Source organism: Brassica napus, chromosome C8, assembly GCF_020379485.1.
Source record: "Brassica napus cultivar Da-Ae chromosome C8, Da-Ae, whole genome shotgun sequence".
In the NCBI taxonomy this organism is placed as follows: Eukaryota; Viridiplantae; Streptophyta; class Magnoliopsida; order Brassicales; family Brassicaceae; genus Brassica; species Brassica napus.
Window position 1 is genome coordinate 16,608,808 of NC_063451.1, and position 60,948 is coordinate 16,669,755.

Sequence of the window (60,948 nt, forward strand, 5' to 3'; positions counted from 1 at the left end):
GAGGGAGGAAATATCTTCTCAAGGTTGCACTGAATCACGGCTATGTTAGTCTTCAAATTTTCAATACCTTCAAGAGTCACTGATCTCGTGCATAAATCGCGGAAGAAACCACTTATCCCTGCAATTGCTTCATGAACATTTCGTGGTAATATTTCCTTGAAGGCGAACGGAAGGAGGCGCTGCATCATTACATGGCAATCGTGGCTTTTCAAGCCAGTAAACTTTCCTTCCTTTCTGTCGATACAGTTACGCAAATTTGATGCGTAACCGTCTGGAAATTCCACATCGTTTGAAATCCAATCAAAGAACGCATCTTTTCCCGCTGCATCAAGTCGGTATATGGGAAAAGGAGCCCTACCATTCTCATCAACATGAAGTTCTGAACGAGCACATATATCGACTAAATCCAGTCTTGACTTCAAATTATCCTTTGTTTTACCTTGAACATTAAGGATCGTGTTCATGAGATTGTCAAAAAAGTTCTTCTCAATATGCATGACATCTAAATTATGCCTTAGCAGATGATCCTCCCAGTATGGCAGATCCCAGAAAATACTTTTTTTGTGCCAGTTATGTAGTTCTCCAACAGCATCTACCGGAAAACGCTCATGTCCACCGACTTCTGGCGTCCTTTCTGCACCAAAATCTCTTAGTTGTATCTTCAAATCTTTCCCACAAATTTCCGGAGGTGGACTGTCAAACACCCTCTTGTTCTTCGTAAACAAATTCCTACTCCTACGATATGGATGATCAGGTGGTAGGAATCTCCTGTGACAGTCAAACCAACACGTTTTCCTTCCGTGCTTTAGTTGGAAAGCATCAGTGTTATCTTGACAATATGGACATGATAGCCTTCCATGCGTTGTCCATCCAGACAACATACCATATGCTGGAAAATCACTTATTGTCCACATTAGTACTGCCCGCATTTGAAAGTTTTCTTTACACGAAACATCGTATGTTTCAGCACCTTGAGCCCATAGTTGTTGCAACTCATATATTAGTGGCTGAAGAAACACATCAAGTGATCTCTTAGGATGCTCTGGTCCGGGAACGAGAATCGAGAGAAACAAAAACTCTCGTCGCAAGCACAAGTTTGGGGGGAGGTTGTATGGTGTAAGAATGACGGGCCATAGAGAATACTGTCTTCCACTCTTGCCAAACGGACTGAAACCATCAGTACATAATCCAAGGTAGACATTTCTTCTCTCATACGCAAAGTCGGGATACTTTGATTGGAAATGCTTCCACGCTTTTGCATCTGAAGGATGTCTGATCTCACCATCTGTTGAGTGCTCCGCATGCCATCTCATTGGTTGCGCTGTGCGTTCAGACAGATACAACCTCTGCAACCTTTCCGTCAAAGGTAAATACCACATCCTTTTATATGGCACTGGAACTCTTCCAATTGTATCTTTATAACGAGGCTTTCCACAAAATTTGCATGTAACCCGCTGTTCATCCACCCTCCAATAAATCATGCAGTTGTCGCTGCATACATCTATTACCTGATACGATAAACCAAGACCAGCTACGAGTTTCTGAACCTCGTAGTATGAACCAGGAGCTACATTATCCTCGGGTAGAATACCTTTTACAAAATCAGCAATCGCATCCACACAGTCTTCAGCCAAATTATAATCTGTTTTAATGCCCATCAATCTTGTAGCAGATGATAAAGCTGAATGACCATCTCTGCAACCTTCGTACAATGGTTGCTTTCCAGCATCCAACATATCATAAAATCTCCTAGCTTCTGCATTGGGTAAATCTTCCCCTCTAAAATGATCATTTACCATCTGCTCAGTACCTACACCATAATCTACATCCGTTCTAATTGGTTCTTCTAATCTAACCGCTGGCTGAGGTTCACTAGTACTACCATGTTCATAATCAGTTTCCCCATGATGATACCAAATTTTGTAACTTCGTGTAAACCCACTCAAATATAGATGAGTCCAAACATCCCACTCTTTAATAACCTTTCTATTTTTACAATTAGAGCAAGGACATCTTAACATACCTGTTTTTGCTTCCGGTTGTCGGTGAACTAACCCCATGAATTCAGTTATACCTCGTTGGTATTCTTCCGTAAGCAATCTCGTGTTCGGATCCAAATGAGGTCGATCGATCCAAGAACGAAAATAATTTGAAGAAGACATATTTTTTATGAATCAAATTCGTGTGTAAATAGAGTAAGAGGGAGGATGAAGATATGAAGTGAATGAAGAGGAAGAGGAGTGCTTGTATTTATAGTTTAAATCCTGCCGACATACCGAGGAAATTCCGACGGAATTCCGACGGACAAAACTAGTTCGTCAGAATTTCCTCGGAATTTTGTAAAATCCCCCAACGGCTCTCCAACGGCTATAATATTTCCTCGGAATTCATCGGTTTTTTCCGAGGAACAGAGTTTTCCTCGGAATTTCCTCGGAATATTCCGACGGACTGTAGTTTCCTCGGAATCCCGTCGGTATATTCCGAGGAAATTCCGAGGAAACCCAATTTTGTGTTTCCTCGGAATTTCCTCGGAAATTCCTCGATATATTCCGAGGATTTCATTTTCCGTCGGAATGTCCGTCAGAATATCGCTGTTTTCTTGTAGTGACTAGCTTTCTTTTTTCGTCAAGCTATGGGGCCTGGTTTGTGTAGGTGTGCCATCCAGATTGCATTGGTTCAATCCGTCCTGGGAATTGTTCGGGGTTCGAGTTTATTTTGTTGACATCTGTTTTGAGCATCTTAGTTTGTGTTTCAAGTCGGGTTTCTAGAGGGATTTTTTTCTGAATCTCCCTCTCCTAGCACGAAATGTTGGATCTTAAAATCTACTTAGAAATAGGGTACAAGTTTATAGATACGTGTCTAAGAAGTAATCTAGAAGAAGAAAGGTTGAGTTATTGTTAAATATGGAATGTGTATGTTTTATTAATGATAAGACCCATACACTACAAGAAAACACAACTATAGCGACGAAAATTAACGAGGAAAATTAATCCTCGTAAATTTACGTCGACTTTACGGGAATCTTACGAGGAAATTTAAAATCAACGTTAGTTCGTCGTAAAATAACGACGAAACGATTTCCTCGCAAGAACGACGTAACATAACGTGGTTTTTACGGGGAAAAATGGTTTCCTCGTAAACTCGACGTAACAATAACGTCTACTTTACGAGGAAATATTTTACGTTTACTTAACGACAAAATTTCCATTCCACCAACTTTGCAGTTGTAACACGTTTTTTGTTTCGGCTACCTAACTAAATTTCGTCGTAAATTCCTAGTAAAAGTTCAACTACCATATTCGAAAATTTCCTATAAATATGGACGTTTGAACATCATTTTAAACACACCAAGAAGAAAAAAAATAAAAACGTGAAAGAAAAAAAATGTCGGGCTCCGGGAATATTTTCGAGTTACGGACGTGAATGTATATGCACAGAGATGCTAACGGGAGAGTGACGAAAAAATACCTCGAAGGGCTGGAGACATTTATACATCAAGCGGATTCCACACCGCTCGCCCAAGAAAGCGGTAAGATGTTATGTCCTTGTCGGAAATGCAACAATTCGAAATTGGCAAATCGTAAAAATGTTTGGAAGCATTTAATAAATAGAGGTTTTACGCCAAATTACTATATCTGGTTTCAACATGGAGAAGGTTATAATTATGGAGAAGGTTATAATTATGAGAATGAAGCTAGTAGTAGTAATAGCAATTTTCAGGAAGAACCGGTTGATCATCATTTGCATAATAAACATAGTTATCATCAGGAGGAGCAGATGGTAGATTATGGTAGCTGCTGCATTCGTAGATCATGATGAAGATGAAGAATCTAACATAGATGCAAAAAAGTTTTATGAAATGTTAGATGCAGCGAATCAGCCACTTTACAGCGGTTGTAGAGAAGGTCTCTCTAAATTGTCGTTGGCTGCTAGAATGATGAATATTAAAACTGGTCACAATCTACCTGAAAGTTGCATGAATGAATGGGCAGTCTTGTTTAAAGAGTATTTGCCGGAAGATAATGTGTCTGCTGATTCTTATTATGAGATTCAGGAACTGGTTTATAGTCTTGGGTTGCCTTCGGAGATGATAGACGTTTGCTTCGACAATTGCATGATCTACTGGGGAGATGATGAGAAGTTAGAAGAATGTTGATTTTGCAAGAAGCCACGATTCAAGCCGTAAGGACGAGGACGTAATAGGGTACCGTACCAAAGGATGTGGTAGCTACCAATTACAGACAGATTGAAAAGATTGTACCAATTTGAGCAGACTGCCAGAGGGATGAGATGGCATGACGGGCATACTTAGACGGATGATGAGATGACTCATCCATCAGATGCAAGAGCCTGGAAACATTTTAACAAAGTACATCCGGAATTCGCTAGCAATAGCCGGAATGTGTATCTCGGATTATGCACAAATGAATTTAGTCCATTCGGAATGTCAGGGAGACAATATTCATTGTGTCCAGTCTTTCTTACGCCATACAACCTGCCACCAGAGATGTGCATGCAACGGGAGTTGCTATTCTTGACCATATTAGTACCTGGTCCGAACCATCCAAAAAGGTCTCTGGATGTTTTCCTACAACCACTGATAAAAGAGTTGAAGGATTTGTGGTCAACAGGGGTGAGGACGTATGACTGCTCAACGAAGACGAATTTTACGATGCAAGCGATGCTTTTGTGAACCATAAGTGACTTTCCTGCCTAAGGGATGTTGTCTGGATGGACTACACATGGGAGATTAGCTTGTCCATATTGTAATGGAACGATAGATGCATTTCAACTGAAGAATGGTAGGAAGACAAGTTGGTTCGATTGTCACCATCGATTTCTTCCCATTGGCCATCCGTGCCGAAGAAACAAGAAATTGTTTAGGCACAAAATGGTTGTGATAGAACTCCTCCTCTTTATCTAACTAGAGAACAAATTGAAGCGCAAATCGATTACTATGGAGCTTTGGAAACAGTTCCTCGTGGTGGTAATTGGCATGTCCCCGATAATATATCTGATTTTTACGGTGTTCGGCACAACTGGTACAAGAAGAGTATATTTTGGGAGTTGCCATATTTGAAGGATCTTCTTCGGCGCCACAACCTCGATGTGATGCATATAGAGAAGAATTTCTCTGAGAACATCATGAATACAATATTGAATGTCCCAGGGAAGACAAAAGACAACATAAAATTAAGGTTGGACTTGCCGGATATTTGCTCAATAAGTGAGTTACATATAAAAAGCAAAGGACAAGTTCCCGTTCCGATATTCAGATTGTCTTCAGAAAAAAAGTCGGTGTTGTTCAACTGGGTGGCATCAGATGTGAAGTTCCACGATGGGTATGTTTCAAATCTCTCTAGATGTGTTGAAAAGGGTCAAAAGTTCTCTGGGATGAAGAGTCATGATTGTCATGTCTTTATGCAACGACTACTTCCCTTTGCATTTGCGGAGCTACTTCCAACAAATGTACATGAAGCACTTACAGGTAGTATATTATAACGCATTAATTTTATAATGGTTTAGTTTACAATAATATATGACTACTAATGTTTTTAATTGTTTTTGGAATATACAAGGCACTGGAGCATTTTTCAGGGATCTGAGAGCCCACGCACTCTTAAAGAAGAAGTCGTGGAACAACTTCACGAGAAAATTCTCATCTTATTGTGCAACTTGGAGAAGATATTTCCTCCGGGATTTTTTGACGTCATGGAGCATCTAGCTATCCACCTCCCATATGAGGCATTGCTTCGTGGACCTGTACATTACGGATGGATATATTAGTATGAGCGAGCCATGAAATATTTGAAGGGAAAAGCAAAAAACCTCGCAAAAGTTGAAGGTTCTATAATTGCTGGAAGTTTGACGGAAGAAACTTCTCACTACACATCGTACTACTTTGCGTCAAAAATACATACCCGGAAAAGAGCTCCAAGAAGATATGATGATGGTGGTTTCGCGCCAACAAATGCAATTGCTGGTGTTCCAGACATCCTTAGCCAGATTGGGCGAATCAGTGGGAAATCGAAAGAGGTTTGGTGGTCGAGTGAAGAAGGAGCTCATAGTGCACACACATATATTCTACTTAATTGCGAGGATCCATTGATGCGTTATTTTGAAAGGTAACATATATGGAAACTTCTAAACAAATATAAGTATAAATTATATAATTTCCAAAGATTAATTAATATAAAACATGATTTTACAGCCTATTTGTTTCTCAAGTCGATGAAACATTCCCAGGTATATCCACAAGTGTTGTAGACAAAAGGAAAGATCAACACTTTATAAGTGGTTGAAGAATCAGGTATTAACTCAAACTCTTAATTTTTGCAGGTTGATCGATCAAACTCTTTTTTCATACATGATCTGTATTTCAACGTTCTCTTTATTTTTGCAGGTTGATTATGACGACCATGCAGATTATCCTACATGGTTTCACGAAGTAATTAAATCTCCACTTACAAAGGTCACCACATCATAGATGTATTTCACATAAGGCTATACTTTTCACACATATGAGTATGGTAGACAGCGGGCGACCAGTAACTATGGAATATGTTTGAAAGGCTAAACAGATTTCTACGGGATCTTGCAGGAGATTATTGAAGTGAAATTCTCAGGGTTATTGAAGCTGAAATGCGTTCTTTTCAAATGAGAATGGTTCGACCCGTCGTCAACAGAGGTGTTCTGTTTAACAAATTCGGTGTAGTTGATGTCAATGGTGGACGAAGGTACAACAAATTCTTTTTTGGCATACATGATCTGTATGATTAATTTCTATGTTGTCTTTATTTTTGCAGGTACAACAAATTTGAGTCTTTCATCTTAGCTTCACAAGCAGACCAAGTTAGCTTTCTTCCATTGGTTAGCCGTGATCAAAGTTACACCTCGTGGACGAATCATCAGTGGAGAAGAACCACCATTGCAAGAAGAACATATAAATGAAGTCAAGGAACCTGAACAACAAATTGATGACATCCTTCTCATTGATCCGCATAATCATGAGTACGAAGATCTCACCGACGATGTCACGGACGAAGCTGTTGAAGACGAGTTTAATGAAAATGATGATGTTTCTAATGATGACGAGAATGTCGATGTATCTGATTGATGTATTTGTTTTCAGACTTAATGAATGTGATTTTATGGATTTAATCATGAAAATCTATTTATATAATTTGATTTTGTGTGAGGTAATGCGGGGTTTGAATTAGAAAGAAGGGATTGAGATTATAAGTTAAGGAATTGTGGTTTTAGAATTTGGGGTTTGGAATGGAAAGAAGAGAATGAGGTTAAAGGGAAGATGGGTTTGGGGTTTGGCATATATGAAGTAGAAGATAAGGAAGATGGGTTTGGGGTTTGGGGTTTGGGGTTTGGGGTTTCGGATTTTAGGGATTTAAACATAATCCTCGTTATTTCCTCGTAAACTAACAAGAAACTTACGACGAATCCTAAAAATAAAGAACGCGGGACTCGTTAATTCCACGTAAGTAGAATTCGTCGTAAAGACCTCGTAATAAGAAAACGCGGGCCTTTGTATTTCCTCGTAAATAAAAACATGGGGCTTGCTATTTCCTCGTAAAATAACGAGGACGTTACGAGGAAACAAAACGCGGGCCTTGCTAATTCCTCGTAAAAAAAACACGGGCCTCTCGAGTTCCTCGTAACTTTACGAGGATTACTAATTTCTTATATATACACGCGAGCTTCTCACTTCCATTTCGTCTCCACTTCCTCCCTCTTTCGTAGCAACGGTACATACTCTCTCTATTTCTTCTCTAATTTGATTAGTTTAGGGTAGATTAGGTGGTTAGTGTAGGGAATTTAGATAGGTTTACGGATTTTATTTTAATTAGTGTTGATTAGGTGGTTAATGTAGGAAATTTAGCTAGATTTATAGAATTTGTTAATTATAGAATTTGTTAATTACTTTTGATGTTAATTTTAAAAATTAATTTTTTTTCAGACGGCTCGAAAGAACAGACTTACTCCCCATTACAGAGAGATGTTCGGTGAGCCTGGTAGTCGTTTAGACACATCTTCTTCAGCTCCCAGTTCTTCTTCAGCTCCCGGTTCTTCGGGTCCGGAGACTGTCCCCGAGACTCAGTCTTCTCAGAGAATCTCTCGGTCGCCTCCTTCTGGTGCACCATCGGTTCCTCGATTTGTTGCACCACCAGCTCCTCATGATCATGTCCCAGAGGTGCCTCCTCCTGTGCCTCCTCCGATGGCTCCTCCGACGCCGGCCGGGATTCATCCCGATTTGATGGTGCCGTCAAGTGCTCCTTACTCGCAGTACACTGTCGAGGACCTTCTCGCTCAGCCAGGCATAGAAAGTTTATCAGTCCTAGACCCCGACAGACCGGACGGAACTTTGTGGTATGTTACAGTTTTTTTTTAAATTCTTTTATAACAATAATAAATAATGAATACTTTAAATTTGTTTTTTTCAGGTTTGGGGTTGACGGATGTGTTGCTCGGAACGTAACCGAGACGATCATAGGTTACTTCTTCGAGCGACATCAGAAATGGAAAAAGACGCCGCTCTACGTCAGAAAGACGTTGTTCAAATTTTCGCTTTAAGTTACAATTAATTAATTATATATACTTTAATTTTTTATGATTTAGATTTTTTAATTTTTTAAAATTAATTCTTAATTTAATTTTTTTTTGTTATAGCAAAAATACCATTGGTCCATGAGGGTCAATGAGAAGGTGAAGAAAGCGTAACGCGAAGGCAAAAGCTCGCTTGTTGGACACGGTCTCCAACTGGAAGGGTGACTGGATCGTGGAAGGGTATGAGCGTGGCAAACCCCCTGAGCTCACCAAGGAGGTGTGGGATGGCCTCATCCGTTATTGGCGGGATCCTGACTCCATTAGAGTCGCCGAATCTTGCTCTGCCTCCTGTCAGATGGTAGATGAGCACGGCCACGGGCCGATGCTTCACTCTACGGGTCAAAAACCCCACGCCGGTGTCCGTCTGGATATGGTAATTAAATATTTAATTTAATTAATTATATATATATATATATTCTAACTTTCTTAAATGTTTTTTAGGTCAAAGAGACGGGAGTTCTCCCGTCTCTTTTGCAACTTTACGAGAGGACCCACAAGAACAAGGCGGGCCAATTTCTAGATGCTAGGTCCGAGGAAATCTTCAACGACTTGGTTGGTCGGGCTGAAGACCGCCAGACCCAGCTGACCCAGCAGTCCACCTACGGATTACCTGTCACCTTATCCACATTTGAAGTGGATAGGATTTAGGAGGAAGTAATTTTTTAAAAATTTTAAATTCTTATATTATTCATTTAATTTAATTTTAACTTTTTACTAACAATATTTATTTTTTGTTTTTAAGGTTTTCCCTAAGAAAAAAGGACGTACGTTGGGGATTGGTTCCATCAACGATTTTCCGAGAGCGACATCGTCTTATGGTCAGAGACGGGATGATGAAGTCACTCAGCTGCGTAACTAGTTGGACTCGAACGCGGTCTGCATTCACAGCTCGTATGGGTGGAGTCGAGGGTTTCATGGACGTTGTAGCGGCCACAAATCCGGAATTGGAGTCCTTGTTGAGGAACATGCGACGACAAAATCCCATTCCAGGCAAATCATCCGGCACACATGACGTGGCGGATGTAGAGAGGAGGAGTGAAGTTCTACCGGGCGATGAACGACCCTTAGTTCTTTTTTTTTTTTCGTTGGTTGTATTATAAATTCAAAACTTATTTATGTATAAAATATTTTCGTATTTACTTTTATTTTTAAATTATATTTTTATTAATAAATTAAAGAATTTTTATTATATTTTTTAATTCTGAAAAATAAAAAATCGAAGTAAATTTGTAGCTAAATTACGACTACATTACGTAGAATGTTTACGAGGAAGTAACGAGGAAAACTTTTACGTCAACACTAAGAGGAAAGCTTAACGAGTATTTTACGTGGAAGGGTTTACATGTAATTTACGAGGAATTACCGAGGAATTACTTTCGAGGTATTTACGAGGAAATGTAGCGTCTTCTTTACATGGAAAGATTACGTAGTTTTTACGACGAATACGTTTTTTCGTCTTTACGACAAAATGTGTTTCTCGCTAGTTTACGACGAATTGGCGAGGAAATATGCGTTACGACGAACGAATAACGACGAAACTTGTTTCTTCGCTAATTCCTCGTAAAGCGTATTTTACGACGAACTTACTGCAAATTTCGGCGTCGTTAATGTTGTGATTTCTTGTCGTGATAGTATTCAATGAATACAAAAGGGTATCTAAGAACAAGAGAATATGAATGTATTGAGACTGTATTTTAGCTGTCAAAAAGATTGACTCTATTTCTCTTGGTTTGCCCCTCCCTTTATAGCTCTTAGAGGCGGATCCTTACGGTGATGTGCCTTTGATATTTTTACGTTCTACTTTGACTCACCAAGCTCGGCGTACGAGACTCGTCCAGCTCAGAGTGGACCTTGACTTTTGTGAACTGATCGTTTCTTCTTGGACCTTGCTATATTCGATTGGGGCTTTATTGTGTCTGGGCTGGGATTTCATATCAGGTCTGAAGCGAGGTGAATCCCTACTCCAACAAGTGTGCCACTATTTCCCCTCGAATTTAAACTTTGTGAAACATGACCAATCGATTATTATTATTATTATTTTAACGCTGAATAATTATGTTAATACAACTGTGAGAAATATTACAACGATTCTACGGCCGACAATTCTATATGCTGTACGAGGATTCACGCCTGACTGCATCACATGAGCCGTCCTATGAGATTCATGCTTGACGGTACTCATTGCGTCATGCTGCAGATCTCTTGTAAGCTTTTTCTCCTTTAATTCGCATAATTCGCCTTTTCCGAGAATTGAAACTCAGACCTCTTGGTGTAGAAGCATTAATGAACCCTTGATCAAACCATTGGACCAAGGGGGCATCCACAACCAATCAATTATTTAGTTATATAAATTTTATAATATATTTTATAGATGTGAATGGTATCACCAATTAAATAATATCGTTTTAGATTTTATACAATAGATTTTTATTCAACATCTTAAAAAAATTTACATTGTTTTCTTTCTTCAACATAATTATTCATCATTTATATATGGGAGATTTCAAACCTTGAATTTGAATGTAAATGTATAACTCAAATTCAATCAAATGCAAAAATATCTAAAAGATTATTAAAATTACAAATATCTCCTTATAACAAAACAAAATACATGTATATTTTTTACCGTTTTAGCCCTCAAAAGTCTTCTTTTAACAATAAAATTTTGCCAAAAGACTTTTGAGAAGTTTACTCATCTCTAGAAGACTTGTGGAAAAGTCTACTAATACAGTAGAACCTCTATAAATTAATAATGTGGAGATTTTGAAATTTTATTAATTAATAGAGATATTAATTTACAAAATTTTCATTATTTAGATTTTTTTATTTTAAGATATATCTATTCTAAGATAAGAAAAATATTTGATTTTAGTGTATAGACATTAATTGTTTTTTTTTTTTAATGTGACATTGATAATAATTTTATTATATTATTTGGTGTATATAATATATATTGCATAGAACTTAAATGTGGTTTGAAATATAAGATTACTAATTTTCAGTCTAAATTCAGGTTTGATTGATCCACAAATGAGAAAATCATTTGTGATGGGTGCATTAGGCAGTAGTTGCAAGGATGTCAAACTACGTCTTTGGAAAGAATATAAGCGAGATACTAACTCAGTGGCGGAGCCAAGTTTGATTTTAAGGGGTGTCACATAATTCATATAGAAAAAAACAAACAATCAAAATGTAAGATGTTGGAATTGAACCGGGAAAAGGTGTGTCAGCTGTAAAGAAAAAGACCAACTCAGCTACAGACTTTTTCATTAATTGTTATACAAACACAGAGATATAAAATTAAACATGTGTCAGATGACCCCCTATTCTATAACGTGGGTCCGCCTCTGTACTAACTGAGACATTGCAGATTCAACCTGAGAAGGTTCCAGAATATCAATGGGGTCAGTTTGCCCATATGAGATTCACTGAAAATTGGAAGGTATAGTTGATTCGTTAAATAATTATATCAGTTGTATATAAAATATTAAGTAACTATTTATGTATGTGAAATTTCAGAAAATGCAAGAGCGGAATACCGAAAACCAGAAAAAACATACCATGCCTCATGTATGTGGAAGAAAGAGGGTTTCAAGAAGAAGAAATGAGATTGTAAGTAAATTTAGTTTCAGTATAAAGCTAGTTTAATTAATATACTGATATTGTATATTTTTATGCATGTATTTTTACAAAGAAAATCAAGACCGGGAAAACACCACGTCGAGCAGAGTTTTTCACCGAGATTCGCACAAAACCTAATGGAAGCTTTGTATGTGAAGAAGCAAAAGAACGTGCGGTTAGTTTTATTTAAAAATTCTATTGATTGATGAGTTAATTATACTAGATATTTATCTTTTATTTGTTTATTAGGAAACACTTACTACATTGTTGAACCAAAACCCGCACAACACAAACAATGTTACAGCTAGCTTGGACGATGAATATGCTCAAGTTTTTGGTCCAGAAAGTCCAGGATGAGTAAGATGTGTTGGTCGTGGACCTACACCTTCAAAACTAGTGTGCCGCTCAACTGCAAATAGACAAGATGTAGAGAATTCTGAAATGGTTGTTGAGTTGAATACACAAGTGAGTGAATTATCAGATTCATTCATCCAGCAAATAATTGGTACTTCAACAGGTGAACAGGTAATTATATCATTTATTAGTTAAATTACATTACTATACTTTGGTATATAGAACTAATATGTTAACTAAATATTTAGGCAAGAGCATGGGCTACAAGTTTTATTGTTGATTTTGCTAATATACCAAATCCAACGTTTGCCAACGTACCAGATCTACCAGATCAGGTAAATGTATTTATATTTTACTTGTACTACATTAATTCTCAAATGATTAACATATTTGTTGTATAATTGTATCTCAGGGAAATGAGTGATTGTGTTGATGGAAATATTCAAGCGGAGGATGTGGTAGTGCTTAACAATACTTTCAGTAACTTTGAACTTTTTATGTTGTTTGAATTTGCATGATGGAACAACTATGTAATTTGCTTTCTAATACATTAATTATTAGTTTTGGGTGTATTTATCTAATTATTTGATTTTATTTTTATATATCTTTATTAAAATGAATTTTTTTATACTAATGTACGTATATTATAAATATGTAAATAAAAATAATATTTGTATCATTTTCTATAAGTGAAAGATATTAAAATCGTTTAATAAAATTGATATATGTTTAACATCATTTATTTAAAAGTCATAACAATATTATGGATCGATTTTTTTGTAAATGATACAAGTTTTAAAATCATTTATGGAACTGATATAAGCTTAACATCAATTATTTACAAATGATATAAACATTTTAAATCACTTGTTGTAAATGATACTACTATTAACATCATTTACAAAAACTGATATTACTTTTACATCAGGTAATAGTAAATGATTTAAATAATTACAATCAATTTATTAAATCGACACTAGTACAAACATCATTTAGAACAAATAATATAAATAGTAACATCATTTGTAACAATTGACACATACTAACATCACTTCAAATAATTGATGAAAATATTTGTTATTTTTTACATCAGTTTTTGAACAAAATGATACAAATTATTTGTATCACCAAAAACTAAGTCATTTATTTAAGTGATGTTAAATGTTTTTACATCATTTATAAGTAATACAAATATGTAAAATAAATGATTTAAACTAACCTTTTTTGTAGTGATATAAAAAGCTGACAAAAAATATATATATAAAAAATAATTCCATTGTGAAAAACAAACAATATAATAATAGGTTCTTACTTATATAAAATATGTATACATGTAAATTATTAATTTATAATTTTAATGGGACCATATCTTTACATAGAATTTCCTAAAAAATTGTTATCTTATTATTTTATCGATTTATATAAAGTTTTGAACATGCCCAAGTTATGATTGATAAAATTTATTAATTTATAGAGACTATTAATTTACCGAGTGTTAGTTTATAGACGTTCTACTGTATATTTAATCCTAAAATTAAATTTTAAAATTATGAAAAAATATTTCGAGGAAAAACATATTAAAATCATGCAAATATAAACAATTATAAATCATGTAAATTTAAATTTAATAAAATGATTTTTTCCACATAAATGAGTGAATATAGTTTATAAGTCATGATTATCCATTAGTTAAAGTTTTGTAACATATGTTCAAGTAATGTCGGTGTTTTAGAGTTAGATTTTAGAAAAATAAAATTTGATATATAAATGTTATTTTGTATATATTAAACATTTTATAAATTTATTTTATGTTTAATGAAGTGTTTATTATTACTTAGTTAAAATATCTGATTTAGGGTTTAAGAGTAGAAAACTTTTTTAAAAAATCTGCCAATTAATTATTCACTAGGAGACTTCTTTAGGAGTCTTCTAGTATTAGACTTCATCGGAATAGACTTATAAAAAAAATATTCTAGTAGCAAAAGTTTTAAGAAATTGAGTAACTCCCATAAGTTTAGAAATTTTGAAATTAAGAAGTTGAGATTTTGGGATGAAATGAAAGAGAATGTGAAAAAGAACTGGTTTGTGTGTGACAAATGTCATATGAAGATGTAGATGTGATTTTTAGGTGCACTTAATGCTTGGTTTTAGTAGCTAATGGTGATTGGAGTATTTATGATGACAATGACAATGACAATTGAATATATAAGTGATGAAAATGAAAATGTACGAGTAAAACAAGCAATTTTTATTTTAAAAAGAGAAAAAATCAAAGTAATTACATTTTCGTTAATAAAAGGAAAATGATTTTTTTAAGTTATTTTTATGTTTGACCACAAATTTAGGTCATATTTGAAAGAATTCATTTATATCTTAAAAAAAGTTTATTTTAAGAAATTTATCATCCTAGCTTAATATTTTTATATTTTACAATATTTATAAATATGTATCAATAACAATTATCAAACAAAATAGAAGTAAGTAACATAAAATTAAATATTTTTAACTTTTTCGATCCATTTAACACAAAAAATATTTAGTTATAAAAATAACAGTTTATTAAAAAATAATTTCACTATAGTGAAGAAAAAATTGTGCCCAAATTATTTAAACAAAGTTTATATTTATAGAACATAAAATAATAAATTTTGGTAAAAATCGTTTTCAAATATATTTATTTGCTACAGTAAAATTTATTTGAAATAAATATCTAAGACATCTTACCAACCAAGTAGAATTCATCACTTCTATCCCCTGTTCGGGAACGCGCTAGGCGCTAGTCAGGCGGTCGGGTTAGGCCTAGCGCCTGAAGAGAAAATCGGGGATTAATCAGATATTATGCGGGGCAGAATTTTTAGATGGTTTACTATGCTATAAAACATGTTAATCTTTAATTGTGTATAACATTAATACATTTTCATGTTTAAGATTTTATAAAACACACAAATAGAATATATAAACTTAATATAGTGTAATTTTCATCAAAATTATGAATATAAATGATATTTATAAAATTTTAGATCAAATAAACAAATAAAAATATTATTAAAAAAAATAAAATAAAAATAAATAAGAAAGAAAAAAATAAAAAATAAAGATTAGGCGGCCGCCTAGGCGGTCTAGGCGGAAAAAATCTGATATCCGATTTTTTAAACTGATTTGGCATAAATCGGGATGAAAGAGTGACGCGTAACGCCTACGCGCCCGCCTAGGCTGCTAGGCGGCCAATTTTTAGAACAGGGCTTCTATCAATCTATATTTGTTTCTTTCAGAAAAGACTGGAAGCTCTCCTTTTCCAAAACGTGGAACACATGACCTTTTTTTTATTGGTTAAAAATATACGTGGTCCATATTTTCTTGGTTTTCAAATCAGGCAAATCTACTATTTTTATCCTTTTCGACACCGTTCTAAAAAACCAGACGGCCGTCTGGACGTTACACGTCACTTTTCCACTTCAATTTATGTCAAATCGGTTTAGAATATCCGATTTTCTCCGTCTAGACCGCCTAAATGACCGCCTAAATAACCGTCTAAGCAGCCGCCTAATCTATTTTTTATATTATTTTTTATTTTTATTTTATTTTTAATAATATTTTTTATTTATTTATATATTCTATTTGTGTGTTTTATACAATTTTAAACATGAAAATGTATTAATGTTATACTCAATTAAAGATTAACATATTTTATAACATAGTAAACAATCTAAAAATTCCGTCCCACATAATTTCTAATTAATCCCCGATTTTTTCTTTAGGCGCTAGGTCCAACCCGACCGCCCGACTAGCACCTAGCGCGTTCCCGAACAGAGGTTGTAACCATTCCATATGTTAAAAATAATTTATTTTATAATGTTCTTTTATTAACTTGGAGATATCCAAATCTATGGATTTGCAAATGGACCCGAAAAAATAAAACTATATTCATGTAATTATCTAGGAGCAATGTGATTTAGTTTCGTGCATCAACTGAACTGAACGGAACGTGCTAGTGTTGTTCTAGCCTCATCCGCTTACCCCCTCACCACATTATCCCAAACTTTAATAATGTTTTCCTCCTCATGTCTTATCTTAGAGAGAGTTTTATATTATATATAATAATAAAAGAAAATTTTAAAAATACTTAATTTTCAAAAATTACACTCAATAGAAAATATTTTAATATTTAGATTTAGAATTTATTGATTATTTTTTAGGATTTAGTATTTGTGGGATGTGATTGAATTTATAACTTCTATACATATTTATAATTTAATCTTAAACATTTATAAATGATTAGGAGGGTTAATTTAATATTTTAATTAAAAATTTAATGTATTTATGAAAAGACAAATTGGTTCAAATACTATAAGGTGGTTACCACTTTCAAAAATACATTCAATCAAAAATACTCTAATATTTGAGTTTAAAGTTTAATAATGATTGTTTAGGGTTCAATATTTACACAGGGGATTGGGTTTAGAAACTTTTATAATTGATTATTGAACATTTATAAAAAGGTTTTAGAGTGTTAGTTTAGTCTTCACAAAGTAAGGATATTTATGAAAATGATCATCATTTAAAGGTAAATTTGAAAAGTAATTCCAAGTTCGTGGTATAATTAGAATTCCCTTTTCTGAATTTTTTATCATGTAAAAGTAAATTTGAAAAGTGGTATCAAACTTGTGGTAAAATTGAAAATTTCCCCAACAACAATATGACACCAATTACCAGAGTTCATTATCTCAGCGGGAAAAGATATTGGACATTGTATTAGAGGTCTCCAGTTCGCGTAACTGCTGGGACGAAACTAATATTACATGCTATAGTTTCGAGTATGGGGGTTAAGAATTTCGCCTCTGAACCTCCTAGTATTCAAAAAATATATGACACCAGTTTATTGTTTATTTCTCTTACTTCTATTCGAATGAAAATTTTAAAATACAAAATTTTGGTGTAATTTTATCTTAAATAAAATTATGAGAGGATCTCTTGGGATTCCCCTAAATAAAATGATGAGAGGATCCATGGATAACGATCTCTTCTGATTCCAAGATCAATATCATTTTTTTGGAAATTGCTAGAAATACCACATTCATAGTACCACTTTTTATGTTTACACTAATCACTTTTATCTTCACTTTTAATGAAGGATAAAAGACACTTATACTCCTATGGTTAACTAATCTAGACTTGGGGTTTAGAGTTGATGGGTGGATAGAGATTTTAGAATGTGAAATTTAGGATTCTAATAAATATATATAAATAAATATTTGAAAAATATAAAAAAAATTGAAAAATAGTTTCAAACATAATTTTCGATTTTCATAAAGAAAATTTGAAAAAAAAAATTAAAAAAAGTTCGAATTTGAAAAAGTATAATTCGAAAACATAAAAAAAATTATTATTTTTATTTATTTAAATAATGATTTATTATATATATAAAAGAAGGGTATAAAATTCTTTTGCCACTTAATGAATAATATATTTTTGAAAATATCCCTTTAGTGGTGGAAAGATGAAAAGTGGTACCATGAAAATGGTAAACATAAAATTTTCCCATCATTTTTTCTCTAGAATAGATAATCTAAGTGTGTATAAATACGAGCACTAGAAAAATCCAATGAGCATGAAAGCCTAGAATATAGTGCTCAGGTTTGTAAAGTCGGAGAACATTCAAAATTTTCATTCTGCTTCCCCACAACGAAGGCAATAATCACATCGCATATAATGACATTTCTGGTTTCTCGTTACCGCAAAATATCATGTTACTATTTGGTATATAAGATGACATATCTTTTGAATATCACTTAATTTTTGAGTTATTGACCACTTTTTGTGTAACTCCAACAAAACTTATTACTTCAGAAAGATTGGTTAACGGCCAAAATCTGAATAAATGGTATATCCTCCCATACAACTAGGTTCTTCAACATTTCCACATCGTACTCTTCAGGTTGTTCCTGTATAAAAATCATTCATCGTCATTTTTGGATAAACAACCAGAACATCATGTCGAACTGACTTCGCTGGAATACGTAGAATCAATGGGTCCTCCATACTCTCATCTTAAATTTAGAATAGACTCACTTTTTCTCTCTTTTTTTTTGAATGAATATTAAATTTATTCATCAAAAAAACCTTATTACATCAAGTGTATCCTTTTTACTATGTAATTTGACTCAAGACCCCCCCCCCCCCCCCCCCCCCCTCCTTGAATAGACTTATCCCCCTTCCCCCCCCCCCGAATAAGATTGGTATCTATTTAGAGAAAATTACGCTGGGAGACACAATCTGACTTTTCAATTACACAATAAGGCACTTTGTGCTTTTGACACACTTAGTATATGTGTAATACCATAATTGACCTTCAGTTTATTTTACTACAACATCGACCAATTCTAAGATAAATAAATCAATTAGAAAAAAAAAATCAAAACTTCTTTCGTCTCTTTGTCATCGATGAACCATCGAATTTTTTTTATTTTTTTTTGTGAACCAAATCTCAGAAAGAAAAAACAATGGGATTGTGAGAAGAATTGAAGATTTAAAATTAGCTAAGAAGATATCAAAGATAGGTTTAGGAGATAAGGAGGATAACACAGATCCATTGTTTTGAATCAAGACGGATATATTGGAGCTCGGTTTAGGAGAGTGATTTAGGTGATGATGGAGAAGATTAAAATGATAAATGAGGAAAAGGAGTTTGGCCCATTACTGAATTCACCAAACTGAAAAGCTCTTATCCTCTTTTGATGTATTCATATGTTGTTATCGAAGAAGCGGAAAGCGGCGAGTTTTCTGGGATTGAGTGGAGGAGATTTGAAGAGTTCAGTGAAGTCACAGAGGATAGTGAATTCCAAAATCTAGCTCCGGTGACTAAGGCAATTAATCCATCAAGAAAGTTCGAATTGAGACTGAAGTTGAGAGCAGCGAGCTTTTGAAGCTTGAACGGAGATCTGGGATTGTAGTGGAGTCGCTGAGGAGATCCGAGTTCCGACGAGACTAACTATGGTGACTTAAGAAGGTGGTTATGGATATGAAGATGGTGGATACTAAGGTGGTTGCTCGAGATGAGGAGATGGTGGTGGATACGGTGGAGGTGGAAGATGGGAGAGTAGGGGGATACGGAGGTGGAGATGGTGGAGATGGTGGTTGATACCGGAGTGGAGGTTATGGTGGTCATGGATACAGAGGCGGTGGATATGAAAGTGGATACAGAGGTGGAGACTGTGGTGGCGATAGATACCGATAGATACCGTAAATGAGGTTGTGTGGTTATGGATATGAAGTTTGTGGTTACGGACTTGGAAACATCACTCTTGTCCATATACCCCCTTCCCAAACATTATGTATGCTTTTGTAATATATGCGGTTTCTAGGTCTTTTATATTATCAAACATTATGAATGCTTATCATGTTAAGATATTTGACATATCCACTGTATCACATCCATACTATATGTTCTAGAAACTTTGTATCTTTGGTACCCTAACCACAACAATCATGTCCACAACAATAACAATGTGTCCTTAACATATACGCCTAACCACTATTTCCTATCCACGACTTTGTAACTACCATATCCTAGCAAAACACACCGTTTAATTTATAAACATAAAATGAAATAACTACTTTAATCGTTGCTTCCTTCTAAAAATAAGACAGGGACATTTTGGTCTCGAATCTACCAAACCGTACAAGTAAAGTGTGTCAAAACTATAATGTGTCTTTTGCTGCAAAGAAAAGACGAAATGTGTCGTTTTATGTAACCTTCTTATCTATTTACATTCTAGTAAGAAACCAAAATTGCATCAGCTTCTCCGTACCTTTAACCCCCTTCATTCTCATAAATGTGATCTTGTTACGGAATCACTTGTCAAACAACTTCTTAATCACCGGTAAAGGCATCAACTTATCACCATGTATTACTTTGTTATGTTCTCTCCATACTGCATACAAGACTGTCTGAAATGCATATCTAATACAAAACAGACTCATCTTCTCCCTTGTTTCATCCGAAATGATTAGAAAAATCTCACTCACTTTTTTTCTTATGTGGACTCCAAATACAAATCTGATTCTGTTTGTAATCATTTTCTTTCAAAAATAACTCTGTTTTAGTTTCTTATGAATATTGCGCCTACCCACCTTATAGAGTTTTAAGGGAATCTTCAAGGTTTGCACAACATAACATACTCTATATGCTTAAGCAGTTACTAAACCATCTTTGGGTCAGGAAGTCTAGGCTCTAGATAAAGATTAACTCTATTTTGCTACTTTTCTTCACTCATTTGGTATTTAAATCTTGCACCACTGGTAATGCTCAAACCTCAAAAGAAAGGGACACAATATAAGTAGGAGGTTATAATATCACGGCTTATTTATTACACTCTGGAAAACATAACAATGAGTCAAACCCAATTTTACTCTTTTTTAGGGGTCCAATTCAAATCCAGATATCAGATGTGCAGTCTCCGCCGGGATATCTCATCTCATGGGCAAGCGCAGGACCATCGGGTTCTTCACCAAAGTCCACAAAGAAATCAGGGTTTATTGAGAGACCACCTTTCTCTGTATCAACATCAATCTGAATTATGTGTGATCCTTTATCCATGAGTTCTGGGTAAAACTGACGGTCCCACGCGCTGAACAGTGAGTTTGTTGCATACAATCGTTTACCATCAAGGCTCAGCTGGATCATCTGAGGTCCTGCTCGTAGAGATTTCCCCTACAAATACCGAGATATTAAAGAAAAAAGTGCTCCCAAATGAATGTTTATTTTTGTAAGTAAAACAAACCTTGATCTGAGGAACATCAAACTGGTAAGTGGTACCATCTTCTCTAACAGCCTTTACAGGGCTGCCTTTTTGTAGTAATCCGCCCACCCAAATTTGACCGGTTAAGACAGGGTTTTTAGGGTCTTCAATGTTGTACTGACGAATGTCTCCATGAAGCCAGTTCACAAAGTAGAAAAACCGATCATCGAGGGAGATCAAGAAGTCGGTGATAAGCCCCGGCATTTCTGGAAGAATCCAGTTCTCTACTTTCAGTGGTTCAACTGATATAACCACCTACCGAAAAAATCAATTTAAGGGTTAATCATAGCTTTGAAGAACCAAAGTAAAAAAAAGAGGTTATGAAGATAATTCAGAAACTCCACTTGCCTCATGGCTCCATGTGTCATCACTGTTCCTGAAAAATCTTATCATATTACTCGACAATGCACTCCCAACATACCCTGTATCTTTAGATGGATCATGCAAGAATCTTATCTGCAACAACCACATAAAACATTACATTATATTCCTCGGTAACACAGATCCTCACATTTTACGTAACATGTTGAAGTAATGCATGTTACTACCTCGAGAGGTAAGAGACCAGTATTACCAAGGTCAATAATCTGTTTCATTTCACCTTCTGGCCATTTATAAATATGTAAATGACTTCCGTACAAGCCATCAGCAACGTGCTGGAGATTGAAACCTTTGGAGAAAGCTTTAGGTGCTCCCCAAGAAGTGCTGATCATCGTCTTGAACCGAGGCTGGTACCAGAAATCATACCCAAACTTTGGGGCATGCCCTGGTTTGTCCCACCTGCTTTTGACGTTGAAATCAGAGTCAAGAAGGAGAAACCCGTTCCCTTTGGCGTTTCCTTCTTTGTCACCAAGGCAAGAGACCAACATATCGCCAGAGGCGAGGCAGTGAGACGTGTGCGGAAATGCTAATCCTGTCTTCTCAGAAATCTCTTTAGGTTCTACAACCTTGTACAAGGACGGAGCTTTTGGGTCGGTCATCGTGTCGATTGCGTAGATGCGGCCAGATCTTCACCAAGACGAGAAAGAAAAAACGTTAAACATAATGATCTAGAGATGTACAGGTAAAAGGGGAAGGCGGCTCAAACAAGGTTAGTCTTACATTAAGCCTGGTAAGACGAGGTAACGTCTACTAGCAGAAGGATCACCATGGCAAGAGCTGCAAGAGTTCCAACCAGTGTGATGAAGCTCATCGCCTATGTAAGGCATTGGCAATCTGTGAATGACGGTTGAATAGGTGGGTGAGTTTGGATCCACATCTACCGTCGCCAAGTAGTCTGGCTGCTCTCGCCCCGTTCCTAATTATAAACCCAATTCAAAGAAGTATTTAAATACAAAGGAACCAAGGAATTTTTTCAACACTTATGTTCAATTTAATCAACAATTATAAGATATTAGACCGTATAATATTCATACTTTTAATATTAAAAATCTCACATCAGAAAGTGAATTAGGACTAATATACTTATATATAAAGAACATTGACAAATCCAATCATTGCCGAGTTCTCTTAACGTTAAAAATAAGATTAATTTAAGTCAGAAAATACTGAAGAAAACTTTGAATAAAAACTGGAAGTAGAGGGAAAAAAATGAAATGTGTACCAGAGTAGAGGGCGGTGACGTAGATGAGCTTTTCAGGTGGACCGGACATGGCGGCTAGAGGCGTGGCATAACCCGGACCGGACTTGCAACAAGCTTTGCCTACGCCGTTGCTCACCGCCGTCGCCAATACAGTCTCTGTTGCCATCTGTAATTATGTGGAAGTCGTGAAGCTAGGAATCTCTGAGTTAAACGCAAACACAAGCACAGGTGTGAGATTTATAAATGGGAAGCTTTTGGCTAATTTTGTGAGTGAGTAAGCGCGATGGTAACTTGTGTCGTTGTTATCTTTATGTCTATATATATAGAGCATATGACACCAATTGATACTCACAAATATATAGTAGTACTATTATTATACTTTTGCTAAGAGGGTTTAAGTGTACATTTTAAACAGACTTCACTTTTCATTTCACCTAATCAGCTAACATGTAGCAACTTTGTTATTATATTCGCCAGTGAGTTGGTTGTTTTGTTCGGTGATAAAGCAGCTGCACTTTGTATTGCCAACAATCACGTGTACTTAAGATCTTGATGTTTGTATCCAGGACAACTACGTTGTCTTCTTAACAGAATAAGAGTTTCATCTATGATCTATCTATCACTCCATCTTCGAGGAAAAGATATTAATATGAAATATTTAGGTCGATAATTACCGCTTTTATTTTGATTCTGTATATAAACACCATCATTTTGTAAATTTACTTACAGCCATGATACAGATTTTTTTTTTATCTCAGAATATTGATGGTCTAATACTAGTAGTAGACTAGTAGTGTGAGAGAGATTATTTATTTGTGTTCCGGTTGGAACTTTCTGTACACAGATAGTTATTCTTTAAATCTTTTTTTTTTAACACAAGTTATTCTTTAAATCAATTTCTAAAAAAAAAAATAGCTAACTCTAGTTCTGAATAAGAGTATAAGACTATATATTTTAGATCCGGAAATTTCATTTGCTAAAAGGAAAAACTAATATTGTCACTTTATTGGATAAATAAGTGCACGTTGTTACTATGTTCCTGAGTTGGTGGGTGAAATTGATAAATAAATACACGTTACTAAATTCTGTGAGTTGGTGCGTGAGTGAGTTAGTGCGATTACACAGTGTCTCGTTTGTTGTTATCTAATAATATCTGTCACGGATGTGAAGTGAAGTCACCATCTTTGTCGTCTTTATTGAAGGACACAATTCGATTTTCTGTGACAATCATTACTATACGCAATCCTCAAAAATCTCATCAAGTATTCGTAAAAAACAAATGTTACAACAAAGAACACAGGACCTTACCAGAAGTCATTACAGGAGCATTTTCCTCCTTTGAAATGATGATATCTAGTAGCATCTCGAACTATAATCTCTCTTTCTGTAATCTCACTTATATGTTTCATAACAACATGACAATCCCCACAAACCCTTAGGTTTTTCACAATCCGTATGGGACTTCCCGGAACACCCTTAAGTAAAGCGTATGCAACAGCGGATCGCTCGCTATGCCAAAACAAAAGCTTCTCTTTCTCTTGCTCATCCATGTCGTGTAAGATCCAACTCGTATCAGGAACATAACCATTTCTTCTCCTCATATCTTCCTCCAACTTCTTAAGCAACCCAAAGATCTCTTCTTTTAGAGGATGAGATGTTTCCCCCGCGTAAAACACTTCGGTTTCTTTCCTAACCTCCACGCTGCTGTACCCTGGATCTTTTCTAACTTCCATGTCTCCTAGCTTCCTTCTCGCCTCTGATACTTTCCCCCACAAACTAGAACTTGCGTAGACGTTTGATAAAAGTATATAAGTCGATGGATCTCTCGGTTTAAAGCAACTTAAGAGATGATCAGCGAATCTTACACCCATCTGACTTTTCCCCTGTCGCTTACAAGCGCTAAGCAAAGCAGCCCAAGTTGGTTCATCAGGAGGAAACGGCATTGTACGGATTAGCTTCTCAGCTTCATCAATCAGTCCAGACCGACCAAGAAGATCCAATAAACAAGTGTAATGCTGCAAGGACGGGCGGATCCCATAGTCCTTGCTCATTGATTGAAAAAGCTCACGGCCTTTAGCTACAAAACCAACGTGGCTACACGCGTATATCAGCCCAACAAACGTGACCTCATTAGGCTTTACACCATGTGAAACCATTTCACTATACAAAGCCAATGCCTTCTCAGCCTGACCGTGCTGAGCCATTCCAACTATAAGTGATGTCCACGAAACTACATCTCTGTGACGCATCCTACTGAAAATATCCTTTGCGGCTATAACATCGCTGCATTTAGCGTACATGTCGATGAGGGCGTTACTAATAAACAGACACGAATCAAATCCTAGAGATATAACCAAACCGTGAACCTGCCTCCCTGCTATGGAAGCAGCCATATTAGCACAAGCGCCGACTATACTAGAAAGAACTAAAGGATCCAAAATGTGAACACTTTCTCTCCTCATTTCGGTAAACACAGAGAAAGCCTCAAGCCCTTTACCACTCTGCACAAAACCAGAGATCAATGCAGTCCAAGAATACAAATTCTTGATCGGCATGTTCCTAAAAAGCTCCAAAGCTTCTTCCTTTCTTCCGCTTTTAGCCAACCCAGATACCAGTGCGGTCCACGAGATGGCGCTTTTCACTCTTATTGAATCGAAAACCACTTTAGCACTATCAGGTGAATCGCATTTGGAGTACATATCAACCAGCGAAGACTTAACAACATCATCATGAGAATACTCAGATACTATAAAACGGCAGTGAACTTGCTTCCCGTGTTTAATAGATCCTAAGTTCGCACAGGCCTTGACAAGGGCAGAGAGCACGAAATCATCCGGACGCAGTCCACTGCTAGAACAGAACATCGAGAGCGTCTTACCAGAAAGATTCGCTTGGTTAAGAGCTGTCAGAACAGAGGCCCAAGCGATGTGGTCTCTGTGATGCATTTCGTCGAACAGCTGGAGTGCGTGAGAAGCAGCGCTGCATTTTCCATAGACGTTGACGAGGGTGTTGGCCAAAGGAATGCATTGACTGATCCCGAGCTTGAAGATTTGCGCATGGAGGGACTTGGCAGTGGTTAGGGTTCGGTTCCTCGCGCAGAGCTTGAGCTGATGAAGATACTGATGGATAAGCATTCAACAGCTGTTTTTGCCTTCTCGTTTCCAGAATTAATGATTTCTGTTTTGAACACAAATTTCTTAATTACAAAATGTGATCGCTTATTTATTTCTGACTTCTCATTTGATGGATCTTAATTGTGGAAATGATTAGAATCATAAATATAAAATCATTGAAAATTTAATATATTAGTATTTTTTTGAACAAAATGTTAAATTTTATACTAGATTTTTGGTTTTTTACAAAAGTTACAAAGTTAACAAGAAGTAGAAAATAGAAAACATTGGACACAATTACAATTTACTAACATCGACGAAAAACGGAAAAAAAGAAAAAGAGAAAATAGCAGAAGAAAATAAAAAAGATTAGCAAGAAGTTTGACTATGACAAAACTACCCCAGAATAGGACAAGAAAATTAGCCGGTTACCGCGAACAACCAAGAGAAAAGCCACCGTCAAATCTTAAATACTACAACTTCTAAAAGATGAACTATAACGAACCACGACATAAAATCTGAGCACATACCAACAAGAATCAAGGCGAAGGACAATGCAGTATGAGGAAAGGCAACAACTAACAAAACCATCTTTCAACAGTTCAACCCAAAGTTTACCCAGGGGTCAATGTACTATTGGACTCTTGAGCAAAAAAAATCTTTTTTTTATACGTATATATGGACAACTTAAAATTGTTAGACCCCTATCTTTAATTATTTTTAAAATTTTAGATTCTTCTTTAATATTTCTTTTTTTAAATGTTTGGGCCCTGAGGTTCACAGCCCTTACCCCATGCTCTAAGCTGGCCCTGAGTTTACCATCTCCATGAACGTTCCACCATAACCGTATACACCACTTTAATCGAGGACTCACAAAGGAGACCCATGGTGCCACCAATAAACTAACATTGAAACCTTAAAACGAGCAGAGAGCAGAGATCTCACACCCACTAGTGAAGCCTAGAATCCTACCCCTGGAGAATAGGAGAAGAAATTAGCGTTTATCCGGAAGAGAGAGGTTAAAGTATATCCAGAGAGAGGAAACAAAAATTGTAGTCCAATAACCACAATTTGTTATATCAGTCTATTTCCGATGGCGACTTCTTCAATCTCCAATAGTTCAACGTTTTCACTTACAGTAACAATAACTATATCAATGTACCTCATTTGAATATGTTTGTGAATCCAGATTATATAATATATCATGATTTTATGGATTTTTAACCATGATATAAGTCCTACTTTAAAGTTTTTATTGTACGTTTGAATCGTTTTAAGGTCATTGTAGATTTATGTACGTTATGACGGGGCGAATGCATAAATATATTTTAGTAGGTGCATATCTAATAGAAAATAAAATAAATGACATGAGTGCATCGAACTTGTGCCATTAACGGGTGCACAAGAGCAGTAAAACCATATACTAGCTGATTTATTATACTTTCATACTAAAATATTTAATATTGCAAATATTGTGGGTGCACGTGCCCCCTTAATCACTGCACTGGTTCCGCCACTAGTTATAGTTATGGTCAAGTTTGCAGATTCTAGAGCACTTTGGAGCATAAGAAAAAATAGAGCTGAAAACTTGGATTCGAACTTTGCACATGATATCTATCAACATTAAGGCTGCTGTCGATCGACATTAATCACTCACAAAATTCAGACAAGGTCTTATGAAGTTTCAAGAATGGCAGTTTGGCCCAAAGTTTTCAGCATTTGCAAGAAAGTCTTTGACGTGTTTTTAGACCTATATTAACTATTTAACATTATTGTTTAGGTTACACTTTATTTTAGAATTGGAGAGCTCTAGGAAAAGCAGATCATAACTCTTTGTAAAGAGCAGATTTTGAACTCTCTTATCTTTTTATTAAAGTTATTTATGGTCCAGTGATCATGTCTGATGATTCACTTGTTAGCTTTAGGGTTCTTCAAAAGATTGATGAATTGTTAGATTGATAGAACTGTTTGGTTATCTTATATTATTCATTTGGATTATTCTTAATGCTAGACTAAGATTGTGAATTAGATTTTAGGATATTTGGTAGATATGAAATTGTTATTGATTCCATGAATTAATCATGAATGATAAAAATACATATTTGCAAAGAGATCTAATTTAGAGATTTTGTGAACTTATCAAACTTGCTCTTGGTGGTTGTCTGAATTTATTGAATTTGCAAAGAGATTTGGAAATCTAGGATATAGATACATATAGTCTCTGCAATGACAGTTTATTGATTTGAGCATTATGTTTGATCTGCAATTCTGATTTACCTGCGAATTCCCCTGAGTCTAGCACCTTCTCTTAATCTCTTACAACCACTTTTACTTTTTTTTGTCTTTAATAGCAATAAAATTATTAATGTTTAGCTTAATTTGAATATTGATATCTATTGAGTGATCCAGAGTCTCTATGCATTCAATTCTTATTGTTCTCTTCTCGAAGAAGTAGTTTTTTTCTTTGAGCTTAGATATCCTTTCAGCGCTTTGGTCCAATATTTTGAGTGCTCTTTCATCATATCCTTCAAGGTTTGGACTTCCGAGATGAGTTCATGGTTATCACTAGATGCGGTGCTCTCCCGAGCTGTATGCATCTCGGTGATCTATTGTTGCATAGCTGTGATATGGGCTCTCAACTCGGTTTCGACTTGGGTGGCCTCATGCGGCTCATTATGCTCACTTTATGGAATTTTCACATAGTTTTGGTTAACCCCCTCCTTCTAACGGAAAACTATTAGGTTGATTTTGTGCAGCCTCTTTGTTGGTACTGCGGAAACATGAAGCAAGAAATAATAACCATGAACATAGATCAAAAATAATTTTTTATTGATCTTTAGAGCCATGACTACAACAATTCGGGTTTATAAACCTAATTCTAACCGCCTAACTCTATAGTTAATGTTTTGAATAGTCGATTCCTTGTTCTATGATTTGGATCCCTTTTATATAGGTCGTTTGTAGTCGGAAATTAGATTAAATTCTTTCATATCTTGAGATATGGAAGAATCTCTATTTAGTAGAAGTTTTTTATTTTACTCGGAGGTAGGAATTGATCCAGTCTCGAGTTAGATTTTATTTGGGCATGAATCGAAGACCGGTGTCCTGCTGCAAGACATGAGTAGTAACTTCACGAATAATTTATTTCCAACAATGGTCATCTGTGATATGACAGAAACTGTCATGGTCATTAAAGATATATTGCAATTTTATTTAAATATTTTGAAAAAAATAATTTTAAACTCTTTTTTTTTATTATTTATTTTGAATTTTTATTTTCTCTCGGTATTTTATTAATTTTATTAAAATTTATTCTATAATATGTCTAAATACATTTTGATTTTTGATTTTATTTTTATATTTTGAATTTTCATATATTCTGTATTTATATTTTTTTTTGTTAACAAAATTTAGAATATTTTTATAACACAAAATTGCCGCGTCATCGATTTCATAGGTAAAATAAATAGTACCGTACATATTTTTGAATTGAAGCGCAAATAAGACTTGAATGGTTTTTGTGATATAAATAACTGTTAAAATGTTAATTAGATAATTCGAAGGTTTAAAGTGTGAGCGAGTAAGAAATGTATAACAAGTGGGGTTACACAAAAAAAGATTCTCGGAAAAGAGTATTCTAACCTTTTCTCCGTTTTGTTATTATCTACTCTGAACAATTTTCTCTTTTATGAAGTGTTTGACCCCAAAAACTGATGGACAATGTAGTCTTCAGTTTTTGTTACAAAAAGTTTATTTATTAGTTATTCTATTTTTTTCTCAACATTCAGAACACAAGAAACAAGAAGCACAAAATGCATAGTGAAAAACAATATTGAGTAAATTTTACTCATCTTCCATCTCTTTCAGTTGTTCTTCCTCACAAAGTAACGCTCGGAAACTTGCAGCGATCATTTCCTGTAAAAACGCTTTTCTTAGTTACAATATATTCCACACAAAAAAAAAATCCACAAATATCCTTACTCTGCCACATGAACCGTGACAATACGTAGAGTTATTCTTGTCCAATTTAGGAAGAAGCACAAATGACTCACCAGGGTTAATGGTACTCTCATGAGCCAGTCCATTAAAATAACATCCGACGTTTTGGGTACGGAACTGAGCCCAGTACGAGCTAACCGCATAGCTAGCGTGCCAATAAATAGAGACCGGATCGTAACATTCTTTCCCAGGAGCCAAAGCCGCGCACGTTGTGTTGCTTCGGCCACAAGCAATCCTCAAAGCTTCCTCAAGCTCAGCCTCGTTGGCTCCTTCGACCAGTACGCACCACACTTGACCCTTGTAAGGAACATTGTTCGTGGGTTTAGGCAAAGGGTTAAAACCGGTTAAGGGTTTCTGACCGGTGAAATCAATGTCGTAGATTGGTGTACCGTCGGGATGCAAGATTCCCCAATGCCTCTGTGTTCCGGAACCGGATTTCTGGTTTTCGTTGAACAATGAGAAAACAAATGTCGGTATAGGTAAAGCGGGTCTAGCTGGTGTACCGATTGGTGGAATTGCGGTCATCTTCTTGATCAAATTCCGGTTATACGTCGCTGCGTTGAGTATATTGGCTCCGGTTTCATCGATGTCCCCGGAATTAGGCCACCCGGTTTCGGAGATCGCAATGCGGATGTGTGGGTAACCGAGTTTGATCATGGCCAAGATAACCGAATCCAACATTTGGTCTACGAGATTATGGTAAACCAAACCGGTACGAGGATCGGTATAAGTTGAATTCCCTTGGAAGAGAGCAAAATCCAAACTGGTATTCATAGGGTTTCTCAACCAACGGTAGTAAGGTTGAAGATTGATGAAGAAGTAAGAGTTTGTTCCGTTGAGAAACTTCAGCAACGGCAACATCAACGGTCCGGCGATATCTTCCCGGAACGTTGAGTTCGACGGTGGAAACGTCGACCGGAGAGAATCCATAGGTAAAGGTGTACCGACTTTGATGTTGTGAATGCCATGAGCTCTGAGAGCGTTCACGATTTTGCGCATCGCCGGTACGAGATTGGCCGTTATGTTCCTGTCTTGGACGGAGAGGATTTCGTTTCCGACAAGGACAAATCGGATTTGGGTTTGCGGATAGTAAGGGAGGATATTTGTTTTGACCCAATCTTCAGCTGTGGTTTGGTTGGTGCCGAGGGAAGTGATCTGGTGGTTATGGACGGTTATGGAGACGTAGAGATTGGTATGAGAGAGGAGTGTTAGAGTCTCTGGATCCGCGTCGTAGAGCTTGACATGACCAGCTTTGATGGATTTGATGAAATTGATTGATTGGTAAGGTGATGGGAGGTCTTTTCCTTGTCTACCATAGTTGATACCAATCTTGCTTGCCAATGCTATCATTAGTTTCCTCTCCATGTACCTGTGTCGATGCTGGAATCGAGCCGCGGAGCAACATGAACCTGTAAAACCAAGAAAATTATGTTCATTATTGGAGGAAAAAAAACGGGAAAATGTATAACATATTTTAATTTATTGATGAAGAAGATGACTTACTTGAAAAGTAGATGAGAGTGAAGAGAAAGAAAGCAACACCAGACATGACTTTCTGTGTTTGGTTCGCAATGTGTTAGTGGTGATCAGATTCTGATTTGAGTGGGAATTGTGTGGAACTTGCATCGACGTATTTAAGTAGGAGTAGGGTGTAAGTTTAGTGTGAAGGAAGCTTATAGATTAATATTGAGTCATGCAAGAATAGCTTCTTTTTGGCTTTTGGTTTCTTCTGAAATTGTAGCATAGCTCAGTTCTTTTGTGTTAAAAGATTGTTGGTTGGATGGTTCAAATTGAACCAAGACAATCTTTATCCAAATTTCTCACTTTTATACATGTTGTCAATTGTACAAAAATAAAAATCAATACAATGGCAACTGTAGATTGAAAAAGATATATTAATAATAGTTTTGAGTTGTGAAGACCTTTTTTGTTTAGTAGATTGAGTTGGGAAGACCCATGTTCAAAAACGCGTCCGCCTGGCCGTTTACTCGCCCGATTAAATGGTGATCGGAAAGCTACCGTGGCGAGGAGGAGGTAATCGGTGGTTCTAGGCGCTGAAACTAAAAAACTTTGAAAATCGAAATTTCAAGAGCTAAATCGGCGTCTATCTCATGAATCTATTATATTTAGGTGAAATTCACAAGAATCTGTTGTGAAAACTATGAAATCGTGCAAAAAAAAAAATGAAGAACAAGAGATTTTGAGATCTGGAAAACGCAGACAAAAGGTTGAAGATGGGGGTAAAATCGTATTTTGTCATTCATTAAACTAAAATCAGAAAAATGATGCAAACTTTCACATGTATTTGTATCTTTTTCTATATATATATTTGTGGATTATTATTTCATTATTAAAATCGTAACTATATATATAAATATTAGTAAAGTATTTACTACAAGAAAACATGTTATTACCGACTGCAAAAACAGTCGCTAATCAGTCACAAAACATGTGTTTACGACTATTTTGCGACTGAATTGCATAGTCGGAATACCATGCATCGCTAAAATAATCGGTTGCTAATCAGTCGCAATTTACGACTATTTTACGACTGATTAGCGACTGATTTGTGATTACTGTTATTAGTCGCAAAACAGTCACAATTCAGTCACTAAATATTACCACTAATATGCGACTAACCTGCTTCTTCGTTTACGACTATTCTACGACTGCTCTTAAGTTGTTATATGGTTGATGTTGTAGTCGTTTTTCAGCCGTAAAATTAATTAAAATATTTTTTTAAAAAAATTATAAATTTTTAATTAATTATATTTTTTTATTATTTAATCAATTAATTTTTTTTGATTAATCAATTAAAACACAAAATATCGTTTGTAATTGAATTGATTTACAATTGAAATGGTTTACAATTGAAATCGGTTTAATATAAACATATAGCAGTAAAATAATTAAATCTAACTAAAAAAACTAGATCTAGGGTTCTTCACGCCATTTACGGTGGGGCTTTTTCACAGCCATTGACGGCGGGTCTCCGGAGCTTGAACATAGGAGGCAAGCTTGAACGGTGATGAGCCTGAGCCCGATACGAGAAGACAGACGGTGAGCTTGTGAAGAGGTGAGGAGAGGCGGGAAGAGCTTTACCGTAGACACAACGGTGGTCGTCATCGTCTTTATGTAGCTTCCGCCTCCACAGCATCTGTGTAGCTTCCGTTGTCTCTGTGTAGATTTCATTGTCTCTATGTACCTTCCGTCGCCGTCTATTAATAGCTTGAGCAGAAGTGACGAGAAGGATTGAGCATAAGTGAGGTGGAAATGAAGAGCTTGAGCTTGAAGACGAACACCGGTTTCAGTGCAGAAAGAAAGAACAGGAGAGATAGAGCTGAGATGGAGAGACAGAGAAGAGAGGACGAAAGAGATAGAACAATGATTTCTAAGTTGAAGATGAAAGAGGAAGAAGATTGATTACTCGTGAAAAAGAAGACAGATATGAGAGAGATGTAGACCATTGGATTAAGAATAATCAAAGGCGGAGATTAAAATATTGGTTATCCTCGCCAATTGGTACTCAACCAATAGAAAATAAAAGGATGGATTGCTCTTTGTTTCAGAAGAGAAGAAACACACACAAAAGAAAATGAATCTAGACCATTAGATTTAAGCCAATTTAAGATAATCAACGATTGAGATAATATCATTTAGCTAGAGTATTGACCGATATATACAAAAAGAGAAGCTTTTTATTTAAGAGAAGAGATTATAGATTATATTTAGTTTTATTTTTATTTTTATCCTAATTTATATAGAGAAGAAATATGATTAATTTGTGTAGGGTTTGATGTTAAGTTTGAAGTTTTGGTTAGTTTTTTTTTTTAAGTTTGTGATTTTATGTTTGGAGTTTAGGTTAAAAGTTATGATATAGGGTTTGAGGGTTAAAATTAAAGTTTGGAATATTATAGTTGAAAATAATAAAATTTTCTTTTCTATTTCTATATAGTTTGTTTATAAATGGTCTAAATTTAAAGTATTAGATATCAAATTTAAAATTTGTAAAATGTATGTTTAAGATTTGGTGTTCAATTTTGAAGATGTTAGAGTTGTTTGGTTTAGATTTGGGTATAAGGTAAATTATTAAAAACAAAATTTAAAGCCTAAGATTAATTTATAGTATTTGGAGTTTAGTTTAAAATTTAATGTATATAGTATATATGAGGTTTATATTTTTATTATATCTTTTTTAAAAAATATTGAAAGTTTAAGTTTAATTTAAATGATAAGATTGAAAAGATTAAATTTTATAATGTTATATGTAGGTTTAAATTTGGGGTTTAGGGTATAGATGTTAAGATAAGAGTTTAGGGTATAGAGTATGTAGTCGCAAAATTAGCGACTGTTTTGCGACTACATATTTTGATCGGCAATGTAGTCGGTAATTAACAACTGTTTTGCAACTACTTAATATATATCCTGCCAATCAGTCGTTATTTAGCGACTGTTTTGCGACTATAGATGCCGACCAAAGTATGTAGTCGCACAACAGTCGCTAAACAACGACTGATTTGCGACTGATTTGTTTAGTCGCAAAATAACGACTGATTTGCGATTGATTTGTTTAGTCTCAAATAAGTCGTAAAACAGTCGCAATCCAGTCGCAATATTTTGCGACTACATAATCAGTCGCAACATGCAGTCGGTAATTTCATGCTTTCTTGTAGTGATTATTTTATCGTCATATCCAAAGATATTGTAACATTTCACAAATTTAGAAAGTTTTTAAAAAATTAAACTTTTCGCTTCGTAGATTTATATTATCGAGTAAATAATTAAACATTTAGTTTTTGTTTAATTTTTAAAATAAACCATATAGTTTAAAATTTGTTTTCATTGGTTTAAGGTAGTAAAGATTAATCATTATTAGATGATATTATTTTTGTTATTTAAAAAAAATCTTTATAATTTTAAAATTTAACATCGACAAATATTTAAATAATTAACATATGGAGGTATAGTATTACAATATTAAATTATATCTATTTAATTTATATTATCTATAAATCCAATAGATCATCTATTGTTTAAATCTAATTATTGATAGCCCAATAAAAATTTCTTGTAGGCCCAAAATTTAAATGATAAGATTAAAGATTAAATGTAATATGAATTTTTAGGAATATGTCCATTAGGTCCATTTTTTAAAAAAATCACACATGAATCAAAGTTGTGACTTCTGTTTTAATATATAAGATGAAAGTCCTAGACAAGAGCAATGCAATAACAGGGGAATTTTGATAGATGGGAAGTATATGAATGTTGGTGAATGATATGATGAATAGGGAGTATATGATCTGAGTACAAAAAGTTTATAATTTTGGTGTCTAAAATATGGATACCCTTCGTCTTTATCTTCTTGTTCCTTTTATAGGTGGTTGTCCGTGAATTGTAAAGTCATCTGCATCGGTAGAAAAAGTTTCAGTTTCTCAAAAAAATTATTTTTTTTTTTTATTTTTCAAAATCATTTGAACCATTAATAAAGAGACAGTTGCAGAACCAACCAATCAAAAATATTTTTATCACAAATCCATTCTTCTTTTTTACTTTCTCTTTTTTCCTTCTGAAATTTTTTATATTTTTATATTTGCTAGAAATGGTGGAAGAACTTTCACTCCGCATGCCCTATCGGAAGATATATGGTGTCTATTTAGCACCATCAATGCCTCTTTAATGATTTGATCAAAAAACAATGATCTGATCTCCTTTATGTTTTTGGTTGACCGGTTATTTTTGCGTTGACTTTCTCCATAACCTATAAAGGCTTCGAATGGTATGCAGATCAAAAATATGCAGATCAAACACAAAATGCAGATCAAGCAGAATAAATGCAGATCAAGCAGAATAAATGCAAAACAAATACAGTTCTAACTGTTTAAACTAATTTACGAATTAGCATATTTGACTAAATGTTAAAAATAATTTTGTAAGCTAAATATCTAAAATACAAATACAAACGAATATCTACTTGTACAGAACATGTTAATTTTTATTGTGTATTACTGAATATTAATTTTTAACTTATTTCTAATAAATTAAAGTTTTCATAATTTATTTAAAAACAAATAACAATGTACCTTGATTTTTATATTTTATTGGATATACTTTGATTTTTTTTTAATATTAGAAAAAATAGTGTGCATAAAATCATTCTACAGAAAAATTATATAAATTTTGAACAGGACTGGGCAAAATATCTGTAAATTTTGATTCGATTCATTATCCATTTCGATTCGAACCGAAAAGTAGAGATATCCGTAAGAAACAAAGTAAATCACAAATATTAATATTAATATTTTTAAGAACAAATATCTTGTCTGATCCGTTATATGCATATATACATATATTTAAGGAATTATACATAAGTTATATAAATATTATATTTTATATAAGTTTTACAGTATTTTATTTACTGAATGGTTAATTATTCATTAGAATTTTAAAAAGTAAATAAATTTTTATTTTATAATAAAATATTATTATTTTATATTATTTTTCAATTGTTATTTATTTTATAATTTTTATTTATTTTACGGATATAATAGGATATCCGGTCAAAATCTACAATTTTCCGGATATCCGGAACATATAATATCATGATGGGCACAGATTGAATCCGAACAAATAATTGATTATTCTGAAGAAACGGATCGGATCACGAATATTTCTAAAAACCCGGATATCCGATTTATGTCCACCCTTATTTCTGAATATGTAAATTATATATATACAAGTGTTTATCAAATTTAATAATATTTAATATACATATATATCATTTTTAAATATTTGCATAAGAAAATTCATCTTAAATTTGTTATAAAAAACAAAAAAAAACTTACACTTAAAGAGGAATTGTAATTTGTGAAGGAAAGAAATAATGTAATATAAAATATTGATAAGTAAAGGAGAAAAGGTAGTCGTTTAAAAAAAAAATCAAAGAAAACTTTTCATTGGGCTCCTGTATTCGACCAGTCCACTTTTCCCTATTACATGCAGATCAGTTTTTTTGTCACATAAATTTTGTTGCATGCAGTTTTCTTAATTTTTTAATACTATAATTTCTTCTGCACTTTTAATGGTGATTGGAAAGTGCATATCAATCTGCATATTATTTTTTCCTGCGTTTGTACTGCATTCATACTGCACTGCATTCAAACCCAAAGAGACTTCGTTCTTCTTTGATTTGTTATTTTATTAATGAGTCTTTTGATTTGGGACAGATTTTTGAACCGGGTTTGAAGTGGGATAGATGACTGGATGGCATTATGGTTATTATGAACCGTTTAATTTTTGTACTTTACATGTTTTTATTTGAAAACAAAAAATAAATTGAAATATTTATCCAATGAAAACAAAAAGTGAAAAGGGAATTTCCTTTTTCTTTGACCAAACTAAGCCGGAGAAGGAAAACACCAAAACTGAGCAGGAGCAGGAAAAAAAACCTAAAAAATTCTCTCTGTATAAAGAGATTATAATTTGCTTTTACAAAAACAAAAATTTCTCTCGAGGCTCCTTGGTTTTGAAAAAAAGCTTGAAACATGAGAATCCTCCGCAGGGATTTTGTTCGTGATGGACCAGGAAGCGCTAAACTGATGGCGGAGGACTCGGATGATCTCTGGTTTACTTATAACTTAATTGGCCCCGGCGATAGTGTAATGGCTGTCACATCGAGAAAGGTTCTGAGAGAGAGAGGAAATTCTAAACGTGTAGACTCTGAACGTGTTGACTCTAAACGTGAAGACTCTGACTCTGATCAACGTGTTGACTCCAAAAAACGTGTAGGCTCTAAAAAACGTGGTGACTCTAAAAAACGTTTAGACGCTGAGCTTGACGACTCTAAACCTCTAGTGTCTGAACGTCTGACACTGAAGCTAGAAGTACAAGTTGAGGAGGTAAACTATGACAAAGACGGTGGTGTTTTGCGCATACTTGGGACGAATATCCTTGAGAACGAGCACGTACCGCTTGGTGCATACCATAGTTTGGAGCTCGTGCTGAAACGACGTTTTCTATTGAGGAAAAAAATATGGGACTCATTGGCTATTGATACACTCAACCAGGCAAAACATCGTATCTCCAGTGATGATTTAGCTGTAGTTCTAATGCAAGAAGGACATGCACAAATCTTCCTTGTCGGAAAAAGTGTGGGTGCACCAATAGAAACATCAATTCCTAATCGTAAGCATGCTGGTTACGAGGCTGCTTTGAAGAAATTCTTTGAGAACGTTGTGCGTGCCTTTGTGAAACACGTTGACTTCAGTGTCGTTCGGTGTGTAGTGATCGCAAGTCCTGGCTTTACAAAGGATCAGTTTCATCGCCACTTGTTGTTGGAAGCAGAGAGAAGACAGTTGAAACCTATTACTGAGAACAAATCACGTATACTTCTGGTGCATGCAAACTCCGGATATAGACATAGCCTTGGAGAGGTTCTGTGTGACCCCAAAGTGATGAAGATGATCCAAGATACAAAAGCATCGAAAGAGGTGAGCGCTTTCAGGGATTTCTTCACCATGTTCGAAAAGGATCCATATCGGGCATGCTACGGACCGAAGCATGTGGAGTTTGCTCATGAACAAAAGGCAATCCAAACACTTCTCATTACAGATGAGCTGTTTAAAAATTCTGACGTGAAAGAAAGGAAGAAATATGTGGATTTTGTGGAGTCGGTGAAAAAATTAGGAGGAGAGGCTTTTATATTTTCTTCGATGCATGTTTCAGGTGAACAACTGGCAATGCATACTGGAATTGCAGCTCTTCTCAGGTTCCCTTTACCAGGTCTCGATGACGTTGAGATGTAAAGATATTCTCGATTTTAGAAAACAATAGGCCTAGTTATAGTACTAGAATAAGGGAGTTTGATCTAGCTCGATTTTTTATTTATTCTGTTTTACAAAATTAGATATTATATTGAAACCGTTTCTGTTATGGCTTAAATTGATTTGAATATGATTCATTCAGTTCTTGAGTTCCAAATGTTTTCTCATTTTGTGGACCAACAGTGCTTAGAGATTCAAAGATTTGTTTACTTAATCATACAATCTCCACATGATATATAACCATGTTTTGGTTTCACTGGGACGATATTGTTGAAAAATATATTTTGAAAATTATCTAGTTTACATATAGCTACACCACTTTATAATACTATTTAACTAAATCATATAAGTATACTGGTTACTGGAAATAACGTTTATAATAAAATCAAACTATATTCCTTATTTCAGTTTGGTGTAGGTCAGTTTAATCAGATTTTTGTCATATTAAAAAATTTAAACACTAAAACCAAAAAAAAAGGATAAACGGTAGGGCAAATCTCCAAAATAGCACATTTCTAAGTTTATATCACAAAAATAGCCCTCAAAAACTAAAATGACAAAAAATAGCAATTTATATTTTGAAAAATTTAAATTTTTTTTATTTTTCAAAAATTTGAAATCTTATCCCAAAACCCCACTCCCCAGCTCTAACCCTTAAAACCTAAATTCTAAACCCTAAAACCTAAATTCTAAACCCTAAACCCTAAATCCTAAACCCTAAACCCTAAACCCTAAATCCAAAACCCCACCTTTTAACTCTAAACCCTAAACCCTAAACCCCACCCCTAAACTCTAAACCCTAAACCCTAAACTCTAAACTCTAAACCCTAAACTCTAAACCCTAAACCCTAAACCCTAAACCCTAAACCTTAAACCCTAAACCCTAAACCCTAAACCCTAAACTCCACTCCTTAACTCTAAACCCTAATGTCTAAATTAATTTACCATTGGGGTATAAGTGTATATTTATCTATTTTGGTAAAATATTAAGTGCTATTTTGGTCATTTTTATTCTTAGAGCCTATATTTGTGACAAAAACTTTTTTTTGTGTTATTCTTGTCATTTTCTCTGAACGGAAACCTTTTGACAAAAAAAAAAAAAGAGGATATACGGAAACCTACAAATAAGTGGTGGATGGCATTGGACTTTGTTTTGGAAAATAATATGAGAGACACATTTGCGTCTTAAAATAAACCTAATATGTCTTAGAACTGTTTTTACTTTCATTTTCCTATTGCTACTTGGTTTAAGAGCACCAACCGACTCATAATGGGTTTAGAAAGTCCAAATTCTATTACAAAAAAAGAAACTCCAAAACCAAAACCAACTAAGATCACCATTAACCCTAGCACCCGTAATATAGTTTTTAATCACTTTTTTAGTAATAAATGGGTGTTAAGCACTTAATTTAATAAACCTCTAAATTGTTGTCCTCCGATGCAAGTATCTTATTTAGGGGTTCTTAAAAAAAAATTAAACATTGAAACACAAAACTTTTCAAGCACACTCTACAAGAGTTCACAAGAATACAAGTAAGACCATCGTAGTCATGACAAGAGACATGAATCATAAAGAGTAGAAGTATTTCGAGACACAAAACATTAAGATAAGAAGTGGATACCTTGTTGATCCTGAGCTTGAACAAGACCAACAATAGCAAAAGCTCCTAGTACCAGCAACAATAACGCCTTGAACAAGACCAATCCTGAGCTTGAACAAGACCAAGCAACAATAACGGCTTGAACAAGACCAAGTTGATCAGTCTCTCGATGTAAAAGTCTCAGCAGCACTGTATTGTGTAATTACTGCTTCATAAAAGTTTTTGTCCTCAAGCCATTTCGTCCACACTTTTCTTCTAATAAGAGCTTCCGCAGGTTCACTACCTGATAATGTACCAGACACTAGATGGTTGTTGAATGACCTACTGCAAGAGGATAAACGACCACAATAATTAGGTAGAGAGTGTTAATTTAAAAACTTGATCCCTATCACATTTGTGTTTCAAACAAAATCATGCCTCTTGATGCGGCCATCAGATCAGCAACTGAACCAGAGGTCAACCCAAAGCCCTACTTAACCAGCCAAGGCGCCAGCCAGGACATACGTTCACTAAAAGCGCCATATCTTACAAACCAGGAGGGTTTAAATGATGAGGATAATTTTTATGGATTCTACACTCAAGAGGGAGTCCAGGCCAACTGGAATCGGCCCAAAATATTTAGGGATAAAGAAGTTATGAATTTTACAATTCAGAGGTTTTTCAGCCTGTCCATCTGCGAGTATGCGACTTTAGAAAAGGATTCAAGCCCAAAGAAGAAGAGGCCTGAACCAAAACCGATCATAGGAGTCAAGAGGAGTTTATTAACTTTACATAAAGCCCAAGATCTCGAGAAATGGCCAAGGAAATTGGAAGATATGATCAATTTCCCAAAACCGGCCAAACCAGCTCTACACTTGCCTTATTTGGAAGATTCGGGATTCACATCAAACCAACCTCAAGAATGGCAGCCAGGAGACCTTCTAAGTCATTCAGAGGCACTCCACAACATCCTAGGAAGCACCATGCCACGCTGGATCAGGTGGATCCCAATTAAACCAAAAGATCAAGCCGGTTTGCATCAATTGGCCAAACCGATATTATTTAAGGAATGTCTTCTACTCCTTCAGTTTGGTTCGACCCAAACGTATCTATGGAAGCCAGGACATAATATAAACCATCCAGAAGACATCCAAGAAGTCCTCAGCTGCACCAGCACCCAGGAGATCAGACGGATCTCTCTTCCCATCAACCTTCCATATTTGGCAGCAACTACACTAAATGCTTTGAAGAAGTCTCTACAGATATTTATTCAAGACCAACGGCCATATTCTCCATCAAGGCAACTCAGAGACATGTCAGGAAGACTTCTTGACCGTGGCTACATCCAGAAGCTGTCCAGATACAAGATCATCCAAGATTCCTTTTTTGAAGGCACAAATCGAGCTAACGGCTAGTTTCCATGGAGCCATCAAAACCTTCTCATCCAAGACTTTTATTTCGATTTATTTTCTTTCCTTATGTCATTTTCAGACTGTTAGAGAGTCTTTTTTCAAGCCTATAAAGCTCTAGTCTTTGTTTCATTGTAGATCACCCCATTTTTAAAGTAATAAGAATTATTCAGTTTTTCTAGTTTTCTTAAAACTATTGAGTTTGTGTGAAGCAACTCCAAAGCACCTTGACTTATCAAGGCTCCTTTCCATAGAGTCTTGTGGCGTCCTCAATCCCCCATCCTTCCATTCCAATTCGTTTGCCAAGCTTGAGAGTGATACACATCCAGCAAGCAAAGCACCATCTCAATCCACTTCAATTTTCAACTGATTAGGCTGAGAGTGTCACACGACCAGCAGCCTAATTCCATCATATCTATCTTTATTTATCTTGTTTTATCATATTAGAAATCATATCTCATTTGTTTTTGAATTTGTTTTCAGGATCATAACTTGCATTCCATCATATCGCCCATCCGATCATATCTTTGGTCGATCCATCAAGCTTCCATCAACCATTTTGCCATCCCTGATTTCCAGCCTGCAACATTTGGTATCAGAGCTCAAGCTCCTGAATCAGGTCCATCTATCCTTGCATCATTCATATTTGCTTGCATTTATTTTTTCATTCATAAACCAAAAAAAAAAATCCATAAAAACAGTTTTTGCATTGTTATTGTTCTTAAGAAAAGAAAACAAAAGAGAATAATTTTCTTGCATTTGATTCACGAAATTAGTTTGAAATTATTGTCTAGTTGTTTGCATTCATTCCCCAGCTCCACTTGCCATTTTTAGATTTTGTGCATTCATTTTAGAAAAGTCAAAAAAAAAAAAAATCTGCATTCCATATTTGTTTCTTGTTTTGATCTTGCATAAAAATAAAAAAATAAAAAGGCATAGCATTTTATTAAATTTCGTGCATACCATATTTGTTTCAAAAGTTTGTTATTGGCATTCAAAAAAAAAAATTATTCAGCTTAGTTTATATCATTTTGGGTTCAAGCATACATATTTGTTTCCATTTTCGGTTACTTGCATAAGAAAACTCAAAAAAAAAAAAAAAATTCATCATTGTTAGTTTAATTTCCATATTTTCTTTCCATTTGTGTTTCTTATCATATCATATAGTTTAATTTTGAGTTTACATTCAGAAAACCAAAATAAAAATTATTTATTGCATAGTTATTTTATATCGGTTCATATTTACATATTTTATCGGTTTAGTTAAATTGCATCATTGCATTTGTCTTATTTTGGTTCTACCAAAACTTCCAATACTTTCACTTGCTCTTTGAGATTGTTTTCAGGAAGCAATGGAAGAGGAGGGACAGGGCCAAAACCTAAAGGCCACATTGAGCCAACAGTCCGTAGCTCTACAAAAGCTCCAAATTAAGATTGCTCAACTGGAGAAAAGAAATCAGGCACAAGGCCAACGACCCCAGCAAGGAAAAACAAGATGTGGAGATGCACCAGGGGCTATATATGTCGAGCCCAAGCCACCAGATCCTTCAAGGATCAATCAGACTCCAACTTCTAATACCCACAACCCTTTTGTTGTTAATTCTCGGTTTGATTATAACTCTTTTGCTGATAAAATTGAAATCTTTAAATTTTCAGTAAAAAGAGGTTATCTTAGATGGGAGAGGAACCTTGATGAATGGTTTCACTTCAACAACATCCTGAGGAAAGAAAGGCTAGCTTATGCTATTGATCAACTTAGAGAAGAAGCCTTTAAATGGTGGGTACAAGAAGAAGATGATAGGCGGTTTTACAATGAGCCAACTATCAAAACGTGGAGAGCTCTTAAGTAAGTCATGAGGGATAGATTTGCACCAGAGTTTACAAGTTCTGAAATCCAAGAACTATTCCCAAGGAGGTATCTAACTCATGGTTTCAAAGAAGCAAGAAAAATTGTGGCACAAGAAGGTCAAAGAGTCTTGCCTCAACAAGACTACTTTCAGCCAAACCAAGGGCACGCCATTGTACACTGCTTAGACCAGAAGAGTGACATCCCAGAGGCCATGAAGATGAGTAAAATTGTCGGCCAAAACACTTTGATCAGGTCCAAAGAAAAACAGGAGCATGCTACTATGCAAGTAAAGGCTAAGGTAAGTCCTATACTTGATGATATTGTTCATAAATCATCTACCACATGTATGATGCACTTGTCTTTGTCCAAGAGTGTTATTACAGGTATTAAAGAGTCTAGATCCCACGGAGATGACACACTAAGAGCAAACCTTCTAATGGACCAGAAGGAAAAGCAATCAAATTTCCTTAAAGAAGCAAAACCAGTAATAAAAGTATCAAACCAAGGCAAGTGTCTAACACATCCTTTAGCTACTGGTTTAAACGTGAATCTTCTTGGTACAGGGGTACCAGATGAGAGCCATATTCTTACTGAGGTTACAAGGACCGAACCAGTACATGAGCTCAATCAAAATCCACACTACAAGTGGAAACCGAAATCTGAACAAAAGATTGTTCAAGTGCCAAAACCTGAGGTAAATTTCACTCTAGATCATCATGATATTATTAATTCCATGACAAGATTAATGCACTGTCTTGTACAAGGAAAAGTGAAATTATTACAGGAAACCAAGGTGAGTACAAGGCAAAGAAAGAACAAGAAGTTCTTGCTGCCACAACTGATTTAAGGGTTAATTGTTCTATGTTTATATCATTTTATAAATCCTTTTATTTTGGTATAATATACTTGTCTTTGCCAAGATGTTTTGATCCAGGTATAAGTCAAGAAGAACATAAAAACCGAGCTGAGCTATCACAAAAAGATGGTCATACCAACCAAGGTAAACAGTTGCAAGAAAGGAAGCCATCTAACCAAATCTGTCCAAAGAAGAATATCATTCTTCATCATGCTGATGCACCCAAGGTAAATCCGGCCATAACACATTCTGTTCATAAAACTCCAGTATCAGATATAATTCACTTGTTCTTTGTCCAGAATGTTAAAAAAATTTCAGGTTGCAAAGAAGAACGCTTCAAAGAAATCCCACCGGATAATCTTTTGTTGCGAGGAGGATCCATCCCAGAGATGGTCAGAATCGAGCCTACTAGGAGTATGAAGGACCATCCACTGAAGAAGAGAGGCAATGCCAAAGTCCATAGAAGAGGCGTGATCATATCCTATTTGCTGAAAGAAGAGCCACCTGATGCACAATCCATCCCCAAACCGAAACAATATCAAGGTAAGACCTTAGAATCTCAAAAGAATATGAAAGCTGACTTGCTCTATCTTGGTACAGGTTATCCAGTTTCGAGGTCGAAACTTTGTCAAGGGGGAGGGTATGATGCGGCCATCAGATCAGCAACTGAACCAGAGGTCAACCCAAAGCCCTACTTAACCAGCCAAGACGCCAGCCAGGACATACGTTCACTAAAATCGCCATATCTTACAAACCAGGAGGGTTTAAATGCTGAGGATAATTGTTATGGATTCTAAACTCAAGAAGGAGTCCAGGACAACTGGAATCGGCCCAAAATATTCAGGGATCAAGAAGTTATAAATTTTACAATTCAGAGGTTTCTCAGCCCGTCCATCTGCGAGTATGCGACTTTAGAAGAGGATTCAAGCCCAAAGAAGAAGAGTCCTGAACCAAAAATGATTATAGGAGTCAAGAGGAGTTTATTAGCTTTACATAAAGCCCAAGATCTCGAGAAATGGCCAAGGAAATTGGAAGATATGATCAATTTCCCAAAACCGGTCAAACCAGCTCTACACTTGCCTTATTTGGAAGATTCGGGATTCACATCAAACCAACCTCAAGAATGGCAGCCAGGAGACCTTCTAAGTCATTCAGAGGCACTCCACAACATCCTAGGAAGCACCATGCCACACTGGATCAGGTGGATCCCAATTAAACCAAAAGATCAAGCCGGTTTGCATCAATTGGCCAAACCGATATTATTTAAGGAATGTCTTCTACTCCTTCAGTTTGGTTCGACCCAAACGTATCTATGGAAGCCAGGACATAATATAAACCATCCAGAAGACATCCAAGAAGTCCTCAGCTGCACCAGCACCCAGGAGATCAGGAGGATCTCTCTTCCCATCAACCTTCCATATTTGGCAGCAACTACACTAAATGCTTTGAAGAAGTCTCTACAGATATTTATTCAAGACCAACGGCCATATTCTCCATCAAGGCAACTCAGAGACATGTCAGGAAGACTTCTTGACCGTGGCTACATCCAGAAGCTGTCCAGATACAAGATCATCCAAGATTCCTTTTTGAAGGCACAAATCGAGCTAACGGCTAGTTTCCATGGAGCCATCAAAACCTTCTCATCCAAGACTTTTATTTCGATTTATTTTCTTTCCTTATGTCATTTTCAGACTGTTAGAGAGTCCTTCGTCGAGCCTATAAAGCTCTAGTCTTTGTTTCATTGTAGATCACCCCATTTTTAAGGTAATAAGAATTATTCAGTTTTTCTAGTTTTCTTAAAACTATTGTTCTAAGACTTTTGAGTTTGTGTGAAGCAACTCCAAAGCACCTTGACTTATCAAGGCTCCTTTCCATAGAGTCTTGTGGCGTCCTCAATCCCCCATCCTTCCATTCCAATTCGTTTGCCAAACTTGAGAGTGATACACATCCAGCAAGCAAAGCACCATCTCAATCCACTTCAATCATCAACTGATTAGGCTGAGAGTGTCACACGACCAGCAGCCTAATTACATCCTATCTATCTTTATTTATCTTGTTTTATCATATTATAAATCATATCTCATTTGTTTTTGCATTTGTTTTCAGGATCATAACTTGCATTCCATCATATCGCCCATCCAATCATATCTTTGGTCGATCCATCAAGCTTCCATCAACCATTTTGCCATCCCTGATTTCCAGCCTGCAACACCTCTGCACTGGATCACATCCTCAGACTTCAAAGTGTTCTCTTGTCCACAATCTACCAATTCAGAAAAACAAGTTTAGCAAACTAAATCATTCAGAACTTGTGTAATGTCTGAGGCTGCTTGGGATAAGCTTGATAAGCAGAGCTCCTCCTCAAAACAATACAGAAACGTACTCAAAAGAGGCATGTCTTGACAAATCACCTTTTCTCATATGATGATAAGAACACGTTTAAACCTTTCAAAATCACAAAGCTACCATCTTTAACAGACGCGATACATATGGTATTATCAAGTTCTGATTCAAATTTTTCGATGAGAGGAAGAAGATGGTTACCTCCGCATACGTAAGTAACTGGTTCTGGCTGTTGATCCATGATAACGAATTGAATCCACAAAGCTAGGGTTTATGCAGTGACGAGAAAAGAGGATCCGGCGACGAGAGAGGTAGGAGAAGTCCGAAGGCAGTCAGAGACAGCCTGAAACGAGGTCCGAGCAGGTCGCGACACAACTCCGTCGGAGGTCTCCGGCTTCGAGACGTGTGATCGAGAAAAGAGAAAGCGGCATCGGATGATTTCGTCGAGACAGAGGAAGAACGGTGATTGTTTGACACATGTTACATAAGCAACGCTTCTTGTGAAGCTTAATTAAGCAGCGCTTCTTATTTAATTACACAATTTTCTTTTTTTTTACCTAAAAACACTAAGCAACCGGGTTAAGCGTCTGCGTTGTTGATGCTCTAAGTCTACATCGAATAGAGCCCAAATACATCAAAAATAAAGTATAATACACTTAAGGACGTGGTTAGACCATAGATGGGCCATGGAGGTCGATCATTTATCTTCATGGACCGATAAGGTCTTTTTCAGCCGAATTTTTCCTAGGCGCTCGTCCATAACTTGAACAAAGTGTTGAAATTCTTCCTGATAAGCATTGAGACGTGAACATATAGTTGGCCCAGCCAAGGAAACAAGTGGAACGAGAATATCCTATTTTGGGCCGAAAGAATCTTGTTTTGTCCATCTTCAATTCTAGTCTGATCCGACACCTTCTTGACTTGATTGGTTTGTTCCTCAAGCCCACTTGCACGAGGAAACTGGCATCCATAGGTCATACTGAGCTCAAACAGGTTGCTCCTCATCTCCTCTCTGTTTAGGTCATGTCGGTTGCACCTTTATCTCCATGCGCAAGTTCGTCCAGTTCACCCGTCGATGATTCAATCAGCTCGTCCTCTCCAAACTCGTCCAGTTGGTTGCAGCTTTCTTGTTCAAGTTGTTTCCAAGCCGTATCAAGATTGATTTCTCTATCTCGGTCCGGAACCTCATGATCATCCCAATAAGACTTTGAAACAGTCCTTTTAGCCAAGCATTGATTAGTAGCTTAGCTAATCCCTTCACTGGACTTCATGAAGTTTGAAACTAATCGAGCTGATCAGGATCGTATCACAAGGGGTAATGCTATAAGTGAAGAAGTTCAGACGATAGATAAGACTATAACATGGAAACTTGTAGACAAACCCTGTTGGGAATCCATGTCCAACTCTATATTGTTTGATTAGTATGATATTTTCCACTTTGGGTCTTAGTCAAGTCTGCATGGTTTTACTTTTGGTTTTCTTCCCAAAAGGTCTCGTGCTAATTAGAGTTGGACATCTCTTTATATATTAGACACTCCTTGTCTAAATTTTCAATGTGGGACTTGAATTGACATCTCTCATTCTTCCCCTCAAATCAAGGACCACACTCTTCTTGTGTCCTTTTCATTTTAATGAAATTCCCTGGCACCTTATCTTGTCGCGTCTTCGACATCAGGGTCTTAATCTCTGCTGAACCTCTCTTTCCACCTTGAAGGGTTTCATTCCTATTCGAAGGGTATTCTGGTATTCTTGTAGATTTCGTCAACTTGACTCTGATGCCAATATTGGGAATCCATGTCCAACTCTATATTGTTTGATTAATACGATATTTTTTATTTTGGGCCTTAGACAAGCCCGCATAATTTTACTTTTGATTTCCTTCCCAAAAGACCTCATGCTAATTAGAGTTGAATATCTCTTTATATATTAGACCGTCTTTGTTTAAACTTCCGATGTGGGACCCCACCTGAATTGACATCTCTCAGACCCATAAACAAAAGTAACATCATTTTGAAGCGGTTATATTGTATCAAGAGGGATGCATATGGACGTATAATAAAGTACAAAAAAAGGTTCACCATGAATGGTTTAAAGCAAAGTACAACGAGTTTGGAATTAGACCAAACCACAATTAAAAGGAAGTGTTGAAGGTAACTGAGTTTAGTAAATGGGTGAACCAACTATTATTGAAATAAAAACACCAAGTCTAAGTAAGAAATACAGTAACTGAATATGGTCTCCAAAATTTAGGACCTGCTCTACGAGGAACAACTAGAAATTATCGTATAATAACTATAGCACTGAACATATGTAGTTCGAAAAGGTGGAATAACATGTGCTGAGAGTTTGTTTGACTTATGAAGCTACAAGAATCTCCATGGCGTCTTTTGGGAGGATGGTAGTTTCAAGAAAAACACGAGGAAATCAAGATCGGTCATGGGCATAATTCAGCCAAACACTGGTTTATGACTCAAAAATTTTGTGTATTAAAATTATTACTAAATCATCTACAGTTCTGAAAATCTTATGGCCGGTCCGGAGGAATTGGAGTTCTTGAAGTGGTGATCTTACCGTTTTAAATTGGTTGGTTCGATTCTACCGAACCGGGTCCATACTGAGACATTCTTCTTTTTCAGGTTTCTGTAAACGTTTTTGCACTCTTGGTTTTACATTTTACTTAATAAATTATTATTCAAGGTTTTTTTTTTTTTTTTTGAAACACTATATAAAACGTTTAAAAGATGCAGTAATAGAAAAGTTGGAGTTTGATCCAAAAAAAAAATAGAAAAGTTGGAGAAGAACGAAGAAAGACCATATCTTCACTCGTCTTTTAACTCACTCTTTATTAACCTTATAAAACTAAAAAAGAAGCAAATCACCCTTCCATAAATCCCTTGAGATTCAAATCCGAGGGTCCACCTTCCGCCGCAGCATCAACGGCCAGCGTCTTCCACCTCGCCGCATTCCTTCTCATCTCATCCGCGTCTTCTCCGCCTCCCATCACCTTCTCCAGACACCATCTCAACTCATCTCCATCCACGTGTCCTTCATCCCCTTCCTTCACTCTCACTCCAATCCCCCACACATCCTCCACAAGCTTAGCAGTCGTGCACTGATCCGCGAACTGCGGAAACGCCACCACCGGAACACCGTTCTCTAAGCTCTCGAGAGTCGAGTTCCAACCGCAATGAGTCACAAAACACCCCACCGAGGGATGCGCCAAAACCGCCGTCTGAGAGCACCACCCCACCACCAGACCTTTATCATCTCCTCTGATCAAGTCCACGAAACAACTCTTCTTCTCTTCAGCTTTCGTCTCCTTCACCACCCATAAGAACGGTCTTCCTGTGGCCAACACGCCTCTAGTGAGCGCCTCCATGTGTTTCTCCCACAAACCGTCGCCGTGCGAGCCTAAGGACACGTAAATCACCGACTTCTCGGCCTTCGAGTCTAGCCACTTGATGTAATCCTCGTCTGATGATCTGAAAAGATCGGCTTTACCGGTAGAAGAATCGTCGGAAGAGGAAACCAACGGTCCGACCGGAATCATTCTGAGTTTCTCGACGGAGGTTAACGCTTCCGGTTCCAGTTCGGTGAAAGTGTTCACCAAGACTTTGGGGTTCGACTCCGAGTCGAGAGCTTCGATGTGTTCTCTCAGCGTTACAAGAGCGGACGGTAACACATTCGACGGCTGGAGAAACGACGGGAGGTCTCGGGTGGAGAGCGGTGGCAGTTTCTGTAGTTTAATCGGTTCAGTGTCGAAGAGGTGGCTGTGAGAGGCGTTGAAGTAGTAGTAGTAGATGTCGAGTACAGTGGCGGGCTCAATCCAGAGAAGCGTAGCCGGGAGGTGAAACTCACGCGCCACCGTAGAAGCCCAAGGGACGAGCACCGAGTAGATAACGCCGGTGATTGGCTCTGTGGCGGCGTTTCCGTCGAGATTGGCTCTGATGATGTCACTCAGGGCGTCTGAGCCACGGCGTTTGAACTCGGACATGTAGTTTTTCTGGTCCTCGAAGGACTTGGGACCTTCGTCGAATCCATCGGAGAACCAAGCGTAGGACAAGCCTTCGGTGGAAGGTGGCTCGCCCATACGACGGAGAGCTGAGATGGTGGTCGCGTATGTGATGGTTGCTCCGTGATGGATGAGGCGGTTGGCTAGTTTTATCGCAGGGTTTATGTGACCTTGCGCCGGGAAAGTTACAATCAAGTAGTGAGGACGATGACTACAACCGTTAACCGAGTTGGCCATTTTTAGTGTTTTGAGGATGTCGAAGTTTAAAGGAACACACGAAAGGCTTTTATAGATAACTAGAACATTCAAACTCTATTTATAGCAAAACAATTATATATAGTTAATCAATGATTAAGTATAAAAAACGGTAAAGGATTATGACTAACTAATTGATCATCTTTACACTGTTCTGTCTCGGACACAACCGGTGGTTGAGAAAAGTCTTTTTGTGACGACCGATGAGTAAAAGAGCCAACCGACGCGACAAGTAAGAAGACGGTATAAATAATATCTCAACCTCCACACCCACCAACCAGACCATTGTGTAATATAACAGACCTAATTACTTACACGGGAGATTACTTCAATACAAAAACTATACGACAATAGTGATAATTTAGATAAACCATGTTAAATTACAACTAGTGAAGTGAATTCTCCAAAAACTGAAAGTAGTCCTGTTGTTTCGAGGCTTCGGCATAGATTTTTGTTTAGTTTTCTAATTCACCAAATCTAAAACGCTTTTAATTCTCTTCGTCTGACCGGTAGATGAGAAGTGTCTTTGTGATGATTCTACTTTTAGCATGCGGAAGATCAATTTAACACCGAAATCAGCTCATCATATCAGAGTGTACTAAAACAGAGATTACAAACTTTTGAAATAAATCTCCCATAATAAAAAAAAACTAAAACTGAAACTACTAAAGCCGTCTCTTTGAAAAAGAATCTGGTTCGGTTTTTCTAAAATAGGAGAGTTTAGTGTTCAAGGTGGAACACATACTCTGTCAAGCGTTGCAGCTTCGAAGAATCCACCTTTTGCTCTCTTTTAATCGCTTGCTTCTTCACGGTCACCATTTGAGATGCTGCATCCACTGTCCATCCTTTCTCCACAACATCTGTGTATATATCCAACATACAAAAATACACTTATAGATTTCTCATTCCGAAACAAAGATGGTTGATCTAAGCTATGACATTGCGAGTATTGTCCCAAAGGATAACTTTTTGAGTCTAGTTTCGTTATAAGAATGATTAAGTTGAAATCTTAGAACTGATGAGGCCGAGGAAATTGCAGAAAAAGAAAGCTTACAAGTAGTGGCATCATCTTCTGTCATCCCTAGGAAAAGAGCCAAATCAAGGATGGTAATTGTGGAGTAGGCAGACAACAAAAGCTGAAACATCCTTTTTGTGTAAACATCTTCAAACAAAACCAAACACAGCTACATAAGTTTGTCAGCTTAGTTCAAGAAACCGTTTCATAATAGCTAATGGTATACATACCTGAGAAAGCAGCAACCATATCTTTAGCATCTTGACTCCAATCAAAACCCCGGATAGCTTCATATACACCAGCATAGTCACGTGTCCAGAGCTTCTGACCAATCCTCCAAGCAGCAGCAACTTCAGGCTTGCTCTCCTTCACACTCGTAGGTATTGTTTTCCATAGGAAACGTGCACTATCACTGCATTATTTTTTTATCATTCCAGAATTATCCAGACAAGCAAAATAGCACACATCAAAAAGCAACTTAGTCATGTACAAAGTAGAGAACAGCAAAATTATAGCTCTATAATCAATCATAGGATCTACAATTTCAACTCGAAGCAGAAAGAGCAATTAAGAATCGCTATATTAACGGCGAAAACGATATAAACAAAGAAGTAAAGTAATTTAAACAGACCAATCGTCAAGGTAGAAGTAACCGAGAAGATGGATTGCGTAAGGCCAGTCATCCTGGAATGAGATTCCTTCGGCAGAGACCTATTTGATTACAATCGAACGAAGGATTATCATTGACGAAATCCATAAACCCTAGCGAACACCAGAAACAGTGATAACGAGAGAAAAAATTGGGACCTGAAGCATGAGAGTATCGCAGATGTCGGCGATTTTATCAAAGGATTTGACGGCTAAAGCATCGGTAACAGGAGAGAGATCCATGACTGGTTTACTCTTGGAGATTTGCGAAGGGGGGGACGATCGCTAGTTCTTCACAAACCCACTGTAAAGGAAAAGAAAAGAAAAAAGACAATTTGTTCTCCGGTTATAGGTTTTATTATTTACTAGGTTCTGGTCCGCGCTACGCGCGGATAATGTTTCAATATTTGTTTTGGAAATATAGCGCGGATAATGTTTCAATATTTGTTTTGGAAATATAGATTATATTTTAAAATTTTGGTGTTTCAATTGATTAGAGGTCGAAACTATTATAATTTAATATTAAAATTATTTTTAAGTTGATAAATGAAAAGAAAAAGTTACGAAAGAGTGATGTTTTAATTAAGATTTTTTTTTAGTTTTCTACTTTTCTTTGTTATTAGTTTCTATTTACAACAATCTTTAAAAATTGTTACGTTGTTTTCATATATTATGTTTTCTAAAAACATCATATTAGTAATAGTATATTTTAAAAGTATAACAAATGTACTGTTCCATTATTTGATTCAAAGTTGTTCATTTATATATATTGAAATAATATAAAGTTTAAGTGTATATTTGTATGTCATATTTGTCATTTAGTGTAGCCATAGTGATTTTTATCGTTTTATTGTTTTAGTTTATTTTTATTATGCGCTTTAACTTTTTTAAAAATATTAATATTTTCTAATTGAGAGTTGTTAATGATAGACCATATTGATTTGAAATATTTCTATAAATACTGATTATATATATAATGTTTAATATTTTAGTAATGTGTAGATAAAAGAAGTTGTCATATGAATTTTAACTAACTTAATTTTTTTGAACAGAATGATTAGTATTCTTAACTATTATATTTCTTTTGGTAGCATATTTGTATTTCTATTAGTGATTTTTTTAAATTGGTTTCCATAACATGTAATCTTTGGTAGAATTCATTGAGTTAGTAGAACTTAGTTTTTTGGTTGGTATTTGTAGATTTTTATGAAACTAATCAGTTATCTTACTGTTTTTTTCGTTTAATAGTTTTTAGCTGTATACTACGGTATATTTTTATATGTAGTAACTATTTTTAAAATAATGAGGATACATAACGATTAAAAGGTTATATCAGCTAATCACATATTCAAAAGAATGATTAAAATTTAAAAACTTGATATTGCTTTATGAAGGTAATGGATATATGTGATTCTGATTTGTTTCTATAATAGTTGTTTTTACTTGGTTGATGTTAACTTTCTAAGGAGTTACTATTTGATATCGATTTAATTTTAACAAAGCTTATTTTGAACTAAAATATGTAGCTATATTTTCTTATTCGGTGTATTAGAAGCGTAAGATTTTATAAATAAAAATGAGTATGTTTAATATAATGATTACTCGAGTCATTTACAATGTACATTTTAAATTGTAGTTTAAAATTACCCTTTTACTTTAAAATTGACATATAATATAAATTTAGAACATATGAATTTTCTTTTAAGATACAAAAAAATTCTAAAATGAATTGTTTCACTTTATTAAATTAAAAGGTAATTTGATATTCTGTGTGTTATTCTTATTTGCCTATTTAAAAAACTATTATAATTTGATGGAAAACAATACAATTTAGAAATACATAAATAGTTATATAAACCGATTATAGATACAAATATAAGAGAATTATAGATATTAACTTTATTTATTTGAGAAGTTAACAACTGAAACATTAGATTTTTTTTTTGCATGTTTTTTAAAGTATATATCATATATTTACCACATTCAGAGTGTTGCAAATAAAAGGTCTTGTCAACCTTCCTAGAAATGAAGTAATTCTATGGGTGCCACATAAGACAAAATATTATCAAATCTTTATTATTTAAAATCATTAATTATCATATATATTATAATTCCGTATGTTCTATTTAAGAAAACAATGAAGACTATTTTTATATTAATAATTAATTATATGATTAGGGTTAATGAACAGTATAATATATGTTTAGATGAACTAAATTATTTTTCTAAGCTTAATTTTCGTGATGACATGTGTCATGGTTCAAAGGTTGTAATGTTTCTCTTTTAATATATAGAGGATGTCTACGTGAAAAAATGATGTTCCCAAAAATGTAAAATAACACATTTCAAATTTTTTGTTCATTGATAATTATATTATCCCATTTAAGATGTGTTTAGCACAAAAGGAAGGGTTTCAATATATTTTACTTGATATAAAATAATATACTCAATAATATTTTATCAGCTATTCAAAAAAAATCTATGCAATTTCTATTGAATAATTTCTTCTCATTTTACTTTCTCTTAACCGCCAAAACACTACACAAGTTCATCTTTCAAGCAGTTATCTATTTCGTATGGAAGGAGCGTAATGGAGGTCTTCATTCAAATGAACATAAGCAACCTATTTTGGTGATCAGGGGGAGGCTGAGTGTTTTCTAGATATTTAGATAATTGGAAACCTTTTTTTTAGTTCAGGGTTGGACCAGTCCGTTGGTATTTTAGTTTTTAAAAATATTCTCCACATGTATAAGATTGGGCTGGAATGGAGCAAGGTTGGGCCGGAACTTCAAATTGGTTTGAAACCCAGCCCGTAGTGACATGGCATATTGATTGGTGGGGAATATTTCTACCCATGTGGCACCCCTTAGAAACTCCAAAAATAGTACCTTTTATATAGTAGGATTCAAATCCTTTTCAATACGGTTAGTTTAAACCGATCCTAATTCAATTTAAACCACGCCAAAAAGTTGAACCAATATAAAGTGATATACCATGGCGTGGGTATAGAAAATACGGTTTGCATATACCAATTCTGGCTGTGTCGGGTCATGATCCTGGTTCAACAGAAGCAAGAGAAACCATACAAGCTGGCATTCATGGACGCCTTCTTGGAGAAACACATGAATCATGACCAACTTGCAAAGGTCATCAGAGATGTCAAAAGAAATATATGGCTCGACATGCTCAATATCATTAGGCTTTTCTATTTTTATTCTCATCCAAATCTAGTTTCTTCTGAAATAAGCTTTCCTAGCACTAAATATCTCTAACATTATCTATCTATGATTCAGAATCAATAAATCGGATTTCATGGAAAAGGGAGTTCTGTATGCAAAACCATCTTCTATCAGGCTCTAGTTTTATTTACAAATTAGGATAAGACATGCGCTTTGCACAAGGTGAATTTATATGAAAATTATTTAAGAAATATCGTTTGGAAAATTAAAATTTATATTCTTGATCGAATTAATATTTTTGGTCCCTAAATAATTTTTTAAAAAGTTGAACCAATATAAAGTGATATACCATGGCGTGGGTATAGAAAATACGGTTTGCATATACCAATTCTGGCTGTGTCGGGTCATGATCCTGGTTCAACAGAAGCAAAAGAAATATATGGCTCGACATGCTCAATATCATTACGCTTTTCTATTTTTATTCTCATCCAAATCTAGTTTCTTCTGAAATAACCTTTCCTAGCATTAAATATCTCTAACATTATCTATCTATGATTCAGAATCAATAAATCGGATTTCATGGAAAAGGGAGCTCTGTATGCAAAACCATCTTCTATCAGGCTCTAGTTTTATTGACAAATTAGGATAAGACATGCGACTTGCACAAAGTGAATTTATATGAAAATTATTTAAGAAATATCGTTTGGAAAATTAAAATTTATATTCTTGATCGAATTAATATTTTTGGCCCTTAAATAATTTTTTAAAAACTTTTTTGTTAATTACATAATTTGTTTACTGATAAGCTGATCCGATTTTAAAATATTTTAAGTCAAAAAATCGCTTATCGCATAAGAACCTAACGTTTAGGCCGAAAAATCTCATGTCTATTATTTGGTTATAATGAAACTATGCCAGTTCGGTTTTCTATCATGATTTAGCAATTTAAAAGTTAATTATGGTTATGAGACGTTTACGTTCACGTGCCAATCCTATCTATCTTCAATATTTTCTCATTTTTGTGTCGCTTTTTTCATTTTGGTTATTGCTCGATATAAATATTGATATTTGAGTTTATTTTCATTTTTTTATTTTGTTTTGGCATGAGATTTAGAATATGTTTAAGTTTTAAAATTATTAAAAAGATACAAGATTTGCGTCTTGAGCAGAATAAAAAATTTATATTTATTACTTATTTTATGTTTTCTGCATATTATGAAATAATAAAATAATAATTATATCTCAAATTAGTGGAAACAGAATCTACACTGTGGGCTGAGACACAAATAGTGAATGAATAAAGGACAACACCACAAATAGGGAATATGATTTTGCCGTCAATTCCAGGAAGATGATGTTTCACAGATGGGTCATGGAAAGAGGGGGATATGTATTCAGAACAAGGCTGGCTTAGTACCTTAGAAGGTTTTGATGGATTGTTGGGGGCGAGGAATGTTAGGGCCAGTCTTTCTCTTCTTCATGCGGAGATGGAAGCGTTCCTTTTGGCTATGGAATGTATGAGGAATTTACGTCAGTTTCAGGTTACGTTTGCAACGACTGCTCTCAATTGGTGAAGATGGTTTCAGAACAGGAGGAGTGGCCAGCATTTGCAAATTATTTGGAAGATGCCAAGACCCTGAAAGAGAACTTCATACGATCAGAGATCATCTATGTACCAAGGACACAAAATACAATGGCGGATAGACTAGCACGCAGTGTTAGACAGCAGCCGTCTTTTGTCGTTCACATGGATGCAGATCACCCAGTTTGGTTTACAGAGTTAGTATGAGTCTCTAAAAGTTGATGACAAAAAAAAATTTATTGAATAACTAAGAAATCAATTACTATTATGTAATCAAACGACCGATCTTGTTTATTCGCAATCATTATAGAGTAAATAAATCAAAACAATCAATCTTATCTATCGTATATGATATATAATTAAATTTAAATGATATTAACATATATATAGTATACTTTTAATATGAATTTATATTAAATGAAGTTTCTACTCATATGATTTTACGATTATTTGCATATTTATGTAACAAAATTTTACACCAACGATTTTTTTTAATGTGGAATGTTTAGTGGTTTCAATATTCTATAATCATTTTAAAAAAATGAAGATTTCAAAATTAAAATATTAACTTTTCAATATATGTTCAACACATATATCAAAATATAAGTATGTATTTCCATATGATATATAGTTTAATTTAAAAAATATGAAATATATGTATATATATTAACATAAACACCTATTAAAATAAAATTGTTTATTCATATGATTTTATAATCGTGTTATCTTATTATAGAAAAAAATTTAAATTTGATCACAAAATTTTGTGTGAGACTTTTAGCTATTTAATAATTTATACTCGTTTTGAAAAATTCAAAATACAACATCTACAAAAAGAATCTAAATTTTTATTATATGATTAATGTAATTGTGTAATTTATTTTAATAATAAATAATCAAACAAAAATGATAGAAAGTATACAGATTGTTAGCAAATCTTTAGTATTTAAAATCATTAATTGCTATATATATCTTAATCACATTAGGTAATTTCGTAGGTTTTATTTAAGGAAAGAATATAAAATAATTTCAATTTGAAAAATGAATAGTGAATAATGGACATACTATATAATATAACATTCTCTAGCAATTTAATTTTGGACTAACAAAATTTTCAATTGATTCTCAAGCCGTCACGTAAGCAAAAATTAGCATTATAATTACGTGACAACGCAGAATGATACTTTTTTAACTAGTACAAACTACATGTTATAATTTTTTAAATGTTTCTCTATTAATATATAGGGGATCTCCCAAAAAAACTTTAAAATGTTTTTATGACGTAGCCTACAAAGATGAAAATAATATTTCATTAAAAAGGTAAAAACCATTTGTACCCTTTTCAATAAACAAATAAATATTAAATATGATTTTTTTTTAATTTTGGAAAAAGAATATTAAATACTTTTTTCAAAGTTTTTGCTTTCGAACTTTTTTCCTTACACCCCTTTTCCAAAAATATTTTATTAAAATTATTATTATTCATTTATGCTTTAAATTTTTAATTCTAAATCTTAATCCCAGAACCTAAATCCACGTACCTCAAAATCTAAACTCTAATTTGGAGCACTTTGGAACTTGAAAAAAAACTGATGCTCAAAAGATCAAGCAAAGCAAGTACTTGAAGCCAGTGTCCATCGACACTAACATTGGTGTCGGTCAACACCCTTTGTGAGCAAGTAAACCCGACGTGTTTTAGTAAAGTTTCAAGAAATACAATTTGACCTAGAAATTTTCTTTATTAGTGATGTTCATTTAGCAGACGCAGCTTCTTGCAGCTGTGGTTGAGACTGCGTTATGTTTGTTTGGTTGTTGTTCGTTTTGCAGACGCAGCCGCAACCGCAGATTGTTGTTCGTTTCGTAGACGTTGTATGTTAACGCTGACGCTGGACGCAGATTAAGTGTTGTTCGTTTGGCAAAAGCTGCGGCTAATTTCATTTAATTCATATTTTATTTTTATAAATTTTTATAACTGTATTTTAAATCAATAATAGGACAATTCTCTCAAATAGACCATTTTTAAGTTTTTGTCACAAAAAGAGCACTCAATGAAAAAAATGACCAAAATAGGTTTTAGTAAAGAAGCAGAAAAACTCTTATACCCTAGATATATAAATATAAATTAAAAAATAATATTTTTTATAGGTTCGAATTATATGGTTTCAAATTTGAACTTTTGTATAAATTTTATTTTTCAAAAACGTTTTTTTCCAAAATATTTTTATTTATTTTTTCAATTGTTTTTTAAATTCGAAAATCTTTTTGAGACTATTTAAAAAAAAAATTAATGTCTAGATTAGTTAACCATAGGGGTATAAATATATATTTATTTCTTTAATGAAACATTTTGGTCATTTTGATTCTTAGGGGCTATATTTGTGATAAAAACTTTTTTTAAAGCTATCTAAAAGTGTTTCTCTAAATAGCATGTAGTTTAAATATATTTACATCCATAAAATATTATATTTTATTAATAATAAATTTTTAGTCAAATATATAAATATAACAACATTTTTGTCATAAAACATAAGCTAAATTTAAACAAAAATAATATATCAAAATATTTATCACAAAACAAAATCTAAATAATACATAAGTCTTAAGTAAATAAAACAAATATTAAATGATAATCAAAGTTATAAGCAAAAAAAAACCAAGTCATTAACTAAAATATTTAATACGCTAAATTGTCTCTACTATATTCATTTGCGATGTTCTTACGCAAAGCCTTCATCGCTTTATCACCGGTTGGCTCATATACAATATGTCCACCACCACCATCATCATTATTATCTTCTTCTTCATCACCATCATTATCAACTTCTTCTCCTTCTCCATCATCATCACTTTGCCATTACACAAAATCACAATCTTCCCGATGTGAATCACGTATGAAGTTGTGTAGTGCCATTGTCGATGTTACCAGCTTTATCCATTTGAACAGACCATACTTTGGATGCTTACAATTCAAAATCTCTCTTTTTGCTTTCCATACTCCAAATGTCCTCTCAAACAGTGATCTCAGAAGTTAATGCTTTTGGTTAAACAACTCTCATACACTAACTAGTGGTCCTCCTCTAGCAAACTGACCAAGATGATATCGCATAATACGATGCGTACCAAGATACCCTATCCTGGTAAGATATCCTGGGTCAACTAGATAATACTTTCTAGGAGGAAGATGTGGGAAAGAAGCCTCATTTCTCGCACAATGAGTAAAGACCTTTGTATCATGTGCTCTACCATGTACACCGAGATATGCAAATATGAAATTCATATTAAAGTTATATAGAGCAAGATCATTCATTGTAG

The 60,948-nt window shown here is 35.0% G+C and overlaps 6 protein-coding genes across 6 annotated transcripts; 1 reads left to right on the top strand and 5 right to left on the bottom strand.

The window, feature by feature from the left end:
- Window positions 1–20,927: 20,927 nt before the first annotated feature.
- On the bottom strand, window positions 20,928–23,300 carry LOC106415119 (selenium-binding protein 2-like). Its single transcript, XM_048765558.1, has 6 exons — window positions 22,996–23,300; window positions 22,494–22,689; window positions 21,941–22,400; window positions 21,741–21,848; window positions 21,375–21,647; window positions 20,928–21,304 (listed from the first exon to the last, which is right to left on the bottom strand). The coding sequence occupies exons 1-6, from the start codon at window positions 23,138–23,140 to the stop codon at window positions 21,023–21,025; spliced, it is 1,464 nt and encodes a 487-aa protein (XP_048621515.1). The 5' UTR covers window positions 23,141–23,300; the 3' UTR covers window positions 20,928–21,022.
- A 917-nt stretch (window positions 23,301–24,217) lies between these two features.
- Window positions 24,218–26,629, bottom strand: LOC106412340 (pentatricopeptide repeat-containing protein At4g14050, mitochondrial). Its single transcript, XM_013853262.3, has one exon. It carries the CDS (start codon window positions 26,106–26,108, stop codon window positions 24,279–24,281), a length of 1,830 nt encoding a protein of 609 aa, XP_013708716.1. The 5' UTR covers window positions 26,109–26,629; the 3' UTR covers window positions 24,218–24,278.
- A 3,062-nt stretch (window positions 26,630–29,691) lies between these two features.
- LOC106414271 (probable glucan endo-1,3-beta-glucosidase A6) lies at window positions 29,692–31,806 on the bottom strand. The gene is made up of 3 exons (XM_048765559.1): window positions 31,590–31,806; window positions 30,140–31,495; window positions 29,692–30,002 (listed from the first exon to the last, which is right to left on the bottom strand). The coding sequence occupies exons 1-3, from the start codon at window positions 31,633–31,635 to the stop codon at window positions 29,965–29,967; spliced, it is 1,440 nt and encodes a 479-aa protein (XP_048621516.1). The 5' UTR covers window positions 31,636–31,806; the 3' UTR covers window positions 29,692–29,964.
- Window positions 31,807–35,347: 3,541 nt separating this feature from the next.
- On the top strand, window positions 35,348–39,569 carry LOC106414799 (protein PELOTA 1). Its single transcript, XM_013855379.3, has one exon. The coding sequence runs from the start codon at window positions 37,631–37,633 to the stop codon at window positions 38,888–38,890; it is 1,260 nt and encodes a 419-aa protein (XP_013710833.1). The 5' UTR covers window positions 35,348–37,630; the 3' UTR covers window positions 38,891–39,569.
- Window positions 39,570–49,609: 10,040 nt separating this feature from the next.
- LOC106416120 (UDP-glycosyltransferase 75C1) lies at window positions 49,610–51,455 on the bottom strand. Its single transcript, XM_013856955.3, has one exon. The coding sequence runs from the start codon at window positions 51,192–51,194 to the stop codon at window positions 49,821–49,823; it is 1,374 nt and encodes a 457-aa protein (XP_013712409.1). The 5' UTR covers window positions 51,195–51,455; the 3' UTR covers window positions 49,610–49,820.
- Window positions 51,456–51,774: 319 nt separating this feature from the next.
- On the bottom strand, window positions 51,775–53,240 carry LOC106416121 (COP9 signalosome complex subunit 8). The gene is made up of 5 exons (XM_013856957.3): window positions 53,035–53,240; window positions 52,859–52,938; window positions 52,458–52,639; window positions 52,267–52,374; window positions 51,775–52,072 (listed from the first exon to the last, which is right to left on the bottom strand). The coding sequence occupies exons 1-5, from the start codon at window positions 53,116–53,118 to the stop codon at window positions 51,933–51,935; spliced, it is 594 nt and encodes a 197-aa protein (XP_013712411.1). The 5' UTR covers window positions 53,119–53,240; the 3' UTR covers window positions 51,775–51,932.
- Between the last annotated feature and the right edge of the window lie 7,708 nt (window positions 53,241–60,948).

Excerpts from the sequence above, each read along its gene's own strand:
- LOC106415119 (XM_048765558.1), bottom strand. The coding sequence starts at position 23,140 with ATGGCAACAGAGACTGTATTGGCGACGGCGGTGAGCAACGGCGTAGGC. Across the intron at positions 21,849-21,940 it reads CTGGTCTCTTACCTCTCGAG|ATAAGATTCTTGCATGATCC; the intron begins GTAGTAACATGC and ends TGGTTGTTGCAG. Across the intron at positions 21,648-21,740 it reads ATGACACATGGAGCCATGAG|GTGGTTATATCAGTTGAACC; the intron begins GCAAGTGGAGTT and ends TTTTTTCGGTAG.
- LOC106412340 (XM_013853262.3), bottom strand. The coding sequence starts at position 26,108 with ATGCTTATCCATCAGTATCTTCATCAGCTCAAGCTCTGCGCGAGGAAC.
- LOC106414271 (XM_048765559.1), bottom strand. The coding sequence starts at position 31,635 with ATGTCTGGTGTTGCTTTCTTTCTCTTCACTCTCATCTACTTTTCAA. Across the intron at positions 31,496-31,589 it reads CACTCTCATCTACTTTTCAA|GTTCATGTTGCTCCGCGGCT; the intron begins GTAAGTCATCTT and ends TTGGTTTTACAG. Across the intron at positions 30,003-30,139 it reads TGAGAGTACCATTAACCCTG|GAAATGATCGCTGCAAGTTT; the intron begins GTGAGTCATTTG and ends GCGTTTTTACAG.
- LOC106414799 (XM_013855379.3), top strand. The coding sequence starts at position 37,631 with ATGAGAATCCTCCGCAGGGATTTTGTTCGTGATGGACCAGGAAGCGCT.
- LOC106416120 (XM_013856955.3), bottom strand. The coding sequence starts at position 51,194 with ATGGCCAACTCGGTTAACGGTTGTAGTCATCGTCCTCACTACTTGATT.
- LOC106416121 (XM_013856957.3), bottom strand. The coding sequence starts at position 53,118 with ATGGATCTCTCTCCTGTTACCGATGCTTTAGCCGTCAAATCCTTTGAT. Across the intron at positions 52,375-52,457 it reads TATGGTTGCTGCTTTCTCAG|ATGTTTACACAAAAAGGATG; the intron begins GTATGTATACCA and ends TTTTGTTTGAAG. Across the intron at positions 52,073-52,266 it reads AGAAGATGATGCCACTACTT|ATGTTGTGGAGAAAGGATGG; the intron begins GTAAGCTTTCTT and ends ATATATACACAG.